Source organism: Hemibagrus wyckioides, linkage group LG01 (genome assembly GCF_019097595.1).
Source record: "Hemibagrus wyckioides isolate EC202008001 linkage group LG01, SWU_Hwy_1.0, whole genome shotgun sequence".
In the NCBI taxonomy this organism is placed as follows: Eukaryota; Metazoa; Chordata; class Actinopteri; order Siluriformes; family Bagridae; genus Hemibagrus; species Hemibagrus wyckioides.
This window is the reverse complement of record NC_080710.1, coordinates 20206600-20278279: the sequence shown is the minus strand read 5'-3', so window position 1 is coordinate 20278279 and position 71680 is coordinate 20206600. Positions and strand designations below refer to the sequence as shown.

The following is a 71680-nucleotide window of genomic DNA, read 5'->3' as shown; positions in this document are numbered from 1 at the left end:
GATTTCATTAAACACGATGATGTAAGGTTTAAATGGTTTATCTAATAGCTTTATTGATCCACTGAATCTTTGGACCAAATATAATTCAGTATAGACCACAAATGCTATACTTGTACCCCATCCATAGTAAATTCATGCCTCATGTCCAGTGTTCTAAGTATAAGCTCTGGATCACTCAGCTGTTAACCATAAAGATACTCCTCTTATAGCCCAAATAATAACACAAAATACAAGCATTAACCTTCTGTCCTGTCGTCCAAGTGTCTTGACCTAATTGCGGTCATCTCATGCTCTCTTTCTATCTCCATGCATAACCGCACAATCTGCTTAATTTTCTTGCTCTCTTTGTTCACCATTATTTTCTCTACACTCCAGCTTTCTGACAGGCACTACCTCTTGTGTTTGAGGTCAGGAGTTGAGCTGCATGAGCCACCCACTGAGACTCACAGGTACACTACATCATCAGCAGGAGGGATACTGTCGGCTCGGGGCAGGCAGGGAAGACAGCCAGCAGGTACTACACCCAGATCAAACCACCCAGGAAGCAGTGCTCGAGTCTGTCAGAGCCGGAGTCAGTGAGTCTCGCACACAGTGTGAGTTATGGCACAGTTAAAACAGTCAGACTGTGGAGGAAACACAGAGCACCAACAAACAAGTGCTACATAACAGTTTCACTTACAAAGTACAAGATAATCAACAATTAATAAAAGGGTTGGAAGTGCATGTGTATCTAATAAACATACAAAGTCTTCATTTGTATTTAACCCCTTTATTTAAGTCCAAGGACCTGTTAGCTGGTCTCAACATACTGTAAATTACTCAGACTTACTGTAGAACTATCTTTTCTATTAGTGGCACTATAATTACTGAATAACTCATCACTTAATAAATATTATGCTTTAAGTACAATAAGCCATTACGAGTGTAAAACACCTACTTAAATGTACAGCTAATGAGCCCAATCATCTCACAGAAAGTTGCTGAAGTATTTAGTTTCAAGGTAGGTGGAGAGATGGGTAGCGTAGCCAAAAAAACATAACTTAAGTAAAAGTACTGCTACTTAAAAATGCCTCAGGTTCATGTAGTATTCTAAGTATCTACATAAGTGAGAGCTAGGAAGTATTTGGGAAAAATATCGTATGACTCATGACTCACAAAGGGTCAGAACAAGCAATGCTGAGGAGTTTAAGCGTATTCAATTTAATCTAGAAAAAAAAGAAGAAAATATATTTAAACTTATTTTATTAAATGTATTACCTCATACAGAAAGTGCATTAGCTAGCTAGGTGACTTAGACACAACCACAACTTATCGCAACATGTTTTTGCAATAATGAAGTACCTTTTCAAGTCTAAATTCTGGAAGCAAAAGTCTTTTTCAATATATGACCAAGGATATCCAGTCTCTGCCAAATCACTAGTTTCTCCCACTCATCCCTAGTTTCTCCTATAAATTTATCCGTCTGAGCCGCAGTTGACCTTAATATGACAACATTTATTGGATGAAACTAAAAACTCTCTAGTGAACAAAATGAACCGTACTTACAATGCCTTAAAATGTATGTCCACAAATTGTGGAAAGTTGCTCCAAGTCTTATACTACAATTTATCCAGTTTAGCATTTTTTTACTCGGTTAAGGCCACTGGTGCGCTGTGAAAGGCCAGTGGTAAAATCCTCTTTTGTACTGTATATGAAAAGAGACTGTTGTGCAGAAAGGGGCAGCATTGTTGGGAATTTGAGTGAGCTTAATGAGGCTGCCACACAAACACTCCTTCCCAACCCCCCACACACGCTGTGGCCGGGTCGGTGGGTTTACCTCTGATTAGACTCATCAGACTGATGGACAGGGACAGTTGAGTTTCCTGGCTAATGCCCAAGGCTGGCATTCTGCCTGAGAGGCACTTTGTTCAATAAAGAGTCCATTTTACATGGAAGCTTTGCTTCATTCACTGTGGCGTTATTTCATTTGCTCAAACTCTCACCAATTGATGTTGCATCTGTGTGTGTGTGTGTCTGGTACTATTATGAAATACTGTTGTGCTCATGACAATGAACGAAAGCTTGTGTACTGGATGTGTCAGTTTTTGTCTTTGTGTTTCTACGGACCTGACAGAGCGTGCAATGTGAACTGGCATCAGGAATTTATGGGCAGCATTGTGCTTCTGTACCATGACCTGATGTACTGATGTACTGATTCTCATAAATATAACAAATGCAACAGTTGTCAGTAGTGTTGTATGTTACAGTGATTAACCATCAAAAGTGAGTCGGACACTTAGAATATGATGTAGAGTCACGGTGGCTTGTGAAGCATTTTCTCTGGCGCGCTCTGTAGCCAACAGTCTGTTTTTTCCCCCTTCTTGACAAAATGGCAAAAAATGCAAGGCATTCTCCATTTGCTTTTATAGCCTTGGGTTTAGGCTCTGAATGATGTTATCAGTGCTTGAAAGAAATGCGAATGGCCTGATTGAACTGCGTGCGATGCTGCAACCTTAAATGGCCTCTATCATGCCATGCGCTGGACTTTAAGAACCAGTCATTATTCTGTATAAAAATGGTCAGATCTGGCTTTGTCTTTTAAGATAGTTGTTACATACATCAAAGTAAAAATGTGCATTCACACACACACAAAGGATATTTAAGCAGCTGTACTGCCTGCAGACAACATGCCTCCTGGATAGCTTGGAGAAGAGGTAGCTGAGTAGCTGAGCTCACCCAGGGTTATACAGGTCTCTGGAGATATAGCACTGATGAGTGAGGAAGAGTGAGAGGAAGAAAGAAAGTTGGTCAGTTTTGAAGGATGTGTGAAAAATGACATGGTCCTGTTATTGCTCACAGCAGCTAATGACAGCTCGATTACGCCCAGCATTACAACCCATTATGTACCATTAATCTTGCAGATTGGAGCAAGTCATTATGCACTATTAATCTCTATGCGAGCTGGGTGTGACACATTATGCGCCATTAATCTTTAGGAGTCAGACTTGAATGCATGCTGCACTGGTCCACTGGTCAGACCCAGCTCTGGACTGTCCAAAAAAAATCACATCTCATGAAAACACCAAGTGCTGTTTAATAGCTTTTTTAATCCAACAAAGAGAGCAGAGCATAAATAGAACAATTGTTACTCTGCTGGCATAACCTCACCTCCACCTGTATCAAATAAAGATATGTGAAGGAGATTGCCCCCAACAATAATTCCCCTTTCAGATACAGTACTGTGCTTTAGAGAGAAGAGTTGAGTAACATACAATAGTGGAAATTTCATGAATAACAACCCTAACATGCATATTGGATAATAAAGAAAATAGCCCCCAGTGCCTTTCACCATCTCTCATAAAGGGATTTGTTGATGCAGCAACTTGAACATGAATACACAGTGTGAAATAGTATCTAAAGAACATTTGCCAACTAAACATTTCTAACATTTATCACCAAATCCCACATTTTGTGTAGTTTTTTCTAGTTTAATAGTAATATTTTACAAAAGAATCTCTCAGATGTAAAAGCACCCCAAAGAGAGAATTGCTTGACCTCCAGAATTGCACAGGATGCCACTGGAGCCTTGCCTGCTACCTGAAAAACAGAACCATGGGAAAATCATGTAAGTGCCGAGTATCCTCAGTGAAGTGCACTACTGTCTGCTCCAGGCTCTGCTGTTCCTGCTTCCACCTCCACAGATGTTTTATTGAAGACCCAAGAAAGTGCTGGATAGGTAATTTGCCTCTAAAAAAAAGAAGAAAAAAAAAAAGAAAGCAAGAAAGAGAGAGTGAGTGGGGGGAGAGCAAAAAAAATCTGTTGCAGGAACCACTGTGGTAAAGATGTGAGTAGAAGAGGAGCCATGCGCATACTTTCCACAAAGTCTCTCTTCCATATCCTCCTTCTCTTACGCCGTCTCGCTTTTGCTTTTCCTCCCTAAGCTAAAGAACCAAGTGGCATAGCCCTCTCACCCCCCTTAACCTCTGCAGGGGGTCTAGGTCAGTCTCCCTTACTTAGGACAACCCTTTGCACAAGTCAAATTGAATACATATGTGTGCAGCAAATAAGTGATTCTAATAAAGAAGCCCATTTGACCTATAATACAATCCTCACTTTCCTTCCCACTGTTACACTCAGGGAAAAATGCACTCTCTGACACACATATGCGCACACACACATACCTACACAGGAGATGCAGTGTTTGCTTACGTGTTAAGTAAAGTGTTAGTAAGTAACATGGTTGTGTGGAATGTCTGAAAAGGTACAAAGTGAGAGATCAAGCCAGAAGCACTGTACGGTCCGTGGTAAGAGTTAAACCTTATACAGCTTTCTCTGAATGTCTTGGCAATACCCCCATAATGACAATACCAGATTGCTATTATCACCAGCAATATGAATGCCCAGCATCCACCCTCCTTATTCCCATACACTTCTCCCTTAGTAGCATCCAATAAGAAGCCTGCTTGCTTTCAGGGGCCGTTGAGTTTTAATTGTTATTTGCTATTATGGTTGCTTGTGTTTTTATATGTAAAGTCTGAATGTCCCACCGGGATCCTAAATGTTTCCCAGTACTGTTCAGTGGTCACTGCTGCCTGCATGTCTTGCACGTTGTGGATTTTCCCTTCACAGCACAGTGAATTGTGAGAGAAAGAGACCTGTTTGTTCCTACAAAAGGCCACACTGCAGTGAAATGCCACATTACCAATATCAATCATACACAACAAGCAATGCACTTTGACAAAGTTTGACACTTCAGTTGTGTGTGTGTGTGCACTGAAAAAGGTTCCCCCACATAGCAACAGCCATCCACAATATGTAGTTATTGAGAAATCACATGTCAGGTTTGTGAAATAGAAACCCTGCTGTGAAGGAATAGGCTGGACTTCAAGACTATTCCAAACCTCCTCTCAACTCGTTATTAATATGGCTCTATATATCTGCACTGTATGTGTTAAGGGTTTGTGTGGGTTTGTGTATGTTTGTCAGTGCACATGTGCACACTGTCCAGATTGGGAAATGTGGCCCAAGGAGAAGTTAAAGCTGCAGATTTAGAAATTTCTGCCTTTCTGGTATAAGAATAGATTCTGCAAGCTATTTGCGGAACAACATTTGTAGCATGTGGCTTAATCACACGGCTGCAAGTGCCAAGTAATACACATTTAATTAGAATTCAAGGCTGTGTTCCAAACAACTTACTGCACATTAAGTAGTACATCTAAATAGTAAGGACACCAAAGATGTACTGACACATTATTTACTACAGTAGTATGCGGTTTGGGATGCGGCCCAATTCTTCACAGCTCGGAGGATATAAATAAACTGTTGCCAGTGTTATGAGAATAGAAACTTTTTATTACAATAATTTCAATTAATTATCTTTTTATTTAAATGACGGTCACCTGGATATCCCATGGTAGTAAGCTAGCCCAATAAGTCTAACCGGCTAGCTAAAATATGTGTGTATTTTACACAGTTATTACACTATTTATTTATTTATTTATTTATTAACTGTAAGTATATGTTGAAAAATAAATCACACAATGCGAAGTATTTAAAAGACATTTATAAGATGTCTTGTCCAGCAGAATGTTGTCGGCTATCTTGAAAATCATTTCTCATACAGCATCAGCACCTTGGTAGCCCTGCCCTTTTCTACTACGTAAACAAATCTAAGATTGTTGTGTGTGTGCATGAAGTCGGTTTTTCTTTTTGCTGGAAGTTTCAGTGTGAACATACCAAGTGATCTGGGACAAAAATCTAGCTTTTTTAGTGTCTTTTTGTACGACTATTTGGGCTGATTAAGTTTTCCAGTAATATGAATGTTTGCCTCTAGAGTACCTATCATCTCCATCAAGGTCCATGTAGGAGTTGCTCATAGGGAGGTGTGTATGGTCATAGCTGAATTAACATGGCCATAGGCCCTGAGCATGTGGGTGGTCATGGACCATATGAATCTAGTTGAAATCCATAAAATCAAAAAGTCATAACACAACACATCTGAGCGTCCTCCTGCCTGATATTACCAAATAAAACAAGCTGTAATAAGCATGCAAAATGAAGGGGGTAAGCCCCAGGCTAAACAATCAGCAAAACCGATGGCTAAATGCTTGTTCTGTAAAATCATGGACTTAATCAAAAAAGCATGCCTAGGACTATATCAAGTGATAGCTTATCAACCAATCATTTCACAACACATGGCAAAACACTGCAATATTAAAATAATTAGGAATGAACTAGCTGTGCATGTTTAACATTAGAAGCTCTTGCATGAACTTTTCTTTAATGATATTTTTGATGTCAAACAAGACTGGCATTTAGGAAACATTAGGGAAAGATGGCTTGTCCCCTGGTTTATAGCTGAATGCAATTCTGCAAGTTTGAAAAAAATGACCGCTGTGTATTACTGTCACCAGGATATCTTGACTAAAGCTGTAAGGTTGATGCCACAGTTTCAGCAGTGGCAATCATGAGAGCTTACTTCCTAGATAAACAACATCATAGACAAACCTGATGATTAACCAATATGAATATGTATGTATTTGCTGCTAAAACTGTATTGCGTAGGTTGTAAATATGTCTATACGCTTCTATATGATGTTAATGTTGTATACATGTACACATTTTCTGCATAAGCACATACTCAGTGAGAGAAAGAATACATACTCAGCTATTGCAGAGAATCTGTGTGTGTGAGAAAGAGTGTGTGAGTAGCATATGCGTGTGGCATGATTTTATATCTTACCTGGGAATTTGGCTGTTCCCCACAAGAAAAACTGTATTTTTTCCTTTTACAAAAAATAACTTAAATGTAATTTAATAAAAACAAACAATCAGATAAATAAAAGTCGGATAAAGTCAAAGTTAAGTTTACATGTAGGCCTAGAGTTAATTAATGTAACTAATATTTATTCCAATGTCAGATCTAACTGGAATAATTATTCCAGTTGCAAGGACAATATGTTTGTGCTTATGTCGATTTATAAGGTAAGTAAGGCAGGGATGTGTGGCAAAGTGCTTGGTGCATTTTGCCCGAACTACAGACACGCAACTGAGTACCAATGGGATTGAATGCCTGAGGCCCTGCATTTATCTTCCAACCTTCTTCCATCGTGACATCTTCAAAATGCCTGTCAAGAGGAACTCAAGAGGAAGGTGGAGGGCTGGGAGGGAATCACTTTGTACCTAGATGCACTGATACTACAGTCTGCCAGTTTCTGGTGGATTTTTTTGTCTGTTTGGTGCCCTCACAAAGAGTTACTAATCTTCAGTTCAGCAGAACAGGCTTTCCTGTGTAATTACACACACAATACAAGACTTTAGTTACAAGGCAATTACTGCTGACACATGAGAGAGAGAGAGAGAGAGAGAGAGAGAGAGAGCATAGTGGTTATAACTTATATGAGCTCTCTCTCTCTTAAAAACATGGTCTTATCTTTGTGGGACATTTCCATTAAAGTTTGTGTTACAGTAGCTGAGAAAATTAAACACTGAAACCTAACCTTAATTTAAGTACACATAAAGAAATATTTTAGCTCTTTCTTTCTTTGATCTAAAATAGCACTGGGAGAAAAGTGGGGCAAGCCAAATGTCTCTACAGTCTTAAACCTGTCATGTATTCCTATCATCATGGGATATTTGGTGTTACATAAAGCATACACACACACACACACACACACACACAAACATATATATGACAAAAGATGACAAAAACGTGTGCTTATATATATATATATATATATATATATATATATATATATATATATATATATATATATATATATATATGCACACGTTTTTGTCATCTCTAATTCATGTCTAAATTGTTGTCTGTGCTAATGGGTTCCCTGCATTGTTGCAAAATGACATCACCTTTGAGAGAATGCCTCTTTCTGATTTCATATTGTTGTGTTCAGGCAGCTGCAGCTGAATTACCAAATCCCTCAAATGGCTGTGATCATACAGTATTGCCAACCCTTTCACCCCAACCCTCCCTCTGCTTCCTCATCTTCTCAGGCCTTTGGTGTGTGTGTGTGAGAGAGAGAAAGAGAGAGAGAGAGAGAGAGAAAAAGACAGAGAGAACTGCCCTCATTGCAACTGAAGAGCCTCAGACCAGCTAGTGCAAAGTGGAGACCAGCAAAAAAGACAGCACTGTTATCATCTTATTTGGGGATTAATGAAGTACTCTCTTCTCTACGCAGTGAGGTTAGGATGGTTTTCTATCACAAAAGATCTTCTATCTAAATTTCCAAAGTAAGATACTTTTAAAAATTCTTGTATGGATTTCCTTCTTATTGTATTTAATTAGGAAGAAAAGAAATCTCTGGCAAACCTTGACTGAAAATGACCAGACGAGGCAGAGTGTCCAGGAAGTTTATAAAAACTGAGTCTCACACAGCCTATATGTGTGACATCATCTGTTTGTTGTGCATTTATCTCCAAAATGTGGAGTTCAGAGTTAATCACATTGCATGAACTTAGAAATTGACAGTCTCCAGAGCAAAGCCCAATCCTCAGCTTAGCTCCTAAATAAAGAATCACAAACTTACAGCTAACGAGGCTGGCGCCACTCCAGGACTGAGGGGCCACTGGAGGATATACGGTATCAAAGGATCCTCAAAATAAGCCAAAGGGCATATAAGGCAGTCTTGTGTGTGTGTAAGGACATGTTTGTGTATGTGAAACAGAAGAAGAAAAAGTAAACGGAAATGAATTTTTGGGTGCACCATTCAGTGACCTTTCCTAGTTTGCTTTGAGATTTCATAACTTTGCCTTTATATATTAGTTGAGTCACCGCCTTTTTGGAGTGTAAATAATGAATCAACTTGCAAGGTGTAGGATTTGTTTTGGCAGCGCTGTTTGTCTGTTGCAGAGCCAGAGACTATATTAGGTTCTGCAGTCGCCTTGGCCTGCACACAGAGCACAGACCACACCATCTTTATTTATGCAAACGATTGCCCAGAAACGTGCCACATAATAGTTTTAACAGGATGCTTTCTGTCTTCCTGAGCAACATTCTGCATCAATGCAAAATACTGTCCATGTTACAATACACACTATACCATACTTCACAGTAACAACACAGGACAGAAACATGGCAAATCGCAAAAGCACAAAGGCATTAGCCATTACTTGGCATGTCTGTAACGATTCAAGCAATTCAACTCAATTGCATCTGTATAGCATTTTAAAGAACAGACCCTGTCAAAAAGCTGCTTTATAGCAATCTGTATCTAGATTTAGATCTCTAACGAGCAAGCCAGAGGCAACATCGGCAAGGAAAGTCTGTAGAATGATTTGATGAAGAAACCTTGAGACTCAGAAAGGAATCTTCTTCATCCATCTTCTTCTGAGTGATACAGAATAGTATGATGATAAGACATTATATTAATTTACACATTAAGTATAAAAACGTAGTGGTTGAGTAAGTTGAAAGGATGTTCAGTATTAACCCTAGGATGAGCACAAGGTACACACTTAGGTACAAATCATGAATACTGAGTATAAATGTTTTTTTTTTTTGTCAGACACTGGGAATAGTGCATTTGTTCAACAGGTACACACAGATATAGACACAAAACAGGTACAGATATATAACAAGGACGATACAGATCAATAACAGGGACAATACAGATAAATTGATGACAAGTGGTATGCATGACTTCATGTCTAATTTATTATTAGAAATCTAAGAATAAAAGTTAAACACTTTCAGGCAAAATGCTGGAAGTCATTTCTTGATCCATTTTGAGCCTTAAAACTGTCATTAAAGGAACATACGAAATATTTTTTTTATTACTTTATATAGTTATATATACTGATAATGGTTTTACTGATAATTTACCTGGAAATAAAAGCTGTAAAACTTCACTTCACTTTAAAAATCTCACATTTATGCTTCTAGTTCAGTGCACACAGTTTTACTGAACAAAGGCCAACTGTTTTGTCTTCCCTCTTTTTTGTGGCTATACAGTGGGTATATAGGATCCCAAGTAAAGACAGGTAGACACACTTCTTTTCCCTTGTTACTTAAATAATTTATTTACCACTAGAGCATCACAACAATAATGTGTTACAATACATCATAGTGGGTCAACAACATGAACATCATCATAAACAACAATAACAATATACAGCTCTAACACAGAGGTCACTGATATGGTCCTCGAAAAACCCACTCGGCCACTCCACACTCTATTCCAGATCATACCAGAACCAGGAAGTCAGAGTCGCACAGTTCCCTGTTACATGGCTTAATATGATCAGAAATGGAAAAGGAACAATAAATGTGGTTTGGCAAGAGGTGATGGAGGACGGAATAAAGAAACCCCTGTTCTAATGTGACAATGGTTGTGCTTCTTTCTACTTCCTGTGTCTTAAGGAAGTCCACTAGCACTATGAGGGGGCCTGGGGTTAGGGTGTTGTATACTGTCACCTACATATTATACACTGTTGAAAAAACTCATTCTACACTGATCTGTGCTGGTTCCTTTTTGCCTGGCCAAATTTCTTTACAGAAGTTATTCATGTCATTAACACTTGCGGTATGTTGAAGGTGAGGTGTGGGACAGGAACTACAAATAAAAACCAACAAACAAGTTACAAATTAAAAAAAAAAAAAATGTAATAATAAAATACAGTCAGTGCAATTCTTTGTATCAAAGGATCTCGGTTCCTTGGAACGGGAAAAATAAACAAAGGAGGGGCTTTGCTCTCAGATCTGAGTGCAACACAAAGTTTCTCAATGGCACATATCCATCCATGGCTACTCAAGTACACTTGTAAGGCTGGCCTGGCCTCATTTATGCCACATGTTGAAACTTGATAAGCTGGAAGTGCCAGGCTTTTACTGACTCTCATTACTATAGCCAGCCACAGAGACATTGTCAGACATCTGCTCTACATGCCTCTAATCACTTGGCAAAAATCCCTCTGCTGTTGTCCTGTCCTTCCTGACTTTACTGACACAATCTCCTTTCCAAGCCTTCCACAATACATTGTCACCTACCATAACCCTGCTCTCTATCCAACCCAAATTACATCTCATCTCATTACTTCGTAGAATGTTGACACGACTGTACCTGATCAGCACGATTGGTTTTATAGGAACTCTTAAGTTCCTTCATTATAAGTCCCTAAAGTAAACACTTTTATGTTTCTTTTGTGCCTCGTAAAAATCCTGCCTTTTAGGATGAATGTGTGGAAGTGCATGTACATGAAAGTTTTTTTTTTTTTTTGTAATCATGACAGATGTTCTGTAGTATATAATATGTTCTGTAGTGTGTAATCATGATCACTCAGCATTACAAATGATAAAGAGAAAGGCAACCTTTTCGGTTTAACTGCATGATTCACAGCGTCTCAGACGTTACACTTTCCAAGTTCAAAAAGCATCGTTTTATAGCAAATCCCTAACTCTGGGCATATCATGAGGCAGACTTCACACCTGCTGCTTTCCAAACTCACAGTCACTCACATGCTTGGTTTTTTGGAAGTAGCTTGTTCACCTCTTGTTCATCTGCAATGGAATTTAGCTAAACTATTTTCAGTCCCTTGGTGTCTTTCCATATCACAAAATCTCTTCACCTTTCCCTTTCCCGTTCCTCTTGTCTTGTCTTAGCCAGGAAAGTCACTAACAGGCCCCGTTGACATTAAATAAGTGAGGTCTTCAACAATTTCCAAGAATCAAAACCAGCTTTAAAAATAACGCAAAACAAATGTTACTACAGTTTTGAGGGATGTATAGGTAAAGAAAGAAAAGAAAGAGACAGGGTTTGCTGTAACTGTTTGCTGAAATGAGGGATTCTCTTTTCTACTACTTCACATGTAGACACTTTATCATGTACTTCCAGTGTTTGCCATACTCACGTCCTGGTGTGATGAGTGTGTGAGATGAGATGTACTAAAAGGGCCATTTTTTCCCCCAGCACACATACACACACAAACATGTATGCGCACACTTAAGTGCAAACTCTGCATGTGCGCCTTTGTGTGCTCAATTTGAACAAATACATATGCTGGTTGAAGGAAATGTACAATTCTGTTCCCGGCCTGCACAGCAATTTCTATACCTGTGTGAATGAGACAGTTCGTGACTGCATTAAAATTTATAGTGTATGTGCTGTGTGTGTGTGTGTGTGTGTGTGTGCGTGCATGTGTGCAGCTTTAGCCAGTTCCTAGCTGCATTTGCAGGACTTTACAATCATATTGGAAAGCTGCTCAATTTTGGGGGTCTTGCCAATGAAGTAAAGGATGGTAAGAGGTTCCAGGTCTTGGGACACGCAGCATGGAGAGGCCGATGCTTCTGGATTAATGGTGTTATATAGACCAAGGACCTGAGAGAGAACACAACAAATGTCAGAATGCTGCTCAGAATTCCTACTGCAGAACTTGATTCCTACTCTCAGCCCTGAGTTCAGTAAGTCAACTTTGCTGCTCACAGCATGAACAATAAAAAAGTACTGCCTTTAAATGAGTTACTGTCAATAAGTTCTCTAGCTCAATCAATAATCAACCAACAAATTAACTTGTTAAATCTATATCTTTGCTCTTCTCTGTTCTGAGGAGGGAAACATACCTCAATCCTCACAACATTCTGTCTAACTTAGGCAGAACACTGAGGTGTCTTTTTCCCCTACGTTGTAGCCCCAAAGCTTTGAGGTCAAAAATGACATAATTTTGACTTTGAGGTAAGCTGAATGCAGCATTGTTAAGGTAAGCTGAATGCTTAATAAATTCCAGTTGTTTGCTTATTTAAATACTGGCATGCCCACTGTTAACCATATATGGTAAGAAATCATTTTTGTTTGCGCCATAAAGAAACATATGAACAATGAAACCTTTCTGAAGCAAGGATAACATTTTAAGCAAATTGAAGAGTTCTTGTGCTGTAGCGTTTAATAAAAGTTTTCTGTGTCTGTGTGACATTTTTAACGTAATATTTTCATTATTAATTTTTTTTTCGAGACAGCGATATGGTCGAACAAGCTTACTTTGAGACATGTTTTGAAGTGTTTTTGTGCTTTGAGCGAGTTCTGAGATGTTGGCTAAGACTGATGTTGGTAATGCAGACAGTATGAAGAGTTTAAAAAAAAATGGCTTCAGTATTGACTGATGCTTGTTGAGCAATTGAAAGAAAATAATAATAATAAAAAAAAAACCCCACATGTGATGCAAATCAGCAGGGATGGAAACCCTTACAATAAACATATTTAATTTTTTGTTGACACTTTAATTGCAAAATGAGTGCAGTCAATAATTCTAGTGACTGACACGAAAGTCCTATTTGTGCATGTGCACTCGATTCACATCGCACACACAACATCCCTCATCAAAGAGAGGAAAGCTGCATCTTCACCACGTCAACTCACTTAACCTTTTATAGGATTTGAGAGTAACCACAAATATACTGCACTGAATTAAAAAACAGTAAAGGCTTTCATAGTTTATTAGCAGTCCTGACCAATGATTAAATTAACTTCTATGTAAAGCACTCTCAAGCTAACACATTCCACTTGTAAATATACAACTGTAAGCAAACAACTTACATTCATCTTATTTGTACAGCTGAGCAGTTAAGAGTTAAGGGCCTGGCTTAAGGGCCATGCAGTAGTAGGTTGGTGATGCTGGGATTTGAACTCACAACCTCCCAATCAGTAGTCCAAAGTCATCCAGTTAAGTCTTAACTACAGAGCTACTACTTCTCTTATCTTTTGATAAACATGGCGTCGAAAAATTCCATCACACAATTTACGCACATATTTGTGCACACGCTCCATTAATAATAGATGGCCGGAGTTCTTAGATATGGAATACCGAGGGAATATCTGTTCTGTTTCTGATTTGTGAATGGCCACATAAGGACATTATTACTATAATGGCATCATAGTTGCTCAATCATTCCTAATACTTAAGGGATTCTATTTAAGTTATCTACAATGCTACAATTATGATTCAAATCAACATGAGCTAGATATTACTTATTAAGTCTGCATGAATTGCATAATAGTAACAGACCTCCTCCGAATTACGATCCAAGATTACAACTGGGGTAACAAAGCTAATTTCAGGGTTACACTACAGACCAAAATTTTGGAAGCAATAAAGATAAGTATAAAGATAAATCAGTAGATTTTTCTTTTTTTTTAGCTTTAAGGACAAATGTCTGCCTTTATTTATATGTAGTAGGTATGCTCTATGGTCTTTGTATGTCCTTTCTCTCTAGGTGCTCAAGTAAATCTCATAGGAGAAGCCATATTAAGTGTTTTTCAGGGCCAGAGCATTTTCCATAATATACCTTGACTAGAAAACATTGTGTTGTGGTTCTGGTTGGCAAATTAAATCAATTGTAAAATGTTTTCCAAAACTTTCCGCTCCTAAACTTCTGGCCTGTATTGAGTACACTTTATTGCATTAGATATTCTTACCTTAGTGTGTTGGGTGTCTGCACTCCAGAGATAAGGACACGCTCCAGCACAGAAGTTGGCATTGTAACCTTTTGGCTCATGGATCCATTTCCATCCCAGGTCCTTCTTGAAATCAATGTATAGTGAGCGCAGACAGCAGTTGTCCTGAACGTTCCTGTGAATTGCAAAAGCGGATATTTGATGACCCAGATGCATAATTGCAAATGTTAAAGCACTGTGGTTTACTAAGCACTCTTTCCTAGAACTAAATGGAGATTATATGCATTCTGACCTGGAGCAGAAAGCAGCATCCAGGGCTCGTTTTTGTCTGTGGCTCTTGTGCTGGGACTCCAGGCGGTAGGATGGGAGCAACATGAGCAGCAAGTGTGGAGACTGGCCACTGTGACGGCGGCTGAAACTATCATCAATCCCTGTCAAGCAGCATCCCCAAAACTGATTAGCAAAGCCAGGAAGTGAGAACATTTTTAATTCAGTGATCATGGAATTTATTGCAAACATTTTAATCAACTAGGTGGATTTAGAAGATTAGGTGTCCTGCTGTGAGATAGAAGCAAATATGTAGAGCATCTGCAGATGTATTCTTTCAGAATTGGACAACGTTGTTCTGACTGATTAAAAAGAAAACTTAAAGAAAAAAAAAATCCCTTGTTGAACTGCAGAGAGACATGACACACTTTCTCAATTTCCTCTCCTCTCACACAAGCACACATTCCCACACTGCAACCCACCTGCAAAGCGGGCCTCCAGCTCCTCACTCTTGTTTGGGATGATGTAATTATTTGATGGCACAAATGTGCAGCAAGGACAGTGCAGACTGATCTTGAATCCATTGTTTCTGTCTGCGGGAGGGAACGGGGAAGAAATCAGGACGGTTAATCTAGTGGAGGCTGTTGAGCTTACCATGGAGCTGGCACAGGATTTGGGTGACTAAGATAACTCACTCCTACTCTCTCTGTCATGTGGAGATACAGCTAAAGTGACCAGTCCCTTCATGCAAACAGAGCCAACTTCTGCATTCATCACAACCCTGCCAACAATGCTGACTTACACCCAGTGCACTCACTGCTCTCTCACTCATTTCTCTCATTTCATTTTCAAACAGATGTCTGTGGTGTTGGTTTTCTTTCTTTAGTTATGATGAATGTTTGATTAATGTTGGACAGAAAAACTTCTGCAACACTTCTAACACAACAAACAATACATTACTATAACTGAACAACTACAGCAACTTGTGCTTTTCCTGTTTATTGTGTTCTCTGTTAAATAATTATGATCGTACAAACATACCATACATCATATGGATTCTTCTATGCCTGCAATGTAAGTTTTATATATGTTTTACAGTATACAATGCCTTATTTTATTATATTTATACACTATAAATAAGTTTTTGCAGGCCAATTTTAGCCATATATTTTGCCATCTAGGAAATGTGGCAATAATCTACATAGTGTATAGAAAATGATGATACTTTATCAGTGTATTATAAAATACACTTTAACATGCATTCAGCATAAAAATGTTTTCATTTTATATTTTGCTGTCTTGAAAATGATTGATGTTCTTGCTATTCTGTGCTCAACCGCAACCACAGCTCTCCCTCACAACCACAACTGATTAAATGGGACGACTAAAGAGTGAGAAAAGCTAGCCAGTATATTGAAGGGCAATAAATTGTCATTTTTGTTTTTTGGGGAAAGGATATGCAAGTAGACACACACACATACAAAAGTTGCTCACTTTTTCCCTTTACCTCTGTGCAGTAGCCATTCGCTGACCGCTTCGGTTACGTCAAAGGAGAGCCACTCGCCCTCTGTACGAGTGCGCACCACTTTGCTGTCAATGTAGCGCTGTGTGGGCGATGTGAGGTCCTTATGTCCCAGGATCTACAAAGAGACACAAAAAAAATGTTCAGCACTCACAACTAACAGCTCCCAAACCCCTTACAACCTTTCCTAAATTTTTCTTTCCTTTCTCGTTCCTGCAGTGTCCCAGTGTGTGCAAAATACAGATTGGCCCTCTGCCTGCTGGTTAAAGCCAAAGTTATAAACAGTTCAGCTGCACAGGTCTGGACAAGGCCCCCTGCCCCCATCTACATCCCACCACCTTCTCCACCTACTCCTTCTTCACTCCGCCCCTTCCCGTCGGAGGCTCCCTGATCGATTAGCCAGGTCTGGGAAAAAGGCTCGAAGGAGCTGTGCTGGCGGAAACAGATGCTGGCCGGACCAAGCTGTTATTGCTCTGTCCTTCATGGCTGTGTGTTTACGTTGGACGACGCACTCCTTAATGTGTAAAACACTGCTGGGTCTGCAACACTGAGAAACTCGGCCTGCCTCGCCTCCGTGGCAAATGTTAGACATGAGGCTCATGCTGGGTCTATCGGCAGAGAGTGTACACTGGAGACCCTCAGCTACACTACAGGCATCTGTAGGAGGAACTAGGGCCTTGTATAGCTGTAGTTTAGTTTCACCACAGGACGTAGTGATATAGTAAAAATCACTGGCAAGATGCAGCGAAAACCGTAGAAAGTGAAGAAGGAAGAAATAAAAAATGTACCTGGGTCATGATGTAATGAAATTCCTATTTATAGACAATAAATTGGAAGGTTTATCTAGTTTTTTCTGAAATAAACCATAAACTTTTATTTTGCTTTTTTTAACCCTCCAGAGTAAGACAGGCTAAATCATGTCCTATAAAATCTGTCCTATAAGTAGCCTGTGGGTTATTTTGTATCACGAAAGGATTTCAAGGCTGAAAAATGTTCTCCCTTTGCGCCTTCTATACCACATACATCATCATAATCTGCGTGTTAGGGAGAGTGAATCCCAGCTTAGCTAGTGTTTACTGCACCTGTCATGGCTGCCTTTAGGCATAAACACCATAGTGTGGAGGGGGAGCCAAGTGGAAGCCAGAGACAGAAAAATGGTATTTTCAATCATCAAGTAGAACACAGTATAACACACTTGCTGCTTTCTATGTGAAGAAAAAAGCTGTTTATTGGATATATATATATATGTGTGTGTGTGTGTGTGTGTGTGTGTGTGTGTGTGTGCGTGTGTGTGTCATTTATTTAGTGTGGATTTTGATAGCTGTAAACACTTCCATTAATGAGTCATTTGTGACAGGCAACAATTCAAGCTTATAGTAGAACAATAAACGGATTAAGAGTCTTTTCAAGGGCTCAACCACAATAAAAACTTACAACCTTGCTAACAACCAGATCATTAGAACAGAGTCTTAATCACTGAGCTACCACTACCACTTAAATGCTGGCTCAGTGCAAGTGGTGGGGTTATTACTGTACAGAAGGGATGAAAGCAAGTATGAATACATTATACAGAATGAACAGTTAACAGTATCTTAACAGATACAAAGATAGACACCAGTAGGCATCTGTGGTTTCTTTCATTTACAATTACAATTAAAATTTTCCAAACTCAAAGTGGATCTAATGGAGACTAGAGGTGTGCACTGAGCTTGGAAATGAAAAAAGTAACATCAGCAGGAATTTCTACTTCTCTGCATTTCCAACAAGTGGTCAGATATGAAGTACGCCAGATGAACTAAGCCCAGGTTGACATACATTCAGCTATATTTACAGCATATATTAGTTTAGTAATTGCTTGGTCAGGATGGACATGAATGTGAAATTAGGTTGCTTCTTAGTCTATATTTGAGGAATAGAACCACTTCAGATTTAAAACCGAATACAGATATAGATATCTTTATGAACTAAAGCAGATGGGAGTGTTGTAGTGGTAAGCCAGGTCATAAGGTGGCCTGGCTTGTGTTATATTTTCCTATATATTTGTGGGGCTCCACTGATTCTATAATATTTCAAATTGATTCATTTCAATTCAAGGTGCTAGAATGGTAAACATTAGTATTTGGTATTGACAAACACATCAATGTGTAGAGACACGTGATGTCTTTAACATTATACTACAAGTCTTGCTTACTAGTCACTCATAATGACCTGTATTATGTATGTGGGTCACCTGATAAAGCTCAATGCGCTGCTCAGACACACGGGCCTTTGGGTTCTGCAGCCTGAAAATCCTCAGCTCGGCCTTCACCAGGTTGGAGGCGTTCTTCTCCATGGAGCTGACGTCAAACCTGAGCCGTCTGAAGTAGGGATTGTAGAAGGTCGGAGAGATGACGTCTGTAAATTAGAGCGGACTGTTTTATCGAGAATCAAAGATAGTCATATGTGTACAGGACAGAGATCTTTAACACCATCTGCACTTTTCTTGTATGTTCTTGGCGGGGCTTTTTCACTAGCGATTAGAGGCTGCTGCCAAATGAACAGACTTGATAGCAGAGCCATATGGTGGACGACTCAGACTGTTATAGAAGACTTCTGGATTGCACCTGTAGTACACACCTCATCAGTTATTCAACCAAGGGTTATTTGGAGGACGTTGGAATTGATGTTTGAATGCCTGACTCAAACAATGTACCTGACCAACATTTAGGTTTATATCAGAAAGTAAAAACTCCTTACATTACACATTTAGATATACTAATATAAGTGCTGTTTTTACACATTTTGACAAGACACATTAGAGATAGGAGAGGCCAATGTGTTCTTTTTTCTTTTAGTACAAAGGCTAATGAATTTGTCATGATCCACTGTAGCATAAATTCTTTAAAAATGGAGGTTTTTGTAAATAGATCAGAGACAGCTGGGGATATGGTGCCTGTATGAGCCCAGCAGTACAACAACACTTGCATAATACTCTAAACCATGTGTGACAGCTGTGTGTTTTGACCGGGTCTTGTACACCATGTAGCAACAGCACAGTGAACTGTCAAACAGTGTAATATGAACATGTTTTTGCAAATGAGTAAAAAAGCGCAAATGCCAAACACACTACAGTTCTGAAATCACAGCCTAGTTTACCAGCAGGCTGCGAGGTAGCCATCTATATGCACATACATTTGCCACAACCACAGCCTAAAGCTTTACATACCTCTATCCCAACCATAATTGACCCCTAACCATGTAGAAGCTATGTGTGCTTAGCATGACCAGACAGACAGAAATCATGCATGTAGTTGTGCAGGTTGTAGTTCAGCCTGCTCAGTGGTGTCGGACACAGCCTGAAGCCCCAAATTAATGGCTGTTAGGGTGTGCAGAAGCCGGGGATTAAGGAACTGCGGTGGTTTGTTTAAAGAGCCTACACAAGCAGGATGTCCAACCAGAGAGTAAAAAAAAATGCTTAGCAGCTGCTTCTAGAGTCAGCATGACAGTGAGTTCAATCATGATTTTCAGGGAAAAACCCATTTACTAACTTCTACTTCATGGGAATGAAGTGTAAGTGGGTGTGTGTGTGTGTGTGTGTGTGTGTGTAGGGGGGTTGAAGTAGACTGAGGCTGCTTTGTCCGTGGATTTGCAACATCAGATGTAGTAGGTGCCTGTGTGTGGTGTTGGAACTATGTAAAAAAAGTATGAGTTTTGGCCTATTTTGTGATAGAAGTGTGGCAGAAATATGTGTAGTGGAGACAATATAATGCTGTACAACTGACGTTTAATCAAACTATCAAACTGTTTCCAAAACTCATGCTTTTGAAAGCCCTTCTCTCTCTCTCTCTCTCTCTCTCTCGGATGATCCTGTTGACAGTCAGCCAATACTAACTTTTCGTTGTATGACCAGGAGGACATATGGGCCAAGACTAACGAAGCGCTTGCAAGCTTCTTTCCCATCCATCAACAGAAAAAGAAAAAAAAAATCACACTTCAAACCTCCAGTAGGCCATCTTAAGGAGCAGAGTTTATATAAACTTCTCCCAAGCATCCGCACTCTATGAATGGCTCTGCTGTGTTCAGCTTTGCGCTGGAGACTTTGAGCTGAGAACTACACACACTGCTGTGATGAACACACACTATTGTGTCTTCACACATAAAATTACATCACATGTATAGGCATACTAAGAAATATTGAGACCTCTAATCCCAATATGCCATGTTTTTCCTGTCACCCTCTGATTCGCTGGGGAATTTGGGCTGACTCAGTAAGCAAACCACCGAGTTTCTGAGGTTGAGAAGCAAAGAGGAGAGTAACCACGTTACCACTGATTTATATGAATGTGACATGAATGTGATCCACCACAACTGGCGCCACTGTGGTCTGAACGCTCCCTTGCCCTGCCTCAGAAAAGGATTGCAGATATCTTTCAGGAGGAAGTACGCATCAGTTAACACTTGTTGAGATATAAAGTTATTCTATCATTCCTTTAAGCGATCAGCTTTATACACCAAGTCAGCATTCTTCAGTACTCAATGGGCTGGTATGACCACAGGATTTCATTCCAACCAAGCAGGAGCCACACCTGATTCCACTTGCTTAATTAGTTCAGATTGGTCTCCAATCATCTATAAAGAGTACTTCCTGTACACTTTATAGTTGATTATAGTTGATTCCTGTATTTGGCTGAAATGAAAACCAGCAGTCAGACCTCTGTTAAGTTTGAAGAAACCTGTGACTAAGTTCTTTCTTTGACTTAGTAGATGATATTATTGGAAGACTGTGGGTAATAAATCACTAGATTATTGTAAAGGTATGAACCGCTAACAGCAAGCGTGAACCATGATTTTTACATAATAGTAATATCATACTCACTGCTACATTTTTGTTGGAAGACAACAATCCAATTCAGATTGATCATATATATTAGAATTAGGGCAGCTTGGATGCATCTCCCAGGTCCCCAGCTTTCTGTTTTCTCTGTGTCTGTGTGAGATTCCTCCAAGTTCTCTGGTTTCCACCAACCTCCCAAAAACGTTATAGCAGGCAGATTGGCTATGTTAAATTTCCCCAAGGTGTGAATGAAAGTGAGTATATGTGTGTGCATGATGCCCTGTGAAGGAATGTGCCCCATCCAGGGTTTCCCGAATCACCTCCAGTGTTTTTGCCGTAGGCTCCAGATTCACCACGCCCCTGGCCAGAATAAAGCAGTTACAGAAGACGGATGAATGACATATATATTTTATATAAGCCATTCCTAACTTTAATACATTAACCTTCAAACAAATTTCTTACACATGGCACAACACTGAATCTCAGCTTTTGCACATTCCTTGTCTTCATTCTCTCCTTCATAAGCCTCTCAATCTCAGGCCATTACAAACATTTGGTTAATAGATCCTGAATGGCTTCCTGAGTGAAAAGTAACAGGAGGAAATGTGAACTCTTAAAACCATCAAGCAAGAGCTTCCTTCCTGAAGGAGAACACTCGTGCAGATGCCTTTCCCTCCTCTTCCTGCTTGGCCTGAAGGCTTGTGCTGCAGCAGTAGATGATCCTCTCTTGGTCTGTTGATAATCAGCCACCACTGCTCGGCCTGCGCTCAATCGGCTCTAAGCCAACACATCTCTGCACCACCCAACACACATAAGCCTCACCTCATTCACCCTCACAGAAACGCACATCCACACACACACACATGCAAACAGAGGATGTAATGTTTGCTTCCCTGCACATAATATGCATACAAGAGAAGCTCTGAGATCTGTTTACCCTAACCAGGATTTGCATCTTGGGGGTATTACATTAAGTAGACATTTGTTCCAGCACACTGGAGCCAAGCTCCCAATCTGCGCCAGTGTGTCTTCTCACTGATCAGGAGATCTGTGCCAGGAATTCGTTCCCAATGTCCTTTACTCGTTTGCTGACCCCAGATTTGTTTCCTGTGCAATGGATTCTCTCCAGTATACAGTGTGCATATATAACTGTTGTTGCTGAGCAGGCAGTCAAACTCACTTTATACAAGGCACAGTGGAAAAGCACAGTTTTATGGTAGTTTAAAGGGGAGATGAGATAAAGATAAAGTTACTCACATACAGACCCTAACATAAACATACACACAGGCTCTACAAATGCACAAAGTCTGTCCCTAAACATAACCATACCAACAAAAGAACTGTATTTCCCCTTGCAGTTTTAAAATGAAAAAGATATAGGTTTTATTTTAAAAAGTAAATTCCTCAGGAAGGACCCAGAAAATGGAAATGAAGTTTTATTCCAATTTTATTAAATTATTAATAACTAAAACAAGTTTTGAATTCTGAGTAGAAATATCAGAGTTTGTTCATATTGAAAGACATTATTCGCTTTTTTTTTTTTTTTTTACGACTTGAAATTGAGAGCTCTGCACAAATATAATTATGGCAGGGCTAAAAAGTTTCAGGGCGAGTAGAGGGGAAAGTATCTGACCTACTTTTGAGCATTTCACACTTCTGTAATATATGCTGTCGGATTCCCCCTGCTTCCTCTGCAGAAGGACATACTGTTCTCTCCTTCTCACACTTGATGGCGAGAAAAAGGACAGGATGAAAGTACTGATCAAATAAAGAGAGAACAGACAGAGAGGTAGAGCAGAGCAGTGCTCTGAGGTCAGACTATCCTTCCTTTTGTTACGTGGCAAGACTGCAGAGTCTAAGAACACTACTGGCTGAGTCAAGGCCTGGAGAACTGGAACTGAATCCAGTCTTAGCAAAAAAGAGCAGGAAAACAGCGGAGGAGTGGGAGTAGGAGAAGAGAGAATGAGAAGCAATGGTTAGTGCAAGGAAGGAACTGGAGAAAGGTGGGGAGAGAGAAAGAGGGAGACAGACTGAGAGAAAGAATTTGAGACAGAAGAGTGCTCCTGCCTATGCCATTTCATGTGGATGCCTCCGCCCAGTCACTCACCTGCCAATAGCAAATTGAAAACAACTCTGTGCATAATCCCTGGGAACTAAAAATATCCAAAGCTTTGAAGACCCGTGCATAAACTCCTGTCAGTCTGCACACGGTTCCTTCCCAGCAACAGCCTAATCAACACACACACACACACACACACAATAACAAAGGGGAAAGGAGCTAAGAGATAGTTGATGTGGAAGGGGCTGTTGTCCTGCTGGCAATCTGTACAGGCTTCCCTTTAACTGTTGTATGGCAACCAGAAAACAAGCAACTGCAATGAAGAGCATTCTCAATGACTCCGCTAAAACCAGCCCAGATAGACAAAAGCTTGCTCCTTTATCAAATTTCAGAATTGCTGCATTGTTGCCATGGTGTCACAGATCATTTGCGAAGAAACATTGCTGGAAAAACAAAATTCTTACAGTGTCGCTTCCTGCATGCTCTACTGCCATTTGCAGAACTGTGAAATCACAATACAGATAAACAATAATGGGGATGACAGTTGGCAGATTCTCTTGCACACACCGCCTCCTCAACGTTTGACTTAATTAATCTTCGGCAATACTCCACACGCCTTCCCGGGCCCAGTGCATCCCTCACTCCTACAGCCCCATGAGAGATAAATGGGCTCCAGATCTCTTTCCCACACTAGGATTTACTTGTGTTAGAATATCATATTACGCAGGACCTGTGCTCTTGCTGTAAACAGTATGAAAGTGTTGGAGGAAAAGTTGTTATTCTTTTGCACTCTCTCTCCCTCCCCCCTTTCTTTCTCTCTCTCTCTCTCTCTCTCTCTCTCTCGTTACTCTCTCCCAAGTTACGCAATCAAGTTTGGCCGCTGGAAAAGCGGCAGCGCATCCAGGTCTTGCGTAAGTTTACTGAGCCCCTCTTTTCACAACAACTCCACCATGCACAGTGTGCCCATGGACTAATTTCATACCTTCATTAAGTGGAGGAAAGATTTCCTATTTAGAAAACAAGAAACTAAATGCTCTAAATCTCAAAATGTATCTTGTAAAAAAAATTTATTGGGTTAAACTGATACTTGAAAATTGTAGAGATTTGGCAGGTTTCATTTAAATACTGACGTCACATCAACCACGCAAACACAAACACACCTACGCCCACACAATCAAAACAGAGCTACAGAAAAGAGGCCGAAAGATCAACTCGGAGTCACGGATTTCAATGTGCAACATATTACTCCTAGAAGAAGAGCAGCAGCAGCCCACAAAGCACAGAGCCACAGATTGAACGCAGTTGCTAGCTACACATCCCCTCGATTATGCTCTCCAGGCGTGTGTTAATAAAGTGTTATCACATGCATGTTCACTCCTTGCGGGTTGCTGGAGATCAAACTCTATTTGTTTCCACTGATATCACACAGATGGGTTGCACAGCAGCAAAGGCTTCCCCTTGCGCGCTCTTTTGCAGGGGTGTGGAGGTCTCTGCATGGCTCTGTGTGCTGGGTTGATTTTGGGAGAGCCCCTCCACACCACAGTGTTTATTTACAGTGCAGGAGGGAAGAGGGGCTCGAGTGTTCTCTTGCAGTCACTAAACATAATCTGTCATGCACACGCACTAGGCTTCTCGCTAAGCTGCAAAAACACTGACACACTTCAACCTCTCACTCCCCCCTTAGCCTCTTTGGAGCTGCTTTTTCTTCTAATGCTAGCATGCATGCATAGTTATCACTATACACATATAAAACAAGTAATGAACATTACAGTGTCTATATTTAGAAAAATGATTTAAATCCGGTCTGGCTATTTATAAAAGATACTTTGACAACAGCCTAATGGGTTAATAAACATGTCACCCTTTAAATACAGTTTGTATATAAAGATTTGTCAAAACTCTCATGTCCATACTGGCACAGAGTAAGACGGCACTTAAGTTTTCCAACATGACTAATTCTTCCACTAAGTGCTAAGTGCTAATTAAAGTTTAATGCACAGCTCAGACCAGGAAAATTTAGACAGATGAATGTTTCTCTCAGTGTTCATGAGCAGGGATGTGCATGTGCAAGAATACAACTGAGACTTTTACGGCACCCAGTGATGCCCTAATGGCTTATTCACACTTCTGTCCTGTAGCTTATTTGTGTTATGATGCAGAGATGTGGTTTATGGGTTTGATCTGCAGTGCCTTTTTGTCAGTGGGGATTGGTTAAGGTATAGATGTATGTTTAAATCAGGGGTGTCCAGTCTCATCCAGAAAGGGCCGGTGTGGGTGCAGGTTTTCATTCCAACCAAGCAGGAGCTACACCTGATTCCAACTGTCTAATCAACAGATCTTGGCTTTCAGTAGACTCAGATGTGGCTTCTGCTCAGTTGGAATGAAAACCTGCACCCACACCGGCCCTTTGCAGATAAGATTGGACACCCCTGGTTTAAATGTATGGCCTAAAACTTTGACCTGTTCTAGGGGTTTTATTCCAGATTTTTAGAGTAATACTGGCAAATGTTTGGTGACAACCCATGAACCCATTTCAGATATTGCTGTTATAACAATCTCTATTCTTTTGGGAAGACTATCCACTAGATTTTAGAGTGTGGCTAAGGGGATTTGTCTTTTCAGCCACAAGAGCATTAGTTACATCAAGTGAGGAGGACTGGAGTGCAGTTGGTGTTCCAGTTCATCCCAAAGGTGTTCAGTGGGGTTGACGTCAGGGTGCTGTGCAGACCACTTGAGTTCTTCCACTCCTGCCTTTGCAAGCATGAACCCCACTGTTGGCACATAGACACTGTCATGCTGGAACAGGTTTGGACCTGAGGGTTTAAAGGGAAATTGCAATGCTACAGGATAAAATGTCATTCGATACAAATGGATGCTTCCAGTTTGGTGGTGACAGTTTACGGAAGGGTTTGTTTGATGGACAGATATCCACAAACTTTCGGCCATATAGTTTCATTTCATTTCATTTCATTGTCTATACCGCTTATACGATCTATCCTCAGGTCATGGGGAGCCCGTGCCTATCTCAGGCGTCATCGGGCATCAAGGCAGGATTGGCCACATAGTGTAATTCTTTAATCTGACTGCAAAATGTGCTGAAGGTACTGATGACCAGAGAGATACCATAGCCATAAAATGCATGCTCATATATAGTTAGATTCTATTTATACAAAGTAAAATTCATATATATATATATATATATATATATATATATATATATATATATATACAATACCTAACAGACTGTTTCAGTAGATATTATTTAGCAAGCTGAATATTTGGGGGATAGCTTTGCTAAAATGGCCTTATTATATATTTCCTATATTTCTAATATGCACAATGTTTAATGTATATCTAATTTTGTGCAGAAAATTAGAAAAATAAACCTAAACTGTTCCCTAGAAGGTCAACTTTAGTACATTATCTCCCACACATGTTTACGTTCTGTCCAAAAGTATGAAAGCAGTCACCTCTGTCGCTGCCCACAGTGCTGTCCTCACATTATAATCCAGGTATAAGAAGACTAGATCTTTACAGACAATGCACAGGAGATAGATTAGTTTGGTTACATTTAGACTTAGCCTTACAAATCTTGATGTTAAAGGAGACGTGCTGTTTTAGATCAGTCAGATATGTTACTTATGACACTAATGAGTTTCATATATTTATACATACAATTGACTCTCAAGTAAATCTATATGACCTACACAATATAGGTTGTATTCATACACATGCAATAAATTTAAACACTGTACAGACCACTATGCAATTACAGTTACGGCTATTCTCTTTAGGTTTGATACAACCAGTACAAGAAACACATGTTTTAACTGAGATATGTTCAAAGTGTGCTTGCTTAAATGATCTATCACAGTTATGATGTGTTTTGTGGATATTATAGACATATGTCAAGCAGGTAATAAAGTTGTTAGGAACTAGAGGAATTCATCTTCATAGATCCTGACTGGTCCTTATACTCTCCAACATAGATTTTTATCGTTATGTTTACATTTAACCTCACATTTATTTGAATGGACTTAGACAGAGCTTAAAACATGTATAATGCAAAACGTGGTTATTCCTGAAAATATGAAAATGGAGTGTAATTGAAAATAACAATAAATAGAATCTAATTACACAGTTTAGTTTCTGTTTACCTGGGCTTACAATAGGAGTCTTAAGATTACATTTTTATTACACTAATAGCTGACCCTAAATCTCTAATAAAATGCTTTTAACAACCACTCAAATTTGGGCTTTAAATAATTTGGGTACCATTTAGCACAACCACAAAATATGTGAGTGCTTTGTGACTATTAAGTGGTGCAAGTACAATATTTTTGTAAATATTTGACATCCCACTTAGAGGTCCTCCCGCTAGCTCGCAATGCATTTAAGAGCCTACTTCTGCCTCTTTATTAAAACAAATTACAATCTTTAAATGGCCTCATTTATTTGGTTGTCCTTTCCTAGGCCAGACGTCTATCACTTATGTGTAATCAGTTTGAAAATTGATTACGCTTCCATTCTGCAATACCCATCAAACAACTTACCAGTGTACACGAGAGTGAACTGCACATATTGACATGCACAACCCCATAAAACGACTGCAACTGCAACATTTCCGAGCCCTAACTCCATGTATGCACACAGTGGAAGGCTTGTATTCATCTGCACTTAGCCACAAGGTACCTCTATACTTGGCTGCAGAACACGTGCATTTACTAACATGAAGACAGGGCATTGGTATGCTAAAGTTTATGCATGCATGGACATTTAATAACTCAGCATATGTGTAGGGAAAACAAAACTGACCAAGTGTATGCTACATTAGATTTAATGGATGCTCCTTTGGGACACTACTGCTTCTATGTAAATACCTGACCTTTTAGACACTTTCTGTCCAGAATATGGGGAGAAATAAACCATGTATCAAACCTCCACGCCTGTACGAGACATCAAGTACATTTGGAACTGCTGATACAGCCACAGTGTGCTTACTAATAAGGCAAATATTCCGAATGCTGGGAAAAGAGTCCTGCTGAGTGTGCCTAATAAAATACTCAACGTAAAAATAGCTGCTTTTGGAAATATTTATTTTCAAAAGTTAGAGATGTTTTTGAGAATTTCTAACACACAAACTGAATAGAGGGTATCTGTGCTATAGAAATGTGTATGTCAGATTAGAAAGGAGGTGTATGGAGTGGAGAGAGGGACGTGTGTGTGTGGGGCAGAGACGCTTGAGAGACTCTGGACAGCGTGTAAAGGGGGAGAGGGGTGTAGGAAAGGGAAAGCCTCTCTGGTGACTAGCACACTCCACACCCCAGCAACAGCGGGTCTCCGGCTGGAATTTTCCATGGAGCATGTGGCACAGAGCAGCATATATGCACGCTACCTCTACTGCGCTCCAGGAGTGTTTCATGGGTTTTGCCTGCTGTGTCCCTCTCACAGCTCACCCCTTGCTAGCACTCTCTTTTTTGGTCTCCCTCCCTTCCCGATCTCTGCATTTTTGTGCGGCTTCCAGTATCGCTGTGCCCCGGAGTGCTGCCTGTGCGGACTTCCTGGTGCCCAACCAAATTAGGCTGATAACCCTGTGCATTTAGGCAAGCTTACAGTCAACTCTCCCATATCAGCAGACTCAGAAGTTGAGATTAATAACGGATGAATTCTAAAATAACCTGCCTCTCTTCTCTGTGTGTTGACACAGTATTATTTATATCCCATAAATACCTTCCAGACTGAGGCTGGCACTAAGCCAGATCTATTCATATTTAGGGTATTTGTACAACAGAAGGGGCCAAGAATAATATTTAATGCAAACTATACCTTAGGGAATATAAAATATCTCGTAACTATATTTTCCCCTCTGTGCTACGTATAGGCTCACATTTGATCTGTGAGGGGAAAAACCATTTCAGAATTAATGGTACAATAAGTCCATTGAATATTGTTATTTTGCTTACACAGTCATGACTTTGCAAACACCAACGTGCACAGTAGGCCTGTGTAGGTGCACAGTGGTGTATTATTCTAGCAGAATAAGGAGGGGGGGTCTTATAAAAATTTGTAGGCCTGTTTACTGAAACATTGTTGTGGAAATGGCTTGTGTAAAACAGTTTAAGTAATCCAGCACATGAAAGTGGCTTCATGCTGAGGATTAAAAGTAACACATTGGCTTTACATGCATTCTCTCTTTCTCTTTTCTGTTTGTTTTTCTAATCAATACAGGGAAGCATTTCCATGTGCTGGCACTACAGCTGTGTGTGATATAGAAAGCAGAAACTTTGTGCAGAAACTTGAGTGCTTTCACAGCAGCTTAAAGAAGTCATCTATCTATAAAAACGTGCAGCTGAGAAGTGCTCTGAATATGTCATGCGTTTATGTAGGGAGTAAGAAGCCGTTTGGGATTGGCCTTAATTTAGTTTCATTGTTGCCAAAGATTACTGCACGCATTCTTCAAATCAGATCGGATGCCACAAAGGCCCCCGGTGTTACTGAGGCAAGAGCTGGTTAAAGAGCTGGTTAAAAAATCTATGTGTAGTGTTATTCCACCCATCTTATATAAAGTAGCATGAAAACTAAAGTGTATTCATTTGTATATAGGTTAATAAAATAAATGCTAGGATGTAATGTCGTGTAGTGGGAATCAGACTGAATTACTGAATCATAAAAAAGTGACCATTTGTGTCTAATTTGTTATTATTTGGAAAAATACGTTATACACCTATATGTTTTAGAGTGCGCAATAAACCAGCACATAATGAGTGCCTCGTACTGCAGAATATTAATACATTCACTAGCAGGTATGCCATGGTGCATCACTCACTCTCAGAGGGGTAGAAGGGCTGCATGTCGATCTTGTGCACCTCTTTGGCGTAATACTCCTCCTCGCTCCGCTGGCGCTCACAGGTGGCGGCGCGCTCGTTGGCCTTCTCCTGCAGCAGGTCGCGGGTGCTGTTGTAGATGGCGATGATATCCCGGGACACGTCTTCAGGCTCCGGGAACTCCTCTGGCGGCTTACTGAGCTTCAGCTTGCTTAGGATCTGGCCGCGGATCGCCTCGATGCGCTTCTTCATGAACTGGTCCATGTCTAAGGTGCTGCACGTGGACAAGCCGAGCGCCACGGCCACTAGATCCAGGCTCAGGAGAAGACTCACTACGAAGAGGTTCATTTTCGGGGGAGGATGGCTGTGTTCCTCCACAGTTTTCAAAAAATAGTTTTCGAGCTATAATAAAGTTTGTGTTTGCTGAATTAAGCAGACGTATTAAAGAAAAGGAGACGATAAATGCATTTTGTAGCCTATCGCCAGATCACTTTCACATAAACGTTTGACGTGAAAAGTTTAAGGTATACTAGGTTCATTAGTCATAGATCTTTGTGTCTGGATATCCATTTGGCGTGACAGCACCGAGAAGCTGCTAAATGGCTTTGAAAAATTCCTGGAAACGAAGAACAGCTCGCGTATATGATCACACCGCAAGCCGAAGAGTCACAGTCACGGCCATCTGAAGTTCAATTCTGCGAGGAGCGAATAGCGTGAGGATATGCGGGTCAGCGCACCTCCACCGCATCCAAGCGCCCAAAAACCCTGCTGTGTAAACCGTGAGCGCGCCTCACGCGCTGCGCTTCAAAACTGGGCACGATCCTCTCGTGCGCCGCCGCGCATCTCCACCGCCTGTCGAGTTGTGTTTGATCCGAGCGCGCGCGTTCTATTCTGACGGAGAGAAAACTTAACAGTGCAGCGAGCGCGAACACGTCCGGAGGCTGAGAAAGACGCGGAGAGACAAGAACGGAACGAACGAAGCAAAGAAGTTATTTTCCCTTCGGCGCGACGGAAAGAGCGTTAGCGCGCTTCTCCATCCCCTCTTGTGGAAAACGCCAGTGCCGCGTGCCAGCGCGCACCATCTCCTGGCGGCTGGCTGGACAGAAAGGGAGCTTTATAAAGGGGACGCACCTTACCACGTGCTTTCGTGCTCTTTCACACCGAGATTGTGGTCATCGCCTTCAGATCGAGAGGACTGGACTCCAACCTACGCGTACACGGCCACTTATTATCCATATTTCTGCGCGTGTTGACATGGTTCAAAAAGACAGAAAACCTCCATCCACGAGGTCCTAATGCCGACTGGTTGAAGTTCATCAAATGCACTTTATTTATATTTCTTCGTTATGCTTCATTGCGCCTTTGCATCTTTTTTTTTTTTTACCTCTCAAATGCAATTTATGACTATTCATTCATTTACGTATTTTTCTGGCAGGCCCAGTTTTCCCAAATGACCTACGTTGTATCATTTCTCACTTGTAAAGGAATAAGAGACTGACTTGATTGCCCAACAGTGGCTCTCTGGCAAGATTTGAATTCACAACCATCCAATTAATTGCTCAATCTTAACCAATGAAACTATCACATTCCCATTATTTATGGCGCTGTTGATTTTCTAATCATTTTATAACACTGGTTTAAGTTATATGACAGCTTTAACAACTGCCACCACAGAACTTTAGGATACATCAGAGAGGGCTCTTGTTAATCTTTGTCCAGATCAACCTTGTTTACACGCTTCATTGGTATAACCCCTCAGGGATTGAGGTAGTGATCTGAGAATTGCCAAAGAACCATTTTGATTGTATCCTGCCTCAGTGCAGTATGTATATTCAGTACCACAATGAATTTCCATTTTGAAGAAGTGTGGATCTTGTTTTTTTTTTTTTTACAGGAACACTGTTTGCATCTGTCAGTACAGTGAGACAGCAACTAATCTGTCAGGTTTTCCTATATATTTCCTCTCTATTTATATGACTTATATATGATGAATTTCTTTGATGTTTATTTTTGGGATCTCTTGCACAGACACTGACTTTAAAATAGTGCTATTGCAAGTAAAGTGGCTGTGCCTGAAATGCAGGAGTAAGATTAAGAAAAAAGTGGAATTGTAAGCACCTGCCAAATGAAGAAATGTAAATGTATTGGAGATAATTTAGGAATGAATGGTAGTGTTGCTGAGACACTATATTTAAAAAGTGGATCCTTTTTGCTCTTTCACGCTTTCATATACACACCACCACCACCACCTGTCTGATTTACACTTTCAGGGAATTCCTTTTTTCTCATCTTTTGCCAAAATACCCCCTCCCAACCCCAAACCCAACAATCAGTCAGCTATGACAGGCTGTCAGAAGTGTTCTGGCAGGCCAGCCACCTGTGTGAACCAGATGTGGTCACTAAATCAGTACTAACACTGACAGATGTGGAGCAGATAGAAGTCTTTAATTGTGTGCGTGTGTGCAGCGTTTCCACATTAGAAATTGTGTCAGGAAAGTCACAAAGTGCGCTCATTCAGCCACCTGCTCTTTTTCAAACCTTACAATACCCACACAGGTGAGTCTCTGGAATTCAGACACACATTTAGTCAGGCCAGTATATCAAGCAGGAGAAAGAACACGCAGAATGTTAGAGGGGACACATTCTGAGGCCAAGTGTCAACAAGGCCTGGAGAAGGCTGGCATTCCTGAGTGAAAGGGCGCAGTGTTGCTGTGACAGATGGACACTTTACGTGGCGAGACAGGTCGACCAAAACGCAAAGCCATGCCCTCTGTGGGCGATAAGACACTCAGCAAATATTTCCATTCAGTGTGTGAACAGAGCTGGAAGGAAGATGAGAAAACGTGAAAAGGAGCAGTCAGCAAAATCCTTCATTCCACCATGACTGCTCCCTAAAAGGGCACACACACTGAGCAAGCCAGATTTCCTGGCAACCCTCCTACCGAGACATCCAGACAGACGTATACTGGGGCACATGCACGCACACACACATTTATACTTGTGTGTGCAGTCTTAAGTGTGCTTATCATACTGCAAGACGCTAAGGTAAACTTAAACATTAGGGTCTTTAAGAGCTTCCTGGTGTGAAGTATGTTTACATTAACTGAAATGGGGTTTTCCCTCCAGGTCATAAAGTCATAAAGTGACTTGACCATCCTGTCATACATGCCAAAGTTTAACCATACTTCTATAGTTTGGCCAGAGCGCCACCATGTGGCCATTCTGAAACAAGACTACAGCACATTTCACCAAACTAACTTTTAAAATAAAAAAAGAAATAGTAATACAGTTCTGAAAGTATCAAAACTAACTACAAGAAATGATTCATGAATTAAGTTATCTACTATAAATGACCGGTTTTCACTAAGAGAAAAGCAGTTTCTATGCAAATTATATCAATTTACATTATAAATATTAGTATAGAAAAAAATTCAAATACATATTTAGAAAGGGAATTGACTTTTTATAGTCATAAAATAAAATAAAAGAACTTAACTCTGCTTCAGCCGAAGAAATGAGTCAGTACTTTTTTCCCCTAACTGGACAAAAAAAAAAAAAAAAATCTTAACTGGAATATTTTTCCAGTCTTCAGCTGTCCAGTTTCTGTGCCCATGATCATCTTAGATTCTTGCTCTTGGCTGACAGGAGTGGAACCTGTTGTGTTCTTCTGCTGTTGCAGCTCATCTAACTCAAAGTATGATATGTTGTGCATACCGAGATGCTTTTCTGCTCACCACATTTGTAAATAAGGCTTAACTGAGTTAGGGACTTCCTGTCAGCCCAAACCAGTCTGTTCATTCTCCTTTGAGCTCTCTCATCAACAAGGTGTTTTAGCCAGCAAACCCTCCCCTCACAGGATGTGTTATTTTCCTCACCATCTTTCAGAGACTGATGTGTCTGAAAATCCCAGATCAACAGGTTCCGAAATATTCACAACAGCTTACCTGTTACCAACACTGCTAGTGGCAGAGATCACAATTTTTCCCAATTCTGATGTTTTATGTGAACATGTACATTAACTGAAGCTCTTGAACAGTGTGTGTAATATATATATAAAGGATTCAAAACCTTTAAGTGAAGTGAGTGGTGTTTAAGACTGTACATTTTTCATCCCATTTGAACTCTAGCAACAAATATAAATTTCTATAACAGAGGGAAAAAAACACATCTGCACATCTTTACTATCCTGCTAATCAAGTTACTTGACAAATCAGAAACATTTTTGCACCATCAGTCTGGTATTTTGTTACACACCTATGCAGTGATCATGTGTTTGTGGCTTTGAAGAAAATTCTATAAGGCAATACTGTATTTATTTAATTTTGAAACAAAACAGCTTCAGCTTCAGCTCTTCAGCATATTTCAATCTATGTAAAAGGTCGTTTTATTCCTTGGCCTATAATCAAAGAACTATATACACTGTTTAAGCAGAAAACACCAGTATTATGGAATTCTGTGGGTTGATTGAACAATCCCTTGAGTGTTGATATGCCTCAGGATTTCAGTCCACACCTTGCTGTCTGCCCAATCCGATCTCAGTTATATGAGCAAATGCACAGAACTCTGGGTAACAGGATCCGTTGCTTAAAAGCAGGGGCTGTGAATTGAGGTCCGTCCACCTCACACGTGAGACACACAGCATGTGATGGATTGATGTATGGAAGTGGTCTCACATGGAGACACACACACACACACACACACACAATGTTTATCTCAGTCTGAATCACTGTTGAAGTCATCTGCACCCTCTGGCTCCTTATGTCTCTCCTCTGGATCACTCTCTTTATCCCAATCCTTCATGGATGAGCCCATCATGAAATCATCCCTCAGGACACTCCACGCTGGCTTCTCCTCTTTCTGCACTTCAGACTGCCAGGAACACACAAAAGCATAGCTTAAGGCACAGAACACCCTGCACTCTTGATTTTATTACAGTCCAAAGTATTCTGGATGTCTAACAGTGAAAAGTCAAGGTGACTGGACTGGTGTAAGAATCTGTCACGACTATTATTACTCAGCAGTTATCTCGGGTGCTTTGCCAATTCAGAGATCCATCATGAGTGGTGATGAAACCTTACATACACAGAGTCAAGAAATGTCTTCATGCTTAATGGATATATAAAGTCTACACACCCTTGTTAAAATGACAGGCAGATAGAAAGGAAGATACAGAAGATAAATAATATCAGAATTTCAATTTGAAATTAAAAGTTAAATGAAAAACAACCAGAAAGATTTTAGGGAAAATGAAGAGGTTACATTAACCTGGTTTATAATTAGGGAGGAGTCTGTGTTCATAATGAACCAATCACATCTGTTGTTCAACAGTAATTATACGGCGTTCATCAATGAACTGATTCTACTAACTACTGAATGAACTAACCCCAAATAAAAAACAGCTGTTTCTGTAGGATTGTCTTCACATTTATTCAGTCTTGGTGTCATTCAGCAGCTGAAGGTCCACAAAGAGCTTACATGCATGATCTCTCACTTGTTGAAAGTTATCGATCATAAAAGGGGTATAAAAGAATTTCCAAAACATCAGATGTTGTGGAGCAGCACAGTGATATCAAGAACAGGATGTCCTTCCAAAATTTATAAAAGGACAAGACAAAAAAAAACTTAACAGGGAGGCTGCCAAGAGACCTACAGCAACATTAAAGGAGCTGTCAGAATATCTCTGAAAAGCCCTGATTACTATCTGCATGTGATAATCTCTCATATTCTTCACTTATCTGGGTTATGGGGTAGATGGAAGCCCTTTTTCAATAAAACAGAAGCACAACTAAATCAACCCCAAACTATTTTCGGATGAGAACAAATCCAAATCCAAAATAACAATTCCATAAGGTATGTTTCGTGCAAAGATAATAAATAAATAAAATACCCACAGAGCAGCATGGTGGTTGCAGCATCATGCTTTTGAGCTGCTTTACTTCAGCCAGAACTGGGGCTTTTAGCAAGGTTGGAGGGAATCACGAATAGCTACAAATACCCGTTGATTTCATGCTAAACCTTTTGCTAGTAAGCAATAACAATATAAAGATGCTCAAGATTTTTCAATAATTTAGCCAGAGCTCAGCCCTGAATCCAACTAAAAATCTATGGGGTTATTTTAAGTCAATTATTTTACCTTTAAATATATATATTTAATTATTTTCATTTTTATATGTAATTTCACATGGGGGTTCTAGCATGATTTATAAGGTCATGATATAATTTATAGTAAAACCGAGGTTTTATTGTCATTATTTTTTTTTGAACCACAAAAGCCTGCCATTTTAACAGGGGTGTGTAAATTTTTTATATTCGTTGCATCAAGTCTAGGCACCTTGATTTCAGATTTAACCATCACCACAAGGCAAAATCTGCAACCAATTAATTTAAGGTGAAGACTGCCACCTTGTGGACAATATCAGTCATGTCTGCACACCGAGTGTTGATTGTCTCCTTCAAGAACACATTTTATGTTTTATTTCACAATGCAATGCACATTTTATGTTTTATATCACAATGCAAGTGGATGCTCAGTGGTTAGAACGTGGGACTGCAGATTGGAAGGTTATGTGTGCAAATCCCACAATTGCAACCCCTGGGTCTTTGAACAAGGCCCTTAACTCTCAACTGTATAAAATCACCCTGGATAAGTGGGTTTTGTTTAACGTCTACTGTATTATGCTGTAAAAGCAAGCAGTTAAAAAAAATTAAAAATCCTAAATCAAAATCATTTAGCTTCGATAATCACAATATAGAAGTATATAGAAGCGCTCTATATTTCAGATATATTTTCTTAAGAAGCATTTACATACATAAACTTGCACTGTCCTTTCCACACTTTCTTTGTTGCCAGGAAGTGCAGAATCATGACCCACTACTTTCCACGCTCATCATCAAACAGATCTGTAAGGCTGTACATCTTTCTGATTGTATGAGGATTTTGGTTTCTGGGCTGCCATCTTTCACTGCTCTTAGAATTTTATGCAGCCAAGTGCACTTTTCAAGCTAAAGATTATTTCACCCAGTGCTTTTATACGAATTAAGAGCACTGTTAAACACTCAGGGTCAGTCCACCTCACCAGCAGTAATGAATCATTCTGCTACAGACTCTGAATATAATAAACCTACACATGTGTATGATTGTGATGTGACTGAAACACTAATCCTTGGTTTTAGAGGGCAACATTTAACTGAACAGTTTTTAAGATTTAGTTTAATCTTTAAAAAAGTTTTAACCAGCATGAAGTTGAACAAAATACAGCATCTCTACCAAAATCAGGTGGTCTCAGTAATAAAAAAAAAAAGAACTAAAAACATACTCACCGATGCTCTTTCAGTTTTTATTGCTGCTTTGTTATAGCCAGCATTTCCTCTCAATACATCAATGAAGTCTTTCTTCGATACTGATGAAAGGACCTTAGCCTTCTTCCTCTCTGATCCACCGACTTCCTTCATCTTCTCATCCACGTTCTTCTGGTGTTGACGCACTGCATTAAACAACTGCACTACACCTCTGAGTGGATAGCACAATAAAACAAAACAATTAGTGAAGAGAACTAATGAATACAGCATTTAATTTACGTGAACTTAAAGTGGAAACATAAATAAACCACACACATAAATCCTCCATTATTTTACTAAGCCAGCTGGACACTAAAAAATAAGATATTTCAAAAAAAGTAAGCTGTAACCTTAATGCTTATTAACCATCTGGCTTCCATAAGCATTCTTAAGAACTCATCTGTGCCTTTACAAAAGTTAACCAAAAGATTAGAATACAGAAGCATGGACACAATGAGACATGACACAACTTGACCATAATGTACCTGGTAGCAACTCTCTGCAGATTTCTCTCCTTCTCTTTATCCTGCACTACATCTGGCTTCACCCGACACATCATCTCCCACGCTCTCTTTTTATCTGCCTGTCAGTCAGAACACAAGATTTTTTTTAATTCAAGATGACAATCATAAAGAGCAGTTATTGTCTGAAAATTAGCTGAAACAACAGAAAGATGACTGACAGAGATTAACAAGATGAAAGAAATGACATGCACACAAATATGCACGCGCACACACACACAGGGACACATGAATACATACAGACACACACAAAGGGACACATGAATACACACAGACACACACAGGGACACATGAATACACAGACACACAGCGACACATGAATACACACACAGACAGCTGTACCTGTTTCTTCTTCTCCAGTTTTTCTTTCCTCTCCTTTGCATTGAGCTTGTCCCACTGTTTATTTTTTAGCAGAATGCAGGGCTTGTCATCTGGCGTTTTCTTCCCCAGGATTTTGGCCATGACTTCTGCCCAACCAGCATTGGGATTCGTCTCAACCTCCTCATCTTGTTCTTCCTCCTTTCCTTCCTCTTCTCCCTCACTCCCTCCATCAGCAGATCTCTCTTCCTCATCACCTCCATCAGCTGACTCCTCTTCTGATCCTTCATCACCTCCATCTTCCGATTCCTCTTCTTCACTTCTTTCCTCATTCTCGCTGTTCTCACTCATGTCATCTGCATCTGAGTCTCAACAAGGCAGAACACTAATGTTACATTTACATTACCATAGGAGGGAGATTTAATGACCAAAACGTTTGCATTTGGTTATTAAGGTAAAAAAAAAAAAAGACAGTGGATATAGTATATATAAATAAATTTATAAAATAAATAAATGTTTTGTTACCCAGAGGCTGCAAAAGGACAGACTATAAAATTTTTTACAATTTGATATAAAAAAGAAAAAATAATACAATTTAAACGGCCACCTTACTAGCAAGTGTCAATTAAAGTAACGTTGACCTTCTCAGTTACAAAACCACCCTTTAAGAAGCTTTTAAAAGTAATTTATTCGTCAAAAGTACAACCAACTAGTCACTGTACTGACAGAGAAAAAAATATACTACAAGAAGTCTGCTGTTAAACTTAGCGCCCGGTGAAACAAGTACGTATACTGTATCAGCTTATATTTAACAACGTATTTAAGCAAAATTGGTTACATTTATTACTTAAATACTTAACATCCAAAATCACTATACTATAAACGTAATACATTATTATTATTTTTATTATTACCTAGTTCAATCTCCACATGTGGCTTTTCCATAGAGGCCGCCATCTTTCTAAACGCTCCCGTGTTACACGAAAAAACACTCGGGAAAGAAAGTGAGCCGCACAAAAGGTTCCGGGTATCTGTGTCATACCGGTGGAAAAAGAGACATGCAGTAAATACCTTCCTTTCATTGTTCTCAGGTTTCTTGATGTCTAATGAAAAACTCCTAGCTCTACCTGAGAGCTGTATATTCAAATTTGATTATGCTTCAGTAATAATTTAGTAATTAAAATCTTGATGATTCAGTATTCCAAACTATAAAGGGCCTCACTTCATAAAAATGGATGGTTTCAGATACTTCTCTGAACCACAACTATAACTTTTGGCTGTACTTGTTTCAGTGTGACACAGCTCCTACAAATGCAGTGCAACTGGGAATTGCAGTCTCCTCTTCTTCTTCTTCTTCTTCTTCTTCTTCTTCTTCTTCTTCTTCTTCTTCTTCCTCTTCTTCTTCTTCTTCTTCTTCTTCTTCTGGTCTTTCTTCTGATCTTCTTTGGAAAGGTCTGATTTTTTAGTTATGGAAGGTGTTCTGCATGTATTGAAGGAAAGGATTACAATTTCTATATAAGGTTTTATATTCCTTTTTAGTGCTTTGATGGATTTTCTGTATTAAAAGGAATTGTGCAGTCCAGTACAATTCAGAGGGGTTACATCTACTTTGCGACTGTTTTTATTCTCTGACAGAATCTTCTCCATACCAGATTGTGTGGACTTCACTGACTGAATTGAAGACATGTACACTTTATGAGGCCATCAGTACTATTCATCAATGTTTATACAATAATAATACATGAAATTATTACATAATAATTTATTACATAACTCATACTCTTTATTAGAAACACATTTAAATTTGCATTTACATTTCTGGCATTTGGCAGATGCTCTTATCCAGAGCGATGTACAAAAGTGCTTTAAAGTCTCTGTCAATGAATATATTAACACTGTTTTTTTTAATGTGTACATACAACATTTAACAGTACATAAAAACAGGGAAAAATAAGAACCAGTTTAAGTGTTTCAGGAAGAGGTAGGTCTTTTGACTGTTGTTTGAAGACGGTCAGTGACTCGGCTGTACAGACATCTAGGGGAAGTTCATTCCACCACCTTGGTGCCAGGACAGAGAATAGTCTAGATGTATACCTACCTCTTACCCTGAGAGATGGTGGGACCAATCGGGCAGTGCTAGTGGATCTGAGGGAGCCAGGTGCAGTGCGAGGGGTAATAACACCTGTACACACAAAGTTCCAGTCCAGTTTGGAATCGCCTGTGTCTGTGATAACCTTGGATTCCTGTTCTTGCCTGATGTTTTGTGCATTTTAAATATTCAAACCAGCCCGAATGGAACCAGTATCACAGAGATCAGAATTTTTCTCTGTTTCTGTTATAACTGAAGCTTTTGACCTATGTCTGCATGATTTTATGTATTGTGCTGCCACATGATTGGCTGATTAACTAACTGCATAAATGAGCAAGTGCATATTGTGTGTGTGTGTGTGTGGGTGGGTGTGTGGGTGGGCGTGTGTGTGTAGTGTATCAACAATACCATTAAAACACGTATTGCACTAACAAACTATTAGTGAGCAATGCTATGATTACACAGTTACCATGACAGGGTACAGCAATCCCAGTAATGTGTAAAACACAAATACTAGTGTAGAAAAACAGGTAAAGGGTGTGTACATTAGCTCACGTGTCAAGGAGTACACCTTCACTCATGCGTCAGAACGAAGGCTGCTGCCTCAGCTCGAGCAGTGCTCTGAGTCAGTGAGTCTTCACAGTTGGATGGAATCATTGGAACATACAGCTTGATTTCCTGAACCACTATGGCACCATCTTGGAGTAAGACAAAGAGCTGTTTCTCTCTTTATTATAATAATAAATATATAAGAGATACAAAAAAGTGTAAAATAATATTTTAACTGGTAACTTCACACTGTTGTGAAATGTGTGTGTTTAAATGTGTGAGTGAATACCAGTTAAGGGATTTCTTTTTCTGCATTTTGTAATGGTGGGACTGGGAATAACTGGGGTGATCCAGTTCAGTTTTAGCCGTGGATTACTGTACCTTTTATTATATCCTTCACCATTTAGTGATTTATTTCTCAATTTAAACTGTTAAACTGCACATTTTTCAAAAACATTTGAAAGCAGTTAAAAGAATAAGGTCACAATTTATTTTGTTTTATGTATTTATTTTTGTACTTATTGTACTTGTATTTATTTTATTTTATTTTATTTTATTTTATTTTATTTTATTTTATTTTATTTTATTTTATTTTAATTGAATTGAATTTTTTTTTTTAAATAATCTAACTTTTAATAGACCACAGTGCACTATAGCTCTGGATAAAGCTCTTTAAATCTATTAATTGATGATTAATGAGCACTATTGGGCATTTTTTCTAGAGGGGTTTCTGAACACATATTTCGGACAGGCTTAATTCACACCCAGCACCATTTAAATAATGGTAATCCTACACCAGTTTCCTATTTCACAGTCATTTTGTAACTACTGCCTGCATGTGTGTGAACAAATACAACATCAGGTCTGTGACGACAAGTTGAACAGGATGGTCAAATTTCTTAGAAATCATTTACCTCAGGCAGGTTTGTTTGCATTTGAAACAAGAAAATAGCAAGTGACAGGCTTAAAGAAACTAGCTTTTGTGTCACTACTGCATGCCTGAGTGACATGTTGAATTTATCAAAACCTTTAAGTAGGAATACAAGAAGGTAGATCGGATGTTAGGAGTGGAGTTGGCAAAAATGTATCTATAAAAAAAAGAAAAGCTGTTTTAGCTGGTCAGTCAGTTTGCGTTGGAGGTTAACTGGTAATGTAGCATCAGGGTCTTAGAGGAACATTGTTTCATTTCTCTGTACTGTATTAGCTATATATGGTTGAAATGACAATAAAGGTTTTTTGACTTGAATTGACTTGACCTTGCTTTTAAAGCTGGTATTGCTAGTGGTGATATCATGGGGCATTTCTTTTTCTTTTTCTTTTATAATTAGTTACTCCAACAAAATTGCTCTTATAAGATAAGTTAAATGAATGTGGTAGTAATAGTATTAATTTCAGTATGTAGCATACCTTTACATATACTCTCATTATTATTAACTCATTCAATCATCTTCAGTAGCTGTTACATCCTGGTGACATGCATTTAGAGCCAGAGAATACTTGGTGTGAAGTGAAAAACACACACTGGATTTAATGCCAGGAAACTGCAGAATTAGTATTATTGAAATAATATTTGAAGTTACAGTTTTGTTTTTCTTTATAAAATACATTTCTCATCCTGTTTCTAATTTGTTCAGTAATATCCTTATCATTTAGCACTGGCCCTTTTGGTCTTCTTTTCTGTTCTTGTTCCTCCTTTTTCAGAAAGAGGACAGAAAAAGGCTTTGCTTATCCTGCTTACACTGAATCACAGTTCATACTGTATTACCCTTCATATTGTCTTCCCATTGACCATACAACTTTTGTCCTGTCTGGTTTGTAATGCATAAAATTAATCATTTAATATTTCATCAATTAATATTTCTGATATAAAAACATTTGAAAACAGGTCAAATTTGACCCCAAGGTCAAATATGGATATAATACACTATTCTGTTTGACAGCATGCTCTTTGTTGTTTAGATCACAGGAGTCCAATAAAGGAAGGAGCTGTTGGCTTTGTGCTGGGAGCAGTGGGAGGATGTGCACTAGGAGCCACAGTGACTCCAGTACACCAGGTCATGACTGAGATAATCTCAGGGCCTCTACTGAAACCAGTCATGGATGGAGTAAGGACTGTGGGGCCACTGGGTTTGGGGACATTACTGGGAGCGACTGCAATATCCACAACAATGGCCTCAGCTGCAGCAGGAGTGACTGTGGCTGCTTTAGTTACTTTGCTGCTTACAAAACAAAAGATAAATGAGTCTGCATGTGGATTTGTGTGGATTGCAGCTGGGTTAACCGCAACATTTACCACAACATCCTGTGGAGCAGTGCTCGGGTTTATTATAGAGAAACACATCATGAGGTCTGGGGTAGTGACACTACTTTGGGCTCTAGGGATATTCACTATGCTGAAAGCATTCATTTACATTGTTGTACAGCTGGCAGTCAGAAAATGGTTGTGCTGTAGCATCCTTGCCTCTCAGAATTGTTCTGAAGAGCAATGTTATGAGACACTGGACATTTTGCAGACTGAGCAGAGAGAGAAAGTCACTGTCGAGATCGAAAAGATGATGATAGCCTTTGAGACAGAAGAAAGCTTTGATGAAGAGAATGCACAGGATTTCAGATCTGCCTGTGAGGCCCAGAGACGGAGCAGAGAAGAAATGGAGAAACAGCGAAGGAAAACAAGAGAGCTGTCACTGAAACAAAAGAGCATTCAAGAGCATCTGACCAACATTGTAAACAAATATGTAGAGTTTCTGACATTCTCCAACATTCCTTCGACAGTGACTGCTGCTGTAACTGCTGGCTTGGGAATCGTTGGATTTGGCGACTACAGATTTGTTTTTGTTGTCCTATTAGCCCTCGTCCTCTGCATGGCCTTCATGTTAATGAGGTGGATGCATTTGGACTTCTGGATGTTTACAGCCTGCGTAGGAATGTTTGCCACATTTGCCATTGCTGTGCTTACAGTGCATGCAGGGCAGGATGTACTGGATATTTCTGTAAGAATGCGAAAGGCTGGACAGGTGCTTAGTAAGGAGAGCATTGCAGACAAGATGGACCAAAAATCTGCAGTAGAAGCCATAACATCAGGGTTTTTTGCATCCAAAATGTTCCAGATTGCTTTAGGTGCCACGGTTGGGGGTCCGTTGGATCAGAAGGTGTTAGACAAAGCTATAATTGGAGCATCTGTTACAACAGTAGCACTTCTCTCAATAGTTGACACCTGGTCAGTAGCTCTCGGGATTGGTGGTGTGACAGGGATATTGCTGGGGGCACTAGGGGCAGCTGGGGTGTCTACGGGGGCAGCTGCAGCAGTAGCACTTCAGTGCTCCTCATGGACAGGAACCATAAGCACCACAGTTGGGATGCTATCTGGAGCTTTAGCCATTGGAAACTGGGACATCACTAATATTGGACTGCAGGTGCTTGTGGCATACATGTTTGCTATGATAAAGCCTTACTGACTGATTTCTGGTGTGAGGACTGAGGATTTTAACCTTACTTAGATTTGACATCTCTCAGCCGCAGTGCATCATGGTGCTGCTCCAGCGCAATTCTGAAAAGCTGTGAAAATTTTTTTTCCTCTTTGTTCAGTACATTTTTACCACTGTACTATAGTACATGTGTTGTAAACAGAAATATGCAAAAAAATGTTTTAGAAGTAGAATTAAATATTAAATACCTTTACAAACAGTTTTAATTGTATGGACTAAATCTTTTTTAAAAACATTGTTTGTGATTTCGTGATTATCACAGATGCCATGTCACACACAGGGAGAAAATAAAGAGAAACAGAGAATGAATATGACCCAAAGGTCACACTGTGTGTAATAGTTAGAAATAGAGAGGAGCATAAAAACCACTGACAACACAACAATTTGCTGCTATTTTTTCATTTTTTTTTCAGTTATTAATTATAATATGTTTAACTTATAACACATTTACTTACGAATCTTTTCAACACTTTTTGTTGGACACGTCTGTAAATAAATAAAAAAAGACATCTTATAACATTTTAAATGATCAAAAAGTTCATACAATCCCATTAAATACAAACCCATCAAGTGCTAGTTAGCTAAATTACTAACATCTGTCATTTACTAGATTTTGTCCTGCGTGTTTACCACAGCCTGTGTGTGTTTGCCTTCATTGTAAAAAGTGCAAATTCAGAAGTTTTGTCGGAATGCACTAAACACCACAGGGTTACCTCAGGTCACTGAATTATATAGTCTTTGCATGTTACAAGCTGGCAGGTGGTTGCTATCAATCAATAAATTGCTGTTTTAATAAAATATGCTTTAAGTACAAAATGTAAATATTTTGTGATACAAACAAAGGTAGAATATTTAAGTATTATTTTGGTGTATTTATTATTTAACTAGAGTAATATTGAAATTGACTACTTGCATTCTTACTTAATTCCTTTTCTTAAAAAAAATGTTTTATTCCTTGTGGTTTTATTTAGACCTTCAAAATACTCTTTAAGGAAAAAAGACAAGAAATATATTATTAATATAATCTTGCCCTTCATCCTGAAAACATAAGGTTTCAGCTTGACCTCTGACTGAAAAAAAGCCACTGACATATTTGGATATTTTTAACATGGATATTTTTTCCAGTTCCATCTACTCACAGAAAACTTTACCATATAAGTTTTCACCTGTGTAAATTGCTTCTATATAAAAATCATGGTATTAGAGGAGTTTGCATGTTCTCCCCGTGCCTGCGTGGGTTTACTCTGTGTACTCCTATTTCCTCCCACAGTATAAAAACATGTACATTAGGTTGATTGGTAATCCTAAATTGCCCAGAGGAGTGAGTGTGAGTGTGTGTGGTTGTCTGTCTATATGTGGCCCTGTGATGGACTAGCAACCTGTCCAGGGTGTACCCCTGCCTTTCGCCCAATGTGTGCTGGGATAGGCTCCAGCAGACCCCCATGACCCTAATATGAATAAAGCGGGTATAGACAATGGATGGATGGATGGTATTAGAACGAACACTTAAATAAGAGCACCTGTAATTTGCTATTATTTGGAATAACTGTTAAAGCTGTGCTGTTATAGTTAAAGCTGTTGAACACCTTCTGCCTTCAGAACTGAGAATTTGACATCTCTGTGGTGTAAATACAAATTTTACTATGTGACAGTAATCACAAAGTTATCTCATACATACATTAAATCATATGCCAGTTCACTGTATACACATGAGTCTGATTCAAGTTTTCTCTGAAAATGAAAAAGGAGGTAGAAATAAGCCATAGACACACAGACTATGCCTACATTAAAGTGACTGCATTTATTATTTATCTTTGCATCACATCAGAAGTCTCATAGTTTACCGTACAGCACCATCCTGTGGTCAGAAAAGGCAACCATGAATAGAAACTGAAAATCACACAAAAAATAAATCATACAAACACTTAACAGATAAGAAAAACAGGTTTCCAATGTTCCCTGTCCTTGTCCACAGGGCTTTCCTCCAGGATCTTTGGTTTCTTCACACATTCTTAAACAAATTGCTCCTAAGTCTGAGTGTATTTGTGCGTTTGCGTTAGGATACACTAAAAGAATCAAAGTCTGGGCATCTTTGAGAAACAAATCCTTCTTATTTAAGTAACTACTGCTCTTGTAAACCTCTGATATATGATTTTCCTGTTAAGACAGCACTATTCTGTGTACATTACAATTACCAGGGTGTTTTTTTGTTGCTATTTGGAGCAATTTAAAGCTCATGTATGAAATCACAGAACTTTCCTATTTGGTTCCTGTTCTTAATTTTCGTAGACAGATAGATAGATAGATAGATAGATAGATAGATAGATAGATAGATAGATAGATAGATAGACAGACAGACAGACAGACAGACAGACAGACAGACAGACAGATAGACAGATAGATAGATAGATAGATAGACAGACAGACAGATAGACAGATAGATAGATAGATAGATAGATAGATAGATAGATAGATAGATAGATAGATAGATAGATAGATAGACAGACAGACAGGCTGGCAGGCAGGCAGGCAGGCAGGCAGGCAGACAGGCAGATATACTTTATTGATCCCATGAGGGAAATTCTTGTGTTATTTTGTACACAGAGGAAAAAATAAGAAAAGGACATTTAGCAGGATGCTTGAAAATATATTGCATATATTGCATATATTGCAGGATGCTTGAAAATATATTATATATTTTATATATAAAATATATAGCGCTCTCAATTCTTATGAATTCTGCTCCCTCCCATTGTTTTTATTGTCTTTTTTTATTATTTCTATTTGTGATTTTGTTATTCGCAGGCCTGGTCCTGGAGTCCCTGATCTCAACACACTTGAGTGAACTAATAAGCTAATTAAGAGCCCTTTCGGCATTGAAGGAGGTATTTTAGATGTTAGACCAGAGGGGGAAAACCAGGGAAGGATGACAGGTAATATAAAATCTCCATTATAGAGGGTTCTCCAGGGCCATGGGTGGGAATTGCGCTCAAGAATAAAAAACATATACATGGGGTGTCCTGAAAGTATTTTAAATTTGTCCAAATAGGTTTTGTGTTGAGAAGCCATGTAGATATTTCGTTAAATAAATTCTAAACAGGTTACAGTTCAGGTTTCATTCATAAGCCTTTCCTATCCGGAAACTAAAAAACACAAGGTAGGGTACTTGAACACTGCATTTCCGCGTGCACGCCACTGAGTCAGGTGACAGTCAAGCACATGACTCTAACGGATCTCCCCGCATCCGCGGCCTCCTTTCAGTACTGACAGCGGGTCCAACCAATAATAATGCAACTAGGCTACCGATTGTCCAATAAGCAAGCAGGGGGCGGGACTAAAGTAAAGCTTTCGCTACAGAGAAACATTGGGGAAGACGAATGTGTCTGGGCGACTTTGTTCTCTATTAATAGACAGGGAGGCATTTTGTGCTTGTTCATGCTACACTGTGTGTGCTAGATGTACAACAGCCGTGTGGTAAAGCACATGAGTGTAGAGTAAAGGGGTGGGGGATTTTCGGGGAGAAAGCGTCGCTTGGGTCAAGATGTCGATTCAGTACGAAGCGCTGGCAGACAGCTACGGGGTGGCCGACTCGTTCCCCAAAGATTTCGGCTATGGAGAAGAGGAGACCGATATGGAGGACAGTCCAGCACCCTCCGACAGCAAGCCGAGGATACTACTGATGGGCTTACGAAGGAGCGGGAAGTCCTCCATTCAGAAGGTACGAGTGAAAATGAGACTGGTCAGATTTATTCCTCTGGGCTAACTCCTACCCGCCGCTACTGTAGACAGAAGTTCTGGACCAAATGCCTCTCTATTGGACAGATAAGTCCACTACACCGGCTGTAGAAGCTTTTATTTAATGCGCCACGTAGTGTGCTTATGTAGGGAATAAGCAGCCAATTGGGATTAAGCGATAGACACCATAGACGTGCTGAGTTAGCAAAGGTGCTATCCAGCTAAACAAGCAGAGATTCTCTGAAATGAGATGTGAAGGTAAAAACTGACACGTTCACTAAAAGTCTTTTACCTTACCGTAATGGAGAACTAAACCTGTGTTGATATTGTTTCTGTATTGGCTAGTAGTTTCTACATTTGACGTCACCCATCCTGGTAGTGGTCTTTTTATTATTGTTGTTATTTACTTTATTTCTTAACCTACGTACTAACTTAAAACCTTAAGGAATAATCTGGAAGGTAATGGTAGCGGTTAGTTCTTTTGTGCAAGTTTTTAGTTATTTTTCCATACAGAGACTTAGTACTGTTACTTATTATAGAAAATAATTGTGCTACTCCTTAGATTAATGGTGCTGAATTTAAAGCTGGTCAGAGTCAAGACTACAAATCATGGACCTCTTCAGCTCTCCATCAAACCTCACGTCATTGAGCCCTGCTGTAACACAGGCATTCTAGTGTCTATGAATGGGCCCCCTTTTTCAGACAGGGGTCCCGATACATTTACTTACTTCAATTCCTGATTTCTCAAATGATGTACATCATAGTTCCACCCAAACCCCTTTTCTGCAATTTATGATATAAATAATGTGCATAATGTTTCTCTCCTCAGGTCGTGTTTCATAAGATGTCCCCCAATGAGACCCTGTTTCTGGAGAGCACGAATAAAATCTACAAAGACGACATCTCCAGCAGCTCTTTTGTCAACTTTCAGATCTGGGATTTTCCTGGTCAAGTAGACTTTTTTGACCCGACCTTTGATTATGAGATGATCTTCAGAGGAACCGGAGCATTGATATTTGTCATTGATGCACAGGTAAAGTTAGGAATATTTAAAGATACACGTTTAAAAGTTGTTCCAATTCTGTCTGTAGCAGAAACTGTCTGTCTCAAGTCTACCAGACCTTCCAAAAAAACTTTCAAAGTTCTTTGTCTAATAGAGTAAGTGTTTACAGAAACGCTTAGCACACTGGTCTAAGGTTGGTTGGCGGGTGTGTAAGATGGGTCAGTCGGGTGATTTAATTACTGTGTTGGATGATTGAGAAAGAATCTATATAGATGGCAGGAAATCAAACAGTGGCACTGAGATTGGCTTCAAGGCTATAACTTGATTCTAGCCTAAGAATATTGTTAACCTTACATCCAGGCAAAATCGTGGGCATGTGTATCCTCTATTGCCCCCTTCAAACAAACTCTAGCTAGCAGACATGGTCTCCTTGACAAACATGACATAGCTTTCAGGTGATCAGGAGTGTGCACTGTTTTTACTGCTAGGTTAAAGCAATGCTGGACACACATGAAAAGACCATTCCTAAGCCTTGTCTATTTTGAATGTTTGTAAAGTCCAGCTTTGCTTGTCTTTTGTAATTGACTGGAGAAAACATGTGCCCTGTATGAGGGCTCATCTGATTGGTTGTTAAAATGACAGGAACCGGGTCAAAGTTGAGTTTGAGTGAACTTTGAGCGCAGCACCGAGGTGTCCGTCAGAGCAGCATTGTTTGTAGGCAAAGCAGCATTGCTCTCTGCATAAAGAAACGGTTTTCCTGTGGATCACCTGTAGGCGGCCTTAGTGAACCGCTGTTATGAAATATGAAAAATTCCTCGAATATTTAGAACACATTCTAGATGTTCAGTCAGGTAAATAACCTTAAAGTCATTTAGTGCAGTATAGACTTTAAAATAGGTTACTCTGATATGTAAAGCAGTTTGCTTAACATACCTTCTGTAAGCACACACCCTGTAGATCAGGGGTCTTCACTCTTATCCAAAAAAGGACCAGTGTGACTGCAGGCTAGCCTGGAATAAACAAGGAGACCAAGATGAACTGATTAAACAAATCATATCAGGTCCTGGCCTTTTGCAGATAAGGTTGTAGATGACTACATCTTAAACATCTGAACAGTATATCAAAATAAAAAAGTATACAAAAGTATATCAAAGCCTTCATAACAAAATAAACAAATGATAAAATGATCACTAATCCTGATTTGATTCAGAGTTGATTCAGAGTTGGGATTTATGGAGTCATTAATTCGTACTCGCACTATAGAAAGCTTGGGAATTTCAACCCTTAATATATAAAGCCGCAACATGTGACGCGGCGTGTGTACCGTTTTCTTGCTTAGAGCTTGATGTTTTGCAACATGAATTTCATGACTCATATCAGGCTTGAGATCATCTGATTAGCTGTTAGGTTTTAGACCTGATGTGCTTCAGAAAATCAATTTATTCTTCACATGGCAAAGAGAAAATGAGGGAATATATGTGAACATCGTGTTAACAAAAAATATCTTAGATTCAATGGTTCAGAAGTAGTATTTCACAGAATAATACTGTACAACATTTTCTTCATATATATATATATATATATATATATATATATATATATATATATATATATATATATATATATATATATATATATATATATATATATATATATATATATATATATATATATTTTTTTTTTATATTTATATTTTTATATTTATATATATAAATAAATATATAAATTTTTAATTTCATATTTTATGGCTCACCCCAGCTGCATGAAAATATTAACTGATAGTCAGCATAAAATATATATGGCATAACATCTAACACAGTAGTTGCTTATAGATTAAAACACAAATGAATTAGATAGTTGTTTGATGGGTTATTTATAAGATTATACAAAATGGCTGGATAAAAACAACACATCCAGTTTGGCTTAAATTACTCCTCAGCAGTAGAAAAGTGAGGCAGATTTTTGACTGGTTTGATCACGAGTAGCAGCTTCAGGGCTGATTGAGATAAGTACTTGTGGCTTGGCACTGTTTGTAAATCGTTGTCAGATATCCGTATTTAATAGCTTCCTGTTTCGCTGTAGAACAATCTTTTGCCAAATAAAACCCTCAGTGACTGTCTGTGTCGTATACCCATAATCATGATCACAATCAGCTTTTAACGACCTTCCTTACAGTGATGTTTATGGATGAGACGTTCCACTTACTTATCTTAACCAAACCCAGTGCTGTACTGTATGTCGTAAAAGATGTTTGTTGAGCTGCTTCCTTTGTTTCCAACATTAACATTGAACCTAAACTTTAATCATTGTGAGTCTTATTTAATGACCTTTTTCGATTTTTAAAACCATGAAGAGGAATCCTGAAATCTTGCATCATCTCACTCCGATCACTACATGCACGCACACAAACCCACATTAAAAAAGGTGTGGTGGTGTTTCACAAAGAAAACCAAATCATTAATGTGGTTAGGTTTTCTATTCAGAGATGTTAGTAATTTAAATGATAACAAGAACTAACTTGTCTCTTGTACGGACCATAACATTAAATATCATTTTAACAGGTAAAAAGTACAAAAAATTGTAACTGTTGGCAAATCACTGTGGTGTGAGCAGCCAAGCATGAGTTATTTTTGTATAACGGCCCGGCTCTTCTTGTTATTCCTTAAGTGTAAAATTGTGACCTTTAGAGGGCCATTAGAGGACCTGTGTCATCCATCAAATCGAGAAATGGCCATGATTGAGGAAGGACCAAGAGATTCCATAAAAATGGGAAATGATGTACACTCGCCAATTTTTTTTTCCTTAAATACTATAAAATTTTTTGCTTAGGCTTCCAATTTAGTCTTATGGAATGTCACACTGGAAACATACATCACATACATCATGTTCTTTATTTGTCACCCTGCTCTGACCCCATTGTATACCCCGCTTGTGAATCAAATAAGCCGTGCAACTCAGGGAAGTGGTCTTGTTTTTTTTTTTTTTATCCGTTTTCTCTCTTGCAGGATGACTACGTGGAGGCTCTCGGCAGACTCCATTTAACGGTATCTCGGGCCTATCGCGTTAACCCTGAAATCAACTTTGAAGTGTTCATCCATAAAGTTGACGGCCTATCTGACGACCACAAAATTGAGACACAGAGGGATATTCACCAGAGGGCTAATGATGACCTGGCTGATGCCAGCTTGGAGAAACTGCATCTTAGGTAAGCTTTTTCTTCCTTTTTGGCTTGAATACACTGCATTTGTCTTTCTGTGAATTGTGAAATACTAAGCAAATCAAGTGTCTTCACAAAAAGCATTACTGTTGCTTTTTCATCACCTTCTCCCCAGTTTCCAGTTGCCCTATGTGATGCTGGCTTTTGCAATATTAGGTTTATAAAAAATTTAATACATGCTAAACAGTGCCGCTATTGCATAAATAGTGTATTGCAATAGAATTTGCTACTTTCATTGGGTCATAGGTTTGCACAGTGGTAAAAATAAAAAATGCCTTTCCCGAGAGACACGGGATAAAGTTTACGTAAACCAATAGTAAAATACCAATAATGCCTCGCAGTTCTACTTGTAATAGAATTTAAGAAAAGAAAACCTATTTGGTATGTTAAACAGTGTAATGGATTAGTAGGTTTAGCAAATATGTGTCAGTTGCTAAGCTTACACAAAGACCACGAAGAACTTCTTTTGCTTTGGCATCACTGTGAGAGCAGCTCAGCAGCATAAGCGACAGTGACAGCGACTTGGGAACGTGTCCTCGTGGCTTGTTTCGGCCAAACGGGAGGAGCAGATCGCTTGCCACATGTTCCGCATACTTTGATCAGCAGCGCCACATTCCCTTTAGGCTCTCGTCTAAAGATGGGTCGGGACGAACAGGCTTAAGTTGGATTGAAACACAAATTGTAATGTGTTATTTTTACTTCAAATAAAGAAAACGGAACCAAATGCTGAGTGCGTGCTTGCGTCTGCTGGGCTTTAAACATCATCTGCTCAAAATGGGATATCAGGAGAGCTGCTGAGATTCTGTAATCACCCTGATATTCAACAGATCCTCTCAGTTAGTTTCAAAACCCAGCTACTTTAACATTTAAAGCATGCACATATTTGTCAAACGCTGTAGTTATTTATTTTAGTTTGATTTTTTTAAACTATTATTTTTTTGATATTATTTCAGTTTTTCCATTTTTGTATTGGTTATACTCTTAGTTGTAGTAATAATAATAATAATAATAATACTATATTTATTTTATTAATATTTATATTTACTATATTTATTAATTCTATATTTAAATTAAATAAATGTATTAATTCATTTTTTTCCATTTGATTAAAGTCTTAATGTAGTAGTAGTCAGAATAATGATGATGATATTAATAAAAACAACTAATCATTGATCTGCTTGCCTTTTTAAAAAAAATAAATTAACTGTTTGTAATGTCTGAATCGTTTACACAGCACTGCAGGGCATTACGTATCTTTTGCTTTCTGTGCGCTTTTATCTGGGCGTATGAGAGTTAAATAAACTCATAGCCTAGCTGCATTAGGAGTGATATGTATGCACATGACCCGGCATTTGTTTTCACTTCACTATGACATCTTTTGGAAAATGGCCATCTGTATTACTATCTGTATCAGTTTTCGTGGTCTTGCACTCGGGTACATGCACGCCTTAATTTAACTGTGTGACTTTACTGTTATTTTGTTGAATGTGGGAGTCACTTTAAAGGATAATGCAGCAGTATAACATTTTGGTAGTACTAGATTTTTGCGAACCTAAATGTTGTTCTTTTTCAGCTTCTATTTGACAAGTATCTATGACCACTCTATATTTGAGGCATTCAGTAAAGTGGTTCAGAAGCTCATCCCCCAGCTGCCCACCTTGGAGAACCTTCTCAACATTTTTATTTCTGTATGTACTTTATTATATAAGCTTTTTTTTTTTTAATCACATGGAAAATATTGTATTGAGCCATTGTGTCTCAGACTCTCCCTCTCCACGTCTTTCTTGCTGACAGAATTCAGGGATTGAAAAGGCTTTCCTGTTTGACGTGGTTAGTAAGATCTACATAGCCACAGACAGTTCACCGGTGGACATGCAGTCCTATGAGCTGTGCTGTGACATGATTGATGTGGTCATTGACGTGTCGTGCATCTATGGGTAAGACTGCTGAAATCCAGAGTTCATTCATACTTGATACACTGCTTTAGCTTAAATATGTGTGGATTGTCATATGCTGTACTTTAGTATGATGTACTTTATGTTAGTAGTAAGAGGTCTTTGTTTTATCTGTACAGATTAAAGGAAGATGGCAGTGGCAGTGCGTATGACAAGGAGTCAATGGCAATCATTAAACTCAATAACACCACTGTCCTCTACCTGAAAGAAGTTACCAAGTTTCTTGCCCTTGTCTGTATTCTTAGAGAAGAGAGCTTTGAGCGCAAAGGTTAACATCTTTTTCCTCCCCTCATTTACCCCTTTAATTAAGCTTTACCACTGCTATTAAATATTCCTCTGAGAGTGTTAGTCTCCAGTCCTGGAGGTTCGCAGTCCTTTATGGTTTACACATCCGCAGTGCATTCAGTCAGATGCTGACTCTGCAGTGAAGTGGCCCTCTAGATCTGGATTCCATCTCGCTTGTATTGAAATCTTTTGCTTTTTTTGGCTGATGCTTTATGGCTTCATAGTAATAGCTAAAATGATGATTATGATAATTTTACTAAATCTTGGACTCATCATATTTCAGTGATTGCACTTTCGGATCCTTTTTCCTATTTCATTATGAAAGCCTACAATACTTTTAATCTTAAAATCAAAATGACTCGAAACGACTGACTGGATAAATAATTATTATACCATATTGAGAGTTAAACTTCGGTCTAGCCCATCAATGTCACAGCTGATTAAATGAATGATTTCAAAATGAATGCCATAAACTGTGATCATGATTTACTGTAGGCCAGTGTTTCTATTCCCCACTATTTTCCTCAGATTTATTATTAGTACTAAACTGTATTTTTTGTAAACAATTTGAGTGCATGGTATGATGTATACCGTTCTTTTCTTTGAATTCTAGGCTTAATAGACTACAATTTCCACTGTTTCCGGAAAGCGATTCATGAAGTGTTTGAAGTTGGTCTGTCTACACCGAGGATGGGAGCCCAGGCAGCTGGAACGCCCTGCTTGATGAAGACGGTGGCACTGAATGGCACCCCCCGGAGCACCGTGTAGAGAATGCATAGATGAGAGGCGGAAAAGAATAGAGAGGAAGAGGGAGTCAGTGGAAAAAGACAGAAAGACAATAAATGGGAGGCGCACTGCCATGCCAACCATTCTGCCTGCTCCCAAATGCCTTATACACAGAGCAAAGGACTCTAAAGCCTCTGAAAGAAAACACAGAGCAATGGGGTGGATGTTTGCAGCATAACGGGGTAAGCAATAGGACAGAAGGGAAGATGCACAAAGAGATAGCCCTTTGTGTGTTATTAAATGGCATTAACAAACTGGTTTAAAAGAATAATTCTAGACCGCAATCAAATGACAAGTAATGCAAGCCGAGGGGAACACAGTGTGGCCCTCTCTGCACATAAAGCCTTCACACACTGATCGCTACCTGAGCAACAGAAGCTGAATGAACCCTGTACTGTTTTACTCCTGGCCTCATGAGCTGATTCTACAAAGCATCCGGTTTAATCCGACGGCAGAAATTGTGACGGTACTTGCTAATGGCCACCGAACGGCGAGCCCAAGCTGGCTGCGTGTACACAACAATGCTTGTGAAGCCTTATATAGAGGAGACTTGCCTGATGCAAGTACCTGCTTACAATATTTACCTAATCCTATTTCCTAAGCTGTTGCTTTTTTAAAGGTTTTCCAGGGAGTGTGAAAAGGGATTAAATTGCATTGTGTAGCCTGTTTGTGTGTGAAGTAGGAGGTGCGCACGCGTGTATGTGTATTTATGTATGTGCGTTCCTTTCCTGCCTGTTGAGGCTCACAGGGATGTTGTGACCTCACACACAGGGCTGCACAGTTGTAACAAAACAATAATTGTATTTTTTAAAATTATAATTAATTGAAATAAACAGTTATTATTGTCTCCAGAGATACCCTGATGCTTTGTCAGAGAGCAATGATGGAGCATTCACAGAGCACTCGGTAACTGCGTAGTGCTGTTCATAAATAAGTATTTAGTAGTCAGCTGCATTATAGTCAAAAGTGGAATCACTGTCTTTTGCGTTGAAATGACTCGAGTCCAAAGCTGTTATTTTTGCTATTAAGCGGTTTAGCTGTGCAGCCCTCATCTCTCACTCTGAATGTTACAATACAGGGAAATAATTGTACAGTTAAGCGGTAGGACACTGTGATTGCACTCACTTTTGTTTAGTTGCTTGGTCTCGGATACTCTGCAAACGGTGGTTTGAGTCCGAACAAACGATTGAATGAGCTACATTCCGGTTTGTGTGGTGCCAGTACCTTCTATCACTGACAGATTCACGTTCACACTCTTCACAGAATTACCCACATTTTATTTGGCATAAAAATAAATCACAAGATTCCACATTGTAGCCGGGTTTATAGCATACTCATTCCAAGCATGTCTACTGAATCCATGTAATGTTTTTTGTTGAGTTGTAATGGGATGCGCACTAACCGAATATAAACGAAATCAAAGAAGGAACAACCAAATCTCATTCTAAGTCTACTAGAGTATTTCTCTAGACCTCTTGTGATTCTTGCTTTTCAGACTGCATATGAGATTATCAGATTACTATCATCTGGCTTATGTTCTAGAAATGTTACCATTCACAAGAAATAAAACATGCACTGAAGTCATGCTGGTGTATTGTAGCTACCTTTCACATCGGAAATATTGGTCAGTTTTTGAACAAAACACCAATACAGACTCTCACTTCCAAACCCATGTATCCTTAATACTAAGCCTCTTCATGAAAGTTGGGTCCTGGGTCCTGGGTCCTGAGTACTGTCTACTCAGATTTCCAGCAATAATCTTTTTGTCTGGGCAGTTATACATTCACCGTCCACCTCATTAGGCACATTCGTGTAGTAATCTAGTCAGCCAATCATGTGGCAGCAGCTCAGTGCATAGAATCATGCAGCTACAGATCAAGAGTTCCCATCAAACATCAAAAAAGGGGAAATGGTGGTTTTAACCATGGCATGGTTGTGGGTGCCAGATGAGCTGGTTAAATATTTCAGAAACTGCTGATCTGGCATTTTCACACACAAGAGTCTTGAGTCTTCAGTGCGATCAGAGGAAAAGGACCAGAATGAACGGTCAGGAAGTCTGTAGTAACTCTTCACAACAATGATGAGCAGAAAAGCATCTCAACATGCACAACACATCAAACCCTGAGTCAGATGGTCTACAACAGTAAAAGACTGGAACTCATCAGGTTCCAGTCATGTCTGTTAAGAACAAGAATCTGAAGTTATCATGGACCCAGGCACACTGCTGCTGCCAGATGATTGGCTGATTGGATAACTGCATGAGTAGCTGTTCCTAATAAAGTGAGTGTATGCTTAGATGGTTTGGATGTTGGAAAAGAGCTGTGTAAAAGACTTGGGGAAATTCCATTTTAATGATCTCAGTTTATAATTATTAGTTGAAGAATGACCATGCAGCAAAACTTGTTGAAACTAAGTCACAACCCACCATTATCAAAGCTACTAGTTATTATTTAGATGTTATTTTTATTAGCCAGTTTGACTAGTCAATTCATTTCAATGGGTTTAACTAAACTCAAAAACATCTAGGCAATAAATATCAGCTTGGACTTCTGTTCTGTCAGTAGAAATATTCTCATAAAGCTCTGACTAAAGAATAAATAGACAAATTACTGTAAAATTTACAAGAGTATTTAGATATGTACACGAGGAGGTTTTATTTTATAGTTATTTTTTGAAAGCCCTGACATCAGGATAACAATCCGATACAGAAAAGGACACGGTAAAAGAGATGGAAATTAGATATTTTTAATGTTAATTGGGAAATAATGTTTCAATTTAAGGTAGGTGTTAGTCATCTTTATATGTTTTGTTAGAAACAAACATAGAATCTTTAGATCAGGTATGAAGGATTTGAGATTAGAGAGTGATGTGAGCATGTGCAGTACAGTTTCTTATGTCTGCTAATGTGAGGTAAAATAAAATGTTTCTCTAGCAGGCTGGATCCACCTGAGGGGGGGAAAAAAAACCCTGCTCACATTTCTGGGATTATCTGACCTAATATGTAGATCAGGATGAGTTGTGTATCTGTGTGTGTGTGTGTGTGTGTCTTACAAACTGAGGGCTACAGTATGAGATGTCTGCCTTCTCTGAAAATACCTGGCTATTATTGTGACGCAGAAGTACTAACGATCTTATCCAGCTGACTGATAATGGAGACATCTCACATAAGAGAAAGCAAAATTCACAATAATCTTTTGTTTTTTAAACCAAATCTTGCGGTACAATCACAGAGATTAAATCCGAGCTGGGGAAATATGCTCCAACAATGCTGACGAACCTTCCTGGCAAGAGAAAATCCTTACAAATTCAATGTTGTCTAGCTAATAATATTAACAGGCTATGAATTAGCACAAGTGTATACTGCATTGTGTAACAGAATAGTTTGCATATTTTAATGCGAGTCTGGCATTTGGAACGTAAGATGCTGGAGAAGCCAATAAGCCTCGCAGCTATTGTCACGAGTCATTATGAAAAGTAGGCACGGCAGTTAAAATCCACTTCCACACAATTTAGATGCAATGAAACAGTGACAGAATTTTATCCACTTCATTAAGCTACTAATTTCTGGTAAATATTCAGCAATAGATCCTCTAAATGGCTTCCTGCTGCCCTCAAGTAGCATGCTGTTTCACCGCACATTGTCTCGCCTGCCTGCAGTATTGTTTACCTTAGAATGAATAATCTCTTACTAAAGCATGGAAGTAAACCAATTTAAATCAAATGTCATGGTGTTAGCTATATGAAGTGTTAATATATATTGGCATGTCTCAAAGTCATTGATGATTTATAGCTTAAAGTTAATTTTATTAACAGTTGCTCTTGGTGTTGAATTGCTCACAGTTTGGCAAGTTACACAATATAGCTTGTCCCAAAAGTCTCCATACTTAGAGGAAATTAACACTTTTTTCCAAATTTTACTGTATTTATTTATTAGATTTTTTAGCAAAATGGAATGTTACCTACAAAACATCCTGTATGAATGAATGTATGAATATTTTTGGAAAATATTTTTGCTAAAAAGTGTTTATTTCCCCTGTGTGTGGAGACTTTTTGGGATACTCTATATAGCTGCGTTTACATTTATTTATCAGACCCAGCATTTGTGCTTTCTGTTGAATAGATCATAAAAAAGCAGCACATTAGAAGCGCAAAGTGTAGCTATTCATAAAAATACTGAGGACCTACAAACATAATAATAATAATAATAATAATAATAATAATAATAATAATAATAATAATAATAATAATTATTATTATTATTATTATTATTATTATTATTATTATTATTATAAAAATAAAATTAAAACACAAGAATTGCAAAAAAATGTAATTAATAATCAGTATAAAAATAATAGACTGTCTGAAGCCTTTTTTAAAAATAAAAGCTAAACTTAAAATCATTATTTTGACAAATAAGTAAACGATTTCATGCTAAAGTAAAGACAGGGGTAAAGAGAATATCTAATTCAGCAGTGTATTCAGCTCACATTGGAAGCTTTCATCAAGACCTATTGTAAGAGAGTCTTCCAAAGCCACAGTTTACTCTAAACAAGAATCGGAATCAGTTCCCTGGTGCAAGAGTGTAATTAATGTCTAATCCTGTAGATCCTGCTTTCTTTGCTGATTTGATACTGTAAAGCCAAATAGATGTCCTTGTTCTTGATTTAAAATATCCATGAGCGATCACAGTCAGTTTTTACACTGCAGATTTGCTGGTGTTGAAGTCACGCTGTTTTCCATCCAGGATATCTCTGGCTGAAGATTTTCATTACCTTCTTATGAGAAGTGATATGGACGTGGTGAGTATTACATTTAAATTGCTTTAACATTTTTTTAGGTATTATTTTTTTCATATTTCAAATGACCGTATAAAATATCCTCATTTACTGTTATCTGAATAAATCCTCGTGTCTGTGATGTGGTGCTTTTTAGCTATTTGAGAATCTCACATCCCTGCTTTAGAGTGTGAAGTATTTTACACACTCTGTATAACTGCAATTAGTTCAGTCATTTAAATAATATTGTATGCAAAATACAAATGTTCACAATTTCTCAAAGTGCAAATAGAAATATATTTCATGACAGCATTGAATTGTACTTGTGCTGCTTTTTATGCATTATCTGTAAAGAGTAAAAGTAAAGAGGCAGCACAAGCTACCTATGGATGATAGAAAATGTACAAATGTATGAGCGGGTATTGGGAAATAATGCAATTACGCTTCACGGCACAGTCCGGCTCACGTGTCCTTCTGTACTCACTAGATGGAGCCAGTGCTCTGATTTGGTTCTTGATGAGCGCCTGTTTAGCCCAAGGTTCTGTACAGACCCAGTGTGTGTTAGCAGACATGCAAATGAAATGTTAACATCACACAGTTGTACAGAGGGGAGGGGGAAGGGAGCAGCATGATGTACAACTGTAATTTGGCTGAATAGCAGCCCTTGAAATTGCTTTGCTTTATCAAAACTGATGCCACATTTCCCGTACCCTCCACTGGCAGACACTAATGACCAATGGCTAATAAGTGGAAACATCCATGGCCTGTTTATTTATTTATTTTTTAATACAAATCATTTTTAACAGCATTATTTTCACTATTATAAATGACATCACAAGGAAGTTTTTTTGGGCATCTTGAATTAATTTTTCATTCATGACCGGTATTAAATTCTGGCTCGAGTTTCATTTAAGAAAGTGTGAGATTTTGTCTTTACCTGACTCACAGATAAACAATTTTATTCTGTTCAATTATGTCCACTTAGTATTTTCATCTTATGCCACATGATTGGTGAATTGAATACCTGCATATATATATATATATATATATATATATATATATATATACAGGTATTCAATCCACCAATCATGTGGCATAAGCACATAAAACTGTGCACATACAAGTTAGTTATTATGTCACTTGGAATAGTTGTTGGTTCTTGTCTGGTTTGAGTATTTCATCTGTTAGGATTTTCACACCCTGTAGTGTAGAGGTTACACAGAATAGTGTGAAAAACAACAACAATATAAAAACCATAAGAAATTTCTGAAATACTCAAAACAGCCTGTCTAGCACCAGCAACCATGTCACATTCACCAATATCACATTTTCCCCAATATGATGTTTGATATAAATCATACCTGAATCTCTAGACCTGTATGCATTGTGATTGGCTGATAAGTGCATGAATGTGCAGGTGTGTACCTAATAAAGTGGCTGATGAGCATATTTTACTCACTGTATAGGGATGACCGACTTTCTTTCAGAGCTTGCATTGATCCACATTATACCCTTATTTTATTCCTTTTTATATTCTAATAAACCTCATTCTGGGAAAACCTTGACTCGTATTTTGACACTCTTATGAGCCTTGAGTTCGTCAGTGGGAACCTCGACATATAAGAGTACTAGCCATGGCCATGGTTCAGTCCTGTTTAAACACTTTAAGCGGTTCACTCTTAGGCCAAGAGAACTGAACAGAAGCCACCCTGTATGTGTGACAGCAGGGAGACAAAAGGCAAGACAAGGAAGGAAGGACGGAAGGAAGAACGAGGGATAAACAGAAGGGTTAGAAAGTGAGAACGAGTGAGAGAAGGGGAGGGAGGGAGAGAGTGGCAGCAGTCTCCTGTATTTTTGTAGGAGGGCATCAGAGCATGTCAAGCCAGGGCAACCAGCCAGCAGTAAGCTAATGGGCAATGCACGAGCGGCTGTGACTAAAGTAGCAGCGACAGATGCCATTATCTCAGCCTCATGCAGATACAATGCGCAGGACAGCACAGTCAGGCCCTTGGACAGGCTCAACCTCTGAACAAAGTGTGTGTGTGTGTCAGTGTGTGTGTGTGTGTGTGTGTGTGTGTGTGTGTGTGTTCCCTCATGCTTGTTTAAACTTAATGGAACACGATGGAGAAGCACTGGATAATCGCTAGCACAAGGATGTCCTGTTCCCCTTGTCTGAACCCGTCCACATTGGGTGCCTCCAAGTGAAGCTGCCTCAGTGTGTGACTATGTATACACACACTGTAGTTCCAGCTAGAGGCACAGGATTCTACTCACTCATCTCTCATTGCCTATTCACGAGGATCATGAAAAACATATTGCATGCTCTCTGCTCTCATCAGACTCAGCTTTAAAATATGCTGTTCTCGCTTCACCAGGGATGTTCTGGTCCTAGATAGGGGTTAAAAAAGGGGAGCGTGCAGAGTGTGTTAGAGTCCAGTGGGCTTCGACAGAACCCGAGTTGTTAGACAGTGTTTTTCTGGGTGTAACAAATGTGAAGCATGCTCACCGTGGTGCAGCCATGTAGGGCAGTATGATGTAGTTCAGAGATGGTTGTTGACAGTGGATTGTCACTCTTCAAGTCATTTGCCTTTCTCAAGTCAGATGTAAAGCTGCCAAAGCTCTGAGACGGGAGGACGGGAGGACGGGAGGAGGGGCGGGAAAGAAGTGGTGTACTTGTAAGTGTGTGTCTTTTCCTTTGAAATCTGCATACCAGGCTGTGTTTCCTTATTTTAAATACCTTCTTTTATTTTTTGGAGTTTCAGTTTCTCCATAATTTGATAGGTACATCATTTGTCTTTTGATTTATTTATTTTTTTTCTGGCTTATGAAAAATGAAAAGTGTTGGATTTATAACCACATGCTGTCTATAAAGCCAATGAATAAATGATTACAATCACTCTTAAGTTAAACATTTATTGAAAAAATTGAACCTATTGAAAAAGTTCTAATCAGCATTTTCCTTTTGTGTTCACTGAACAGAACCTATATTGCCTAAAATGAAGGCCAATGCTATGTGTGACCACGTTAGAGCAGAACTGAGCTGCGTTGCTATTATATATTGTTTAGGATTTTCAGTTTTCAGTTCACTTTTTACCTGCTTTTAAAACGAAGTATATACATATTGTTCATACAAATACACATACTTTGAGCTGAGGGAAAAGGCAGCGGTAACATCAAGTGATGATGCCCCAGGCAACTAAATTAATTGGCATTCGTTTTTCCAAAACATGTACATACTTCAGTAGAAATGGCTAGCATTCTCAAGTTTGTTTTTTTTAGTTAAATTTAAAATGACCGTTTGTATATTAACAGGTTCTGGTTTATTACACTAAGCTTTCAAGTTCTTTTCTATGCTATATTGCTTAAAAAAATTGTATGTAATAAATGACAACTGTCCTAAAGTCACTTCTACATACTTCCTTAAACCAGGGTTATTTTATGAGACTTTTATCCTCATTATAGTGATGATTCAGTACCAGGTTTGGCTGCAATGGAGCTCCTTAATGGATGACGAATAAATTAATTTGTTACAGGAGTAGAAGTGTCTGTACAAAGTACAGGTTATAGAAAACCAAAAGTGTGACAAAGAGGCAGGCTGCAATTATTCACAATCATGTGACTCTTTCCATTTGTGTGTGTCATGTACTGGTGCAAACGGCAACTCTCTGTTTTCTGCATATATATCTCTGTCTTGTGTATTCATTTGGTTAGGAAACAAGTTACAAGTTACAAGCACTTCCATGGTTGTGTATTATTTGTTCTCCAGTCCTTTCATACTTTTTTGTAAATTTATACAGTAATATGTTAATTGCTGGTATTTTCATAACAAGTATTTAAAAAGTGTATGCAAGTGTTTTAGAGTTAGGAATTGTTTTGACCACTAGGTGCAGCTACAGAGCGCATTTCCATAGAGAGCGCAAGTCCCGAGAGAGCACATGCACTGAGGTGATAAAGTAAAGCCTTATTCACACCAGCAGGTACAGTGTATTGCTCAATAATCCACAAATACAGCTGAACAGAATCCATTTGTTCCCCAGACTGCATCCAAGAAAGCATGTAAGCTGATGAACATGCAGATTTTTGTGTTATGGTGTGTAAATAGCAACCCAAACAGCAATTTCGCAGTGTACTGGCATTTAAAGGAAAGGTAGCAAACACTGAGGCTTTTGGGTAGGAACCAAACAGCTGCCAAAAACAAATATGAGAATAATAATGTGATATGCTGAGATTTATTTTTTTTTTTTTTACCACAAGGATCCAGAACAGAACAAACACCAATTTCCTGTATCATGAAACAATATTGAAGTTTTTATTTATCAGTACAATAATGTAACTGTCTTGTTCCATCTATCTTTCTGGACATAAGGAAATATTCAAAACTGGATTTGAGGCTTAAATGTGAATAGACTGCCCTTGAAGATGCCAATTCTAGGAAGTGTATCACAAGAGTGTCGCCAGACTTTCTACAATGAAGTGTTCAAATTAAAAACAATGATTTTATTACAGTGGATGAAATATATATATATATATATATATATATATATATATATATATATATATATATATATATATATATATATATATATATATATATATACACACATATATATATATATATATATATATATATGTATATATATGTATATATATGTATATACACACATATATATATATACATATATATATATATATATATATATATATATATATATATATATATATATATATATATATATACATATATATACACACACACAATGTAAACACATGATGAGACTTCCTCAATCTGTGTATGTCCTGATTGGAATTCCCATCAGACACATAAGCAACATGTTTTTCTTTAAGCTAAAAAAAACATAGCTTACATAATATAAGGCTACATAAAATATGCAAATGTAACAAACTCACTATCATTAGCTAATGCCAGATGATCATGATCTGAATGAAATCCAGTGCTATGCCTCCAAATAAATAATCCAGTGCTATGAATTTCATAAAAAAAAAAAAAGTTTGCTCAGTTGTTTGCTTGTTTTGCTCAGTGAGGCCAGGGAATAGTTCACTTCTGTACTAGCTAGCTAAACCTACTAGCTCTTGCATGACATTGACATGCTGATATCCTTGTTGATAGACGATGAAATAAATGTTCACATTTCCCATGTTCTGCTATTATTCAAACTAGCCTGTCACGGAGAGATTTACCAAACTGTTCAATTTTACATCATTATGATATTAGTAACTGCATGGACTTATTATAATAATAATAATAATAATAATAATAATAATAATAATAATAATAATAATAACAATAATAATGATAATATCTTAGTAGAGTGGTCAGATGAGTGGGCATGTTTGATTCAGGCCGTCCCTGACCACCGATTATCTACACCCATGAGTATTCATACTGTATTCTAACCTTCTATCTAACTGTATTTCAGCCCAAACCAGTGGGAATTTTCTTGAGTTTCAGTAGCAGATGGAAAACACTGACACAAGAAAAGTAAGTGCACCTTGTTGGGGAAAGAAGTTGTCTTAAGGGATACAAAATCGATCCTCAGGGGGAGCATCCAGCAGATAAAAAAGACTAAAAGCGCCAGCCCTCCCCCCCAAAATGTAACTCTTTAATGAGGAAAAATGTGTGCCACAAATGGCCTCGCTCAGCGTCCGAAAGATCATGAGCATGCACTTGCGTACAAAGCAAGTTAGAAATACAAAAATACCTACAGCTGATTGCTGATCCGCAGACGCTGGACGAGAAAGAGTGCTGTTTCTGGAAAACTTAGATGTGCCTCTGGTGGCTGCAAAAATAGATGGATCAGGATGTAATGGTTTCCAGAGACTATATTGCGAGGATAATCTAAGAAGTTAAGCATTGTCTATGCACCAACTCAGCAAATATGTTGTGGGTTGCTAGAGGAGTCAATTCTCTAGCACTTCAAGCTGAGGTACGGAAGCTATCAGTCTCACATTGGTATCACACCTCGGTATGGAGTGGCTCTGTGAGATGTGTTAAAGAAGCATATGCACATTTCAATCCAATGCATGTCTCTGTGCACATCTCTTCTGATACATGTTAGTAAAAATAATAGAGACAAGGTTCAGTGAACATAGAGACATCTATATCCACTATATCTAAGTTTATTTATTTATTTTATTCAGAAACAAAAAAAATTCTTTCTGAAATTAGCCTGGGGAGACAGTCTGTCACTAAGACTTTATTTCATTTCATTGTATGATACCTGCAGTTAAGCTCTTGTTCTCTAATCATTTCTGAACGCTAGTGAAAAGTGCTAAATAAATCTCGGTGTGATTTATTAACAGACATTTGACACTTTGCATTTAGTGTTTTGAAAACACTTGATCACTAATGCTTCGTTGAAACACACGTGTTGATAAACGGTGTGCATCATAACTTTCTACAAATTTTTGTTTGTACATTAAATGCATTTTTGAGAGAAAGGTTTTGATGCATGCGCTATAACACTGAGTTTAACCTCAAGAATTGAGTGTGAGTAGGTTTGTAGAGTCATCACTCCTTTATCTTTTAATCATTTGCCTCAGGTTATTTCAAAAATACATTTTTTTTTTTTTTTGTTAAACATCCAATCCATATACAGATTGATAAAGTACACATCACTCACTTACTGTGTATTTGTGTTGCAAATATTAATAGTCGTTACTAATGTTATGTTAGTATTAGAATTTCTTAGTATTTCCTAACAATGGAAATAACAGAAAAAATAATTTTACGTTTTTTTTGGAGTCTTAGAAATGATTTTAAAAATGAATCAATGTATCAGTGTCATATTTTTAATTCGTACTCAGAGAAAAGAAAAGAGAGTGGTTGTCTTGTCTGATTTGTTCTTCATGAATGTTGCTTGTCACATAGTAAAAGTGCTTCTGTTGGCTTCACAGGTGTTGGTGAGAGTCTCAATGCCTTTGACAAGAGCAAAAAGCAGAACAGCTCCAAAAAACATGAAACAATCAAATACAAGGTCACAACTTTTCTAGACACAATGGGCTAGTCACAAAGTTCTTAAAGTAATCTAGTACTTCATGCTTGACTTATTGTTCATCCGAAATGTATAATGAGTCTTTTGTATTTTATACTTTTCAATTAATTCCCCTCGGCTATTGGATGCCTGACATTAAAATAGGAATTCTGAAGTATGAAAACTACATTTCTCGAAATGTTTGCAGCCAGAGACCCTTTTAAGTGTTAAATAAATTTCCACAGACCCCCTCAGCTCAGATATATTTTATGGCCTTAATTCAAGTATTAAATAAACCTAATCCATGTATTAAAATATTAGGCTTGTTACTAAAATGTGAACTATAACATTCTGGATATTTATTGGACTTAATGACCTTCTAGTTCCTAAACTTTTCACCAACAGAGACATTAGTTTCTAGTTACTGAGGTTTGAGTTAAACCCATTCCAGGCTAATAACTATAAGAACTATTAGCAATAACTTGAATAGCACAAATTGATTTTTGTGATTCACGTCACTGTAACAATATAAAGAAATCATGGACCCCTCTTTTGTGCTTCAGGGACCCCAGGAGGTTCTTAGACTCTAGTTTGAGAACCACTACTTTAAATAACTAAGGGTCTCTATAACACTTAATTAATGTGAATGTGTGCTGAGGAAAAAACAACAACCAAAAAAACAAAACAAGCAGCAAGTCACAAGAGAGAAAGAGAGGATGAAATATAGTTGTCGAAATGCATGATTTAATGAGCAGTAGGGCTCGCTTGGAAACACTGCCTGCAAAGCTTAGTGTGTGATCTAGTGTTTTTTCACTCATGTATGTAGTGTTTAAAAGCAGGAAGAACAACATTTCATTTTGCACAGTCTGCTCAATATCTGTGTCTCTGTGTCCTCTCTCACACCTTTCAGACCTTTCAGGTAAACATAATGCTTCTCATCTCTTCTCTCCCAGCACACAAATATATACACACATAATGTACTGACAAACACATAATATGACTATACACACATAATATACTCTATTCATCATTCAAATTTATGCACTAATTCTGACCATGATTTCTACAGAGAATATATATATATATATATATATATATTTGCATGTATGTAGTATGCAGAGTATGTGTAGAATTAACAGCTTCCTTTTGTCCTACAATGAGTACAATGAGTGTAGCTTTATAAAGAAGTGTCAACTTTAATATAAATGACTTTACACCTATTTTGAATCAAAATCATACAAATTACATCACCTTTTTAGTTGTCTGTTTGTGTGCACAAGAGGCTGAAGTTAATTCTAGGTGTGGCATTTACAACCCAAAGCTGTTACTGCTGCCATTCAGCATAAAATGTGACCAAATGTGAAATATCCTGTAAAGCAACGGAAAGTCTAAATACACTGAACATAAATTAGCGTTTTGGTGCTTGGTTAAAAATTCAAGCTATAACAAAACAAAAAAAAAGAACCAAAAAAAAAAGAAAAAAAAAAAAGAAACACATAATAATAATAATAATAATAATAATAATAATAATAATAATAATAACAGTGAGATTTATGTGTTGCAATCATGGAAATCTGTAACAATTTAGTAACTTTTTTTAAAAATATATTTAATATATAGAAATACATATTTTATATATTTCTAAAAATTCCAATCTTACTAACATGTTATCTAATCTAATTTAAATGCCCCTGCATGTGAGAAATATGTAAGCATACTGCATATTCGTACAGATGCACTGTATATTCTACATTTTCACCTCATAGCTTTCTGCCCTCTAACCTTTCCGTCACTGTTTTATTACAAATACGCTGAAACCGACTTAAAACTACAAATTCAGTTATAGTCTGCACTGTCAGAGTGAAGGGTGGACCAAACCCAATATGAGGTTCAACGGAAACTTGGAGTTCCATTCAAATTTATGTGCATATAGAATGTATTTCTTTATTTTCTAATATACTAGTACATCCTACTGTCTATTTTCTCTGTTTCCGTAGTGTCACTAATTCAATTGATTTAATTATTAGTCTTTCAAAATTATTTGAGTCCTGCTGCAAAGAAAGTTGCATTAAAAACCCCATGCTTAGAACAGTCCGGGTTTTCGCAGTTCATGTGTATGAGGTGTCTGTCTCAGAGACAAGATAATCTACACAATGCATTCATTCTGAACCTGGAGTCGATGTAACTTATGTTAAATCCTGAAATCAGGATGATGTAAGATGTACTCTAAAAGTATAATTTTTTATATATCTCAAAGTGAATTAATATCAGCAATGGTTACGCATGGTTATTTATTTTGCTTCTGGTGTACTTTTGTATAGCAGGCTTGATGTATTGGTGTAGACATCAGTAGCTGCTTTATCCTGGTCAGGGTTTATCACATCAACACTGGGCAATAGGGCCGAAATATACCATGGATGGGGCATCAGGGAAGGATGGGACATGACATCATGCACACACATCTTTACACCCTCTGTCACACCTATGGGAAATTTAGTTGGGAGGACACTCATACACACACAGAGCAACCATTGAAACCTCCACACACCCGAGGCACCACTATACTACACCTATATAGATTAAGTCTATTTTTAAATATGAAAAATTAAACATAGAATAAAATTTCATTTTTATTTGTAGAATGTTTTAGTGAAAAAAAAATTCTATATGTTTTTTGTAAAATTGTTTTTTTTTGTGATTTCACTCCTTATTCCAAACTTAACACTTTTGTTTATTGTAACTTAACATGTTTGTTTATTGTTTTTGACTTTTTTTTTCATTTATTAACGGACTCTATAAAAAGCTACATTCAGACTTTTAGATAAAAAAGGAGCTTTCTAAGTTTGTAAATGCCACACACTTCTAATGAATCATAGTGTAAAGGGCAGGTTCTGACACCAGCTCAGGGATGCATGCTTTTGTTTCCCAGTAAGCATGGCCACTGCAGTGTAGGAGAGCAAGCATACCTTCAGGCATTCAGTAACATGTATAGTTTTTTTGTACTGGACTGCTTTTGAACCTTTAGTGAAGCATTGATAGGTCACCACCTTATTTACACCGATCAGTAAGAGTAAAGATCTAGTAAAAGTGAAGGGAAGATTCCAACTCACAATATTATCTGAAATCAGAATATATAATATACACAGCATGTGTCAGTAGTGCAAAGTAACACAGAAGAAACACACTGTGCGTCAATACGTTTTAGGTATATCTTTCTCTATCCTCAAAAGTTGCTTCTACTTTACTGATACAATCAACCTGTATTTCTCAGATTTCATTTACGAACCCTGAATTTCAAAACATTACATTATAAACATTGTCATCATTGGTTAATGGGTATGTGGAAGGCTTTTTCTATAACGAAAAAAAAAAAAGTTGTAGAAAGAAACTTCTCACTGCAGCTAGAGGAAGAAAAATGGAGGGATTTATTTTTACATCCCCACAGAAAACAAGAGAATGAATTGAGGTAAAAAAAAAAAAAAAATTAAATAAATAAAACGTTGTTTCGTTGGTTGTTACCCTGATTCATGCCTATTTCAGCTTGGAAAACTGATTATTTTGTTAGAAATAATGTATTTTTCAGTGCTGACAGTTTGGCAGAGATGACGCAATGTTGGTGCAGTTTCATCTGTAAAATCTCTCTCCCCATTTCTGAAACAACTGTGCATCTAATTATTTATATAATATTTATATAGTAAGGCAACTGGTTGGCTTCATTTAAAGGCAGATATCAGTTAATTACTCTCTAGGATTTATTTAGCAACATGTCATTATAAGCTGCTAATTGATTGCTGACTATGCTAACAATTTATCTTTTATCAGAAAGTGAGCAATAGGAAGCATTATTTGAAGTCCCACATTAGCATTGCTGGGTGCTTTCAGCATTTTCAACATCAGACCTGCCATCAAGGTGTAGCAAACAGGGAAGCTGTCCTGAACTCATCAGTAGTCCATTAACATGCATAATAAAATTTATTTGATCAAACTATGGAGGTTAAAAAAATGTATGCCGATACAATGCTTCCAACTCCGGAGATAAATTAATATTTTCCATGTTTTATGAAATGGTTTGGTCTAAATTTTCTTATATGTAGAGGGTCTATGGGGCTTAGTTTCTAAGACGTCACATCTGCACAAAAACAAGGAAAAGGAAAAAAAGAAGGAAAAGTTAAATCAAATGACTATTTTTTCAGAGAAATACATATAAAAATTTTTATATGAAATTAAGAATGATTTATTTATATGAATTTAGGCATTAGAGACCTATTACAAAATGTTTCCCCCCAAGCTTGGGCAATATGCACAGAATCCTATTCAGCATCATCATCAACTACTATTTTTATTCCTTATAGTGTAATTGTGTGCACGGTTTATTGTTTAAAATAAATCCACTGCCAAATAAAGCTTGTGATAATTATCTGTCCATGGATAGCTACAAGAATGCCTGAAGAATGTGGTTGAGTAACCATGCGGCAGAAGCGAAATATTGAATGCAATTCAATTTCCTTTGTGTAGTGTAATGTATAGACATAGTATAGACATAGACATAGTTTACAGAAATATGATAGGTTAAAGGCCAAAGTTACCACTTGAAGAGGTAACAGTGGCAACTCCCTGAGATGGCATCAGAAGAAACCTTGAGAGGAACCAGTCACAAAAGGGAACTCTTTTGGGTGACACTGAATATTTGAATTATAAATCATTTCTTTTTCTTTTTTTTACTACTTTATACTAAATCAAACTGTACTAAGGGTGTTAAAAGGATG

General features: G+C 38.3%; 4 protein-coding genes across 4 annotated transcripts; 2 read left to right on the top strand and 2 right to left on the bottom strand.

The window, feature by feature from the left end:
* Nucleotides 1–11042: 11042 nt before the first annotated feature.
* tgfb2 (transforming growth factor, beta 2) lies at nucleotides 11043–31152 on the bottom strand. Its single transcript, XM_058391643.1, has 7 exons — nucleotides 29869–31152; nucleotides 18401–18564; nucleotides 16156–16288; nucleotides 15131–15241; nucleotides 14674–14812; nucleotides 14403–14556; nucleotides 11043–12311 (listed from the first exon to the last, which is right to left on the bottom strand). The coding sequence occupies exons 1-7, from the start codon at nucleotides 30212–30214 to the stop codon at nucleotides 12153–12155; spliced, it is 1206 nt and encodes a 401-aa protein (XP_058247626.1). The 5' UTR covers nucleotides 30215–31152; the 3' UTR covers nucleotides 11043–12152.
* A 3377-nt stretch (nucleotides 31153–34529) lies between these two features.
* On the bottom strand, nucleotides 34530–39065 carry rrp15 (ribosomal RNA processing 15 homolog). The gene is made up of 5 exons (XM_058391646.1): nucleotides 38958–39065; nucleotides 38068–38411; nucleotides 37690–37787; nucleotides 37187–37376; nucleotides 34530–34735 (listed from the first exon to the last, which is right to left on the bottom strand). Exons 1-5 carry the CDS (start codon nucleotides 38998–39000, stop codon nucleotides 34580–34582), a joined length of 831 nt encoding a protein of 276 aa, XP_058247629.1. The 5' UTR covers nucleotides 39001–39065; the 3' UTR covers nucleotides 34530–34579.
* A 1650-nt stretch (nucleotides 39066–40715) lies between these two features.
* On the top strand, nucleotides 40716–44905 carry LOC131344155 (uncharacterized). The gene is made up of 2 exons (XM_058376244.1): nucleotides 40716–40836; nucleotides 42641–44905. Exons 1-2 carry the CDS (start codon nucleotides 40821–40823, stop codon nucleotides 44134–44136), a joined length of 1512 nt encoding a protein of 503 aa, XP_058232227.1. The 5' UTR covers nucleotides 40716–40820; the 3' UTR covers nucleotides 44137–44905.
* A 2598-nt stretch (nucleotides 44906–47503) lies between these two features.
* rragca (Ras-related GTP binding Ca) lies at nucleotides 47504–56000 on the top strand. The gene is made up of 7 exons (XM_058398273.1): nucleotides 47504–47884; nucleotides 48731–48934; nucleotides 51910–52109; nucleotides 53695–53809; nucleotides 53916–54058; nucleotides 54196–54344; nucleotides 54975–56000. The coding sequence occupies exons 1-7, from the start codon at nucleotides 47708–47710 to the stop codon at nucleotides 55127–55129; spliced, it is 1143 nt and encodes a 380-aa protein (XP_058254256.1). The 5' UTR covers nucleotides 47504–47707; the 3' UTR covers nucleotides 55130–56000.
* The last annotated feature ends 15680 nt before the right edge of the window (nucleotides 56001–71680 follow it).

Bases quoted from the DNA above. Each gene is read 5' to 3' on its own strand.
- tgfb2 (XM_058391643.1), bottom strand. From the start codon at position 30,214: ATGAACCTCTTCGTAGTGAGTCTTCTCCTGAGCCTGGATCTAGTGGCC. The intron at 16,289-18,400 runs GTGACCCACATA...GTCTCTTTGTAG, and splicing joins AGCGCATTGAGCTTTATCAG to ATCCTGGGACATAAGGACCT. The intron at 14,557-14,673 runs GTCAGAATGCAT...TGCAATTCACAG, and splicing joins GATGCTGCTTTCTGCTCCAG to GAACGTTCAGGACAACTGCT.
- rragca (XM_058398273.1), top strand. From the start codon at position 47,708: ATGTCGATTCAGTACGAAGCGCTGGCAGACAGCTACGGGGTGGCCGAC. The intron at 47,885-48,730 runs GTACGAGTGAAA...TTCTCTCCTCAG, and splicing joins GGAAGTCCTCCATTCAGAAG to GTCGTGTTTCATAAGATGTC. The intron at 52,110-53,694 runs GTAAGCTTTTTC...GTTCTTTTTCAG, and splicing joins TTGGAGAAACTGCATCTTAG to CTTCTATTTGACAAGTATCT.
- rrp15 (XM_058391646.1), bottom strand. From the start codon at position 39,000: ATGGCGGCCTCTATGGAAAAGCCACATGTGGAGATTGAACTAG. The intron at 37,788-38,067 runs GTACAGCTGTCT...TCTGACTGACAG, and splicing joins AACTGGAGAAGAAGAAACAG to GCAGATAAAAAGAGAGCGTG. The intron at 37,377-37,689 runs GTACATTATGGT...CTATCCACTCAG, and splicing joins CTGCAGAGAGTTGCTACCAG to AGGTGTAGTGCAGTTGTTTA.